We start from the raw sequence: 72089 nt of genomic DNA, 5'->3' as shown, positions 1-72089 counted from the left end.
TCTCTGGTCAAAGGATTGATGGACTGGGTGACCTTCTCTTCTCAGGAGGACTTCAGTTGAATTCATAATTGGAGATGTAAACCACAAAGCACAGAGAACATTTTTTTAAATCTTATTTTTTTTTTCATCAAATTGACAAAAGAGCTAAGGTACAAAGGTCAACCTTTATTATCCAGTAAAAATGCCCTATTTATTTTCAATCAGTTGGCTGGTAGCCTGCTGATGGTGATGAATGATTGCCTTTGTGCAGAAGAAGCCTGTTGGACTCCAGCTGTCCAGCCAGAGCTATTTAGATGGACATGCCTTAGAGGTGATGCCTATAGGCTGAGGTCATGACCGCTCACAGACCCTTTAAAAACGTTGAAATGATGGTTGGTTTCAATGGACAAAGGGAGGGAAACATGCCTTGCAATTTTTCAGCCCATAGTCTATTTCCAGGGTACCCTCTTAGAAAAAGAAATAAAAGACATAGAAAGAGGATGCAAGCATAAAATAATAGAAAAATGTTCAAAATTAATTTGAAGGGCTAACTACATGTAATTGGATGAGTTGTTAGACATGAATCAAAATAAGAACTTTTCTTTCCCTTTTTCTCTAAACCTCCTCAAAGATTCTCCTCCAGTTTTGACTCATCTTGGCCACTGCAGCCCATGCAGTTGAATGTAAGTTAATATTGCACTTCCTCGGGCAGCCTTTTGTGGGCTGAGCAGCAACGTAGACATAGAACTACAAAATCATAATGGAGGCACATTGGTAGGCTGTGCATTCACTCTTACTTAAACCATCTGAAAACTGATTATAGGTTGTTTTTAAATTCAGCAGAATCTTATCAGATGGTGACTTTAGTTTGCAGTAAAACAAGTGCCTTATTGTGTCACCTAGGAATATATCAATGTGTTTATATCATTAGCTTCATACCTGCTATTCATCTGCCCATGCACTTGTTACAAGTTCCCACAAGCGAAGGCCCTGTAAAGCATGGTTTATGGCTGCTAATTTCTTCTTCACAACACATAATGAAGCATTTTTTTAATGTAAGCACTTTCCTACGGAGTGATAATGTGGGAAATAATTACTCCAGCAATTTGTTTAGTTGTTGTCACAACAATGGTATGTAACAAAATATCCCAAATTCGGAGACTTAAAAAACAACAATCCTTTATTCTCGCTCTTCTCTCTGTAGTGCAGATGAAGGCTGGCTGGTTTAGCCAGGGCTTGGCTAGCTCAGCCTCTGAGCTGCAGGCTGGAATCAGGCCTGCTCCATGTGGCCCCCCATCTTCTTCAGACCAGCAGGCAAACCAGGCCAGGTTCTTCTCACAGTGATGAAAATTATACATCTTTTTGTGAGCATATGCTTTTCTTCATGTGAATAAATACATGAGTGGAATAATTGGTTAGTTTAAGTCTTCATTAAAAAAATTCACAAATTCTTTTAAACTCTTCTCTTCAAAAGTAAGAGCCAGACCTTGACTGCTGCAGCTCAGTTGGCTGGGTGTCATCCGGCAAAGCAAAATGTGGATTCTCCGTCAGGGCACATTCCTGGCTTGCTGTTTGAGGCCCTGGTTAGGGCGCATGTGATAGGCAACGGATCGACATTTTTCTCTGACATCAGTGTTTCTCTCCCTTTTTTTCTCCCTCTCTTAGCTTCCCTCTATAAATAAATAAATTTAAAAAATAAAATAATAGTAATTAAAGCACAAAAGTAAAAGCTTAATTTTATTCCCCTTTTGTGTGTGGGCAGGACTAATTCTTGCTTCTAATGAATAGAAAATGGAAGAAATAATGGTGCATGTCTTCAGAAACTAAGTCATATAAGTCATTTAGACATTCTCTTCACTATTTCTCTTGTATTACTCATTCTAGGTAAAACCAGCTGACATATTCTATAAAGAGAATCACGTGGTGAGGACCTAAGTTTTCTTCCCAACAGCTGCAAACAACTGAGCCATATCATATGTGCGAGCCATCGTGGATGTGGGCACCACAGCCCCAGCCAGATTGCCAGGTGACGGAAGCCTCTGTCTGCACCAGATCAAACCCCAGTCCAACTAGTGAGGTCACCTGGAATTTCTGACTCACAGAAACTTTGTGACGTAATACACAATTATTCACTGAGTTTTGAACCATTAAGTTTTGGATAGTTTTCTATGCCTTAATAAATAAATAATGCAGATTTTGTTATTTATGGATTCCAATTGTCTTTGTCCTCCACCTTACATTTATATTTCATTTGTATCTGCATTATAGACTTATGTTTGAAAACAAAAGCATTATAGAGATTGTTTAACCAACTCTCATAAATTTATATAGTCAAATTGTTCGAGTTATTTGATTCTTTTATTATATTCTGACTGATACATAATTTGTTAGTAAGAGTAGTTCTATATGGGCAGAATCTTAAGCATGAATTCTACAAATTTTTTCTGGGTTATTTGGAATTAATGCTCTGACCAGACCAAACTTAGACATTAATGACTCTATTTATACATCAATATAGGGGATGCTGCTAGTTCCTGGCATTTGATGGCAATGTAGTTATGAAAATTATTACTTGTGGACACTATAATCAAGTGCCTATTGAAGACAAGTTTTGGGTTGAACAGATGTTTTGTGCGTGCATAAAAATAAGGAGTATGATAGGGTAAGTGGTTGATTCTAAGTGTGCTGGAAGTTTAGAGGAAAAGAATGAGTTCAGTGCTTTTTAATTCCTAGCTCGAGGTCTCCATAAAAGACCTTAAAGCATCTGTGATTGCCCTGAAACAACCTTTTTTACTCTACAGTCATATTGCTGAGATTTCTGAAAATCAAACTCAAAATCTCTTCCTACAGATGGCTATATACCACAAAAATTAATCACCCCTGAGGACTTGTAATGTCCTCCACTATGGTAGTAGCCTCACAAGGTCTTCTGATTCTCCTGAGAATCTGCCTTTATTGTGCCCTCCTTCCCTGCTTACCTGTCAGTAGGCTGAAGTCCAACAAGACCCAGAGAGTGAGACAAAAGAAGGTCAGAGGTATTGTACATACCAAAAGAATGGCATGGTTTTGCCAATTTTTATCAACAAGTCCTGGGAGATAAGTGTGATGGATCTTAAGAAAATGAGAATAAGTTCTAAATGTTTTGTTGCTAAAATATTTTGATATAATTAATTTTCATATATCATCCTTTTACCTTGCAACCTTGGCAAACTCACTTCTTAGTTCTAATTGTTGGAGCCAGTTCACAGACAGAATTTCTTGAATAAATGGGAGGCCAGGTCCTATTGAGGAAGGACTTTACTGCACTGCCAAAAGTTTTACTGTTTATCTTACTCCTAACCTTCCACCAAGGGACCTGTGGTTACTTCCTAGGGTAAAAGGAAAACAATCCTTTTCAGTAATTACTAAAACTTACTCTTACCCTGTTACAGTAGTGACTTCATGGAGGTCAAGAAGTCACTGGAGTTTGGGCTAAGGTCTCACAGTGGGCTCAGTGCCTCCCCTAATCTACCCTGCAGTTATTTCTCCAGTTACAAACTGTATAATTGAAGTGGTCATACTCAGCAACTTTCAAAAGCACCACATCAGTTCCCTGATACATGGAATATGGGTTGTTTTTGTAGGAAAGACCTAGTGGAAGCAACCAGAGTGGCCTCTGCTTTGAAAAAACTAAACCCTAAATAAAACCACATTCCTGCAGGATTGTAGAGGCTGTGCCATCATCAACAAGTAGTACTAGTGATCCCTCTCATGTCCCCATCCAATTTATCTCTTTGGCCTGTAAAAAAGACAGATTGATCTTAGAGAGCAATAGTGGATTGTTGTAACTTACTCAGGTGGTGACTCCAATTACAGCTGCTCCTGCAGATGTGGTTTCATTGTTGGATCAAATCAACATATGCCCTTACATCTGGTATGCGGTCACCCATCTGGTGAATTGCTTTCTCTGTATACATGTTAGCAAAGATAAGAGGGAGGGGATTGCTTCCAGCTGACAGGGCCAGTTGCTATTCGATCACCAGGCTTTATCAACTTTCCAACCCTGTATTACAATCTTGTCCGTTGGCTCTAGTCATTTTTCTCTTTCACAGGACATCAAGCTGACCCATTATATCAGCCAGTCCCCAAACTTCTCACCAGGGACTGTTTTTTTTCCAATGGGGGGTGGTAGTTGGTAGGTAGTCAGCCAGGAGGTGGAGCTCAGGTGACCTTCACTTGCTCTCTGACTCTCACTTTCTGCTGTGGATGGGGTGGGGGTAGGGGAGAGACAGAGATGGGAGGCAGAGCTCAGGTGAGCTTCCCTCACAGCCTAAGGCAGGTTCTAACAGGTTACTGACTGGTATGTCCATGGCCTGTGGGTTGGGGACTCTTGCATTATATTATATAGCTGATGTCATGATGTCATGAACCCAGTAAGCAGCAAGTGGTAATTACTAAGGCCAGAGAGTAGGAAATAAATACCACACACACAAAAAAATCTAGAGTCTACAAATTTGGTGAAATTTCTAAAAGGTCCCATGACCTTGAGTACATCATGGTATTCCTCCCAAGCTGAAGAACAGATTGCTGCGTGCAGCTTCTCCCATCACTTAGAAGGGCTGTCATTCCTAGTAGGCCTCTTGGATTTTGAAGGGAATACGCACCTCCTTTGGGAATGTCACTCAGGCTTATTTCTACAAATAATTCCCAAAGCTGCCAAGTTTGAATGGGGCCCAGAACAAACAAGCAAATTAGAAAGGCTCCGCAACAGGTCTAGACTTCTGTGCAAGTTGCTATGTCATTAGCACAATGTGACCCAACATATCTGATGTCACATGTCCTGGCATGGGAGAGACTGATTTTGTACAGAGCTTTAAGGTGTCCTTATACATAAATCACAGTCAAGAACCTTTAGATTTTGGAGCAAAACCATGCATCCTTGGTGAATAATGATTCTCCTTTTGAGATACAGCTTCTGGCTTATTTCAGAGTTTTATCAGATACTGGACACTTATGGGCAGCTAAGGCAACCTTAGCTGTACATCATAAACTAGACACTATCTGATCCACCAAAACAGAAAGTTGGGCGTGCAGACAGCACTCCATCTATAAGTAGCAGTGGTGTGTGTGAAGTAAGGCTCAAGCAGGGGGCAGGACAGTGAAGGGGCAGGAAGAGGTCCAAGTACAGTGAATGGACAAGTGACCCAGATGCTAGTGATCTTATTCTTGCTTCATTTTCTTCTTTTGATGCATACCTATGTTCTCCTGTAGAGTGACCTATGAGTAACTGACTGTGAATAAAAGAGCTCCTGCTTCATTTTCAGGTAATTTTGCATGATATGTAATTTGTCCATTTGAAAGTGGACAAATACAGCGTATGTTCACACTATGGAACAGACTTGAAGGGCATCAGAAAAGATACACTCCCAATGGGAAGAACTTCAAGCAGTGCATCTGATTGTTAATTTTGTGTGAAAGGAGAAATGGCCAGGAGTATAGATTTACATTAATTCATAGGCTGTGGCTAATGATTTGGCAAGAAGGTCAGGGATTTGGAAGGAACATGATTGAAAAATTGGTGACAAGGATGTCTGGAAAAGGGGTAAGTGGTAAGGAGTAATTGACCTCCTCAAATGAGCACATAATGTGAAGGTATGGGTGTCTTATGTGGATGTTCACCAAATAGTTGAAACATTAGATGTGGATTTTAATAATCAGGTAGATAGGGTGACCCATCTATTCTTGTCATTTCCCAATGAACAAACCGGCCAAAGGACAGGGATAGAAATTACACATGAGTTCAGTGGTGTGAACTTATATTAACCAAGTTTTACTGCTGAATCATCAATTTGCAAAGAGCAGTGACTATCACTGAGCTTAAGTATGGCATTGTTTTCAAAGATTTTTCTGTCAGTTATCTGGTAGGAAGGTTGATTACATGCTACTGCATGCATCATGGAAGAGCCAATGTTTTGTTTTCATATTCCAGATATGGATTTTAGTTTCCTGGATTCTTCTAAAATATCATTTGTAAACTTAATGAAATTTCTTATACACCATTATTGTATTACAGCATTGCACCTCACCAAGGAACTCATTTTAAAGGGTTCCCAGATGAAGTAAGGAAAAGAGATCATACTTACGGAATTTACATCACTTAACCATGGTTCTCATCATCTTGAATCAGTTGGCTTAACAAATGGTGGATGGTCTTCTGCAGTTTCAGTAATAGAACCAGTTAGATAGCAAGACCTTTCTAGGCAGGGGTGACCCTTCTGGTTATCGTATATGCTCTAAATCAGAAAACAAGTGTTATTTCCTTCATAGCTAGGATTCATGGGTCCAGGAGTCCACAAAAGGAAATTGGAATGTCCTCTCACTATTTTCTCTGGGGTACCACCATAAATATTTTTGCTTCTCATGCCCATCACTTTGGACTCTGCTGCTCTGGAGGTCTTACTTAGTTTCAAAGGGAGGAATATTTCCACTAAGGCACATAATAATGATTCCATTAAAGTGGAAGCTGAGACTGCCACCCATCACAATCTTCTTATACCAGTGAATCATCAGACAAAAATGTGATTTACTATACAGGCTGGTGTAACTGTTCTTGACTTTCAAAGGGAAATTAAATTGTTACTACATAATGGGAGTGTATTAGTTTCCTGGAGTTGCTGGATGGCTTAAACCAATAAACATTTACTTTCATAATACCTGTGTCTGGAAATTTGAAACCAAGTTGTTAGCAGGGCTCAGCTCTCTCTGAAGGCTCTGAAAATGTCCAGTCCACTCATGAATGAAAGAGTTACTCTACCAGGGAAAGTACAACAACCAACTGAAGTGCTTTCTGAAAGTAAAAATATTATGTAATGATTATTAAAAAAAGATATTTATAAACACCACCTACATGAGTATATGCAGAAATGAGGACTATCATACAAATATTTCTTGATTATTTTGAAAGCTTGATTATATATGTTAACCATATATTTTTGTTTTCTTACCCTTCCTAATTTATTTATTTATTTTTTACTGTCCTGCATTTGATGTGTTAATAGTGTGCATGTTTTTATCTCAGTATTTTAGTTCCATGAACTCAAAATCAGAATGTGTTTCAACTAGAAGAAAAATGGACATCATACAAAGATAAAAAGGGACTTCACATTTTCTTTTGGGGAAAATATTAGCATGAGTTTTTATAGTATGCCACACAGTTTTATAACGCTGGGCACAAACACGACTGTATTTGGAAAATAAGTGAAGTTTAAAGACATGCGTGTGGGTGCCAATATGACAAGGGGGGCTGTAGTGGCTTTGTAATGTGACAGCTTTATACCCATTTTATCTCTCTTGTCCTCCTGGGAATCCAGTAACTCATGAAATCTTTGGTATTTTTGAGTGTTTAAAAGGCATTTTACAATGTATATAAATGTCTTTTCTTAGTTCTTCATATTCTATCATTTCAATTGTTACATTCTCTTAAATTCTCTTCCTGTTAAACCCATCCAGAGATTCTTTTATTTCAAATCTAAAATTTCTATAGTTTCTATTTCTTTGCTAAGATTTCCTATTTGTATATTCATTATGAGCATATTTTCCTTTACACTTTTAAAATAGTTAAAATAATTTAAAAATCTTTTTCTTTTCATTTTTCTATTTGTGTCATCTTAGGTTAAGTCAATATTGATCGCCACATGTCTTAAATATGGTTCACACTTTAAAGTTTGTTTCTTCAAAGGTCTAGTATATTGAGTTGTAACCTGGATTTTATGAATGATACATTGTAGAAACTAAATATTTTTATGTTCATAACGGTTGAACTCAAATGTAAAAAACTGTCTTTTCTGACATAAGCATAGTTAAAAATCTCCCCTTAACTCTTTTATCCTTAGTTTAGCTGCTTGGAGTCTCCCCTGCATACATAATTCAGGGGGCCAGAAATTTTGGCAGCTTATATGCAGAATCAAGGTTTTACCTCTGGGACCTTTCCTTTCTTGGGTTTACTCTTTTCCTTTTCAGCTACTATGTTTACCTGAACTTTGTCCTCTGTTTAAACCCATAAAACTACAGATTTTCTAACGGAAATTTAGCTACCCTGCAAGCTGTACTTGGGTCCTCTCTTGGAGGCGGGGTGGGAGAGACATAGAAAGGAAATGTTCACTCAATTCTTTTGCATTTTTTGAAGTATAGATTTATTTTAAGTTTTCTTTTTCTCCCCACCCCCCCTGTTTTTGGTTGATTTCCAGCAGCCCTGGAGTGCTTTTTAAAAATAATATTTTGTCCACTGTTTTATTTTTCTATGGAAAGGTTGATTCACTAGGAAATATTTTTCATGACAAATCTAGAATTCAAATGTGCCTTATTTTTAGTCTCTATTGGCATAATTAAAACTCTTTGGTCAATGCAACTTCACATGTCCAATCCCAAAAGTTAAAGAACAAGCAAGTATAGTTTACCGTCCAGGACACCATGACAAGGATCCAACTTTATAATACAATTAGGTGGAGTAAATAATTGCTATCAAAATTGAATTTACTACAGTGGTTAGGCAACAAATATTCCACAGACTTCATATATACTGTGATTTTTATGCCTTTCTTAATTGTATTAAATATTAATTTAAAAATTATGTATTCATCAACAATTAATTTTATGATATTAACATCTATCAAATTAAGTATATTAATTCAACAATTATCAACTATTTATCATAGGCCAGAATGTTTGTCAGATACTGGATGATGGGAAGAGGCTTATAGTCCATTAAATGAAACAAATATTAAAAATACTAAAATGTTTTGGAATGAAATTTGAGATAATAACAAATTATTAGCAAAGATATTACCAATACCTAGATAGAGCTAGATGTCTACAATAAATTCTCTCTGGGTGCATCCCCATTTTTGGAGTAAAGATAATCTGCATATGAATTAGTGACAATCCCAGAGCAAATGTGACCTTTTGCTCAGGGTGAAGGCTGAGAAGAAGGTAATCTTCAAAGAAAAGTTACTTTCATTTTTGTGGCAATATGGTAGAATAAAAACTACAGCATGGTATTTTTTATAGGACCGATATGTTGAGGCACACTCCTACACACACATACACACACTATAATAATGGTAGCAGTATTTACAATTTTCTATACTGAGAAACAGATGTTTCCAGGGAGCAGAATTCTCCAGATGGTTAGCCACAGAGACCAAGATAGAACTCAGAATAGTTTGCAAGAACATGCATAACTGTGGCAAATACAGAGGCACTACAGTTTCTAAAGAAAGAGCCAATGGAATAAATTACTTCACAAGAAGGGGAAACAGATATAACCTACCATCAATACCTGAATGTGAGATAAGCCCATTTGGAGTTAGATCATAGGCTCAGTAGAGAATGAATGGAGGGTGATAAGCCTGAGTATTAATTTAAAGAGACGGAGGAATAACTTTGGATACTACTAGACTAAGTGTTCTGTGATGAATACAAGTGGAGCTCAAGAGCTAAGTTTAGTTCAATTATTAAAACATTTAAAAAGCTCCAAATTTGATTTAGTTTTTTAAGTATTGTGAAAATATGCTCAGTGAGTATAAAACAGGATGTGTGAGAGAAGATTTCTCCATAGCAAAGAAGACACTAATAATGAGGACATGTTGAATGAGCCAAAAGGGTGTGTGGACACGGTCTAGGCAGAGAGGAAAGCATGTGCAAAGGCACTGCTTTTGGAAACAGTGTTCCTCATGGGCCATCCCAAAGGTCAGTGAGACCCGGGATTTGTTAGTGGAGGGCACGTTAAGGAAACCCGAGTTTGTTCTGCTTTTCCTGGAAAATAGATATTGACTGTCTTAGTCTACTTGAGCTGCTGTAAGAGAATACAACAGAGTGGATGTCTTATAAACAAACCAAATTTATCTCTCAAAGTTCTAGAGGATCACAAGTTCAAGTTCAAGGTGCCTGCTAATTTGGTGTCTGATGAGGGTTTACTTCCAGGTTCATCGATGACCGTCTTCTCATTGTGTTCTCCCATAGAAGAAGGGGTGAGAGAAGTCGCTAGGGTCTCTTTTATAAGGAAGCTAATCCCATTCATGAGGGGTCTACCCTTTATGGTCTAATCATTTCACAAAAGACCCACCTCCACAAACCTTTGTGACAAGTGTGGAATGAGGTTCAAATAGTGTGTAGGCTAGAAGTCCCCGGGGAATATATATATATATATATGTATAAATAGAAAATCCCAAAGCCTCCACAGCCATGGCTGGGGGAGGGGAGCATGGCCATTGAAAGTTACTTTGAATATCAATAATGGCTGGCCAGTGTTATAGTTATGTTAAATAATGGTCTTGAGAGGGAGATGGGTGTAACTGTGACTCCTGAGGGGCTGAAGGGACTTGCTGAGGCTGCTTCGAAGAGAGCTTGTGGAGGGTTTGCTCAGCGTCAGGAGCTATGCCTGCCAGGACTAACCACTGTAGCCAGAGAGAAGTAGAGGATACCAGGGGACTGGCAGATGCAGCCCTGTGTGGGAGGAGTCAGAAAAGGGGGTTAAAGAGAAAGTGCCAGGATGTAGATGTGGCAGCCATTCTCTCTCTTGGCCATGCAGGGAGTAGTAGTGAGGGAAGAGACATGCTATTTGTAGTAAGGTATTTTTGCCATGCATTTTGAAAAAGGGTAGGACAAGGGAAAAGTAAGCAAGCAGCTATGTAGTTTATAATGAGGAAGGAGGCCATGCAGCCTGGACTAACAAGAAAGGAGATGCTGCTACTGTGATTGTACCTGCTCTAGCTGACTCCGGAGCTGCAAAAGACTTCCTTGCAAGATCCTGTCCAGCTACACCTGGATTTATCTGGACTATTAAGACCTGTGTCTTTCCTGAGCTTCACCGTGACTCAGAGTAACACAGCACATGCTTTTCTTGGGTATTGCATGAAGTCTGATGGCAACATATCCCAGACCCTGCATAGATGAGGACATGGGAAACTTTTAGGGATGCTTTTGGCTCATAGCCAGATGGGGAGCATGGGAAATGCTGCGTCTCATGGGAAAGGAAGGCTCCTAGTTGAAGTGCTCTAAGCTTTCCCAAGGTTGGAATGTTGTAAATAAAGATGTGCTCCTTCCAGCATTAATTGTTGGGTCTTTCACCAAGGCATGGCATGGTTGGGCTGTGGTCTGTAATCCCATGATGGTGGGGGTTAGGCTTCAACTTATGAATTGGGGGGATGGCACAAAATTCAGTCTGTAGCATTCACTGTCTTCAAGTGGATCAGAGGTATACATGGATTTAAATTTTAAGGAACAAATGCTGGCTGTTTTTTGAAGAATGGACTGAAGGTTTGAGTATGGGAATAAGAAAGTCCTTTGCTTTAAGAAAATGGACTAAGTAGAGGGAATAACAATTATAGAGGGACCAACTAGCTGGTTATTTTGGTAGTCTAGAGTATACTATAGGTGATACTATTTACTTATTTCTGTGTTAAACATAAGAAAAGTCCAATGCCATAGTAATTTTTAGAAATGAAGGTTAAATCTCTTTGCTTCTGGTAGAGAGAACTTTAGCAGCTTTCAGGTATTTGATCAGCTAGGCTTAATAGAGTTCCCACTCTTTCATTCACTCTAGAACTCTTCAAAATTTTGTGAAGTCATTCATGCATCTTCAACTGATAAGAGCAATATGTTAGAACATGCAATTTTCTCATTTCAATTGCATGAGTTATATCTTTCTGTAATGATGTATATGAAGTTAATGCAGTAATGAAGAAAATTTTACATATATCTGCTATAAAGTATTATAGAAGTATTTAGCTGAAATGTTATAATGGAGGGATTTTTTTTTTAACCAGGAAAGACTTTTTTGGGGATAATTTGGCATTAGAATTTTGAACTGATTTTGAACTCAGTGGTGTATGAATTAGTTTCCCCTTGGTTATATGCAACTACATTTTTTTTCCAAGAAAAACAATTTGAAAGCCTTGGAAGAAAGCTCAAAAAGCCTCTTAATATATCAAATAACTCTTACAAAACAATTCTTTGATGTTAAGTGTGAAAGTATCAGAAACAGAAAGATTAAATTTCCTATGGGACTTTTCTACATGAATGGAAAATGTGTTTAGTAAAACACCTTTTGGGTTTTGCCTAATCCCGAAAGTATTTTAAAGGGAAAACATGAATTTAACAAATCCAAGAGCTGCTAAATTTTTATATCCTTTACACAAACATATTGTGATATTTAACTTCTTTTCCAGTTCCTTCAGTTTCTTTTAATATATATTTTTGATTTTCTAAATTGTGTCAAGCTGTTGGTTTTTGATGAATATTTTCAAGTGAAACCAAGAGAATTTCCAGGAGTGATTGTCAACAATGATGCTACTTTAAAGAATTTCTGAACTTAAGGTACAATATTCTTTCCCCTTTACAACCACACCTTCCTTACTAAACGTGACTTGCATTCATCGGAGTCAAAGCTCGCCATGAGAAAATGAGAAATATGCTATGAGAAAAATTTGTTTGCTGTGAGTAAAGTTGATCTTGCATAAAACACACCATGGATATACCATGCCTTTCTTAAAGGATCAATGTTGTTTTCCTGAATTGCACTATTATTTAATGATTTTTTCCCTAAAGTTTTTGTATTGGTTTCTATGACTCACTTCCTTTCAAAGAAAATAAGTGTTCATGAGGAAGGAAACTAACACTTTTTGAATATTCACTTTGGACAATGATTTGAGCTAAGCACTTCATATATATTACATTAATATTCTCTTTGAGCTGTGAAACAAGAATTATTTTTTCTTGTTTACACATGAACCAACAGGCAAAGGGTGAAAGTTCATACTCAGGAAATAGTGGAACTGAGCTTTAAGTTTTGATTCTTCTTTCTACTCTTAAAGTTATTGCTCTTTGTAAATTTCTGGCTTATTTTTTCCTCCTGTTATTTAAAGATGGATTTTCTTGATGATCTGTACTTAGCTTTCTTGTAGCTATGGTTTCCCTTCTGCAATGACATCCAATCCTAAGTTTTCACTTAATATTTCTACATACATGACTCTTATGCATCTGTGCCTTTTCCATTATCACTGATGTCAGGTTCTAATGGAATTTAAACTCAACTTCTCAAAAAATTACTTAAGTATATAGATAACTTTTGTCTGGCATACAATGAATAAATAGTAGCTATAAGTATTGTTACAGCAGATGTACTAATGTTTTGATTTCACATTTTATATGGGTGCATTTTTTAGAGCCCCATACAGAAAAATACCCTGAGATAAAGGTGTTCTGAGCGTATGCTTCCATTTTAACATTTGCTCCCCTTGTACAGCTGCATGCTTGTAAGAAAGCATACTTTGACCTCTTTCATTGAAACAGAATCCTGCAGGGCATCTTTTCCATGACATATGAGATTCTTTGGCAAGAGTACCACTGGATTTGTTGAGCTTATTGTATCTCCAATGAGACCAGCAGCAGAGAAAATGGGCCAGCGATTCTTGTTCCCAGTTCGCATGCCTCCCTTTCACTCTGTCAAATGTGTGGTCCCTTGTAAAGTGTTATACTGACTTTTATTATATTCAGTTCCTCTGCTGTATAAGATTTTCACACACACAAAAGGCTCAATTACAAAAAAATATGTTTCCATTACAGACGGTAATAAAATACTACATTATGGTTATGTGAGCACTCAAATCTCAACTAGTGATAATAGAAACCATTACCCACCATGTGGTAAGCATCACACATAACCATCCATGAAGCTAATCCTAAACCTTTCAGTAATTTGGCCAAACTTCTCTACTGCTGTCATTGTTAAATGTATTTTTAATGTAATAGTTTCTTAAATAGAATCTAATACAACAATAAATACATATTTTAAACCCATCATGAACACTTTTGAGCTTTTAATAGGAGTCATGGGTATATAGACAACTCAAAATTATTTCACTTTTAGTGGTCTAAATATTTAAATTATTTTTAAGTAGCAGTTTATTTAAGGCTGTTAGTTATCTTCTTAAAAGCTATAGTTTTAATTTTAAAATCATTTTAAATTTACATAAAAATTGCAATGATAGCTTGGAGGATTCTTGTATACTCTGCATTCAGTTTCCTCTATTATTGATATCCTACAAATGTGGCACATTTGTCAAACTTAATGAAACTATATTAATGTGTTCTTATGAAGTAAATTCTAAAATCCTACAGATTTTTGTTGTTTTTGCTCTTGTTTTTTACCACTTTCTTACTTTCTGGCACTGAAGCTGAGGCTGCCAGATTGAGGCTGATCTTGATTATTTCTCACCCTCGCTCTAGAGTGAGCCATTTACCAAGGGAGCTCAAGTTCTATTTAATGGGGAATGGACTTGGACACCAAGAATTGAGTGCTATTTGTTCTTGCTGGGGCCCCTTAACTGAAAGACAGGGAAATATCTTTGTGTGAGCAGAAACATCTACCTATAAATAATTCTATGTGTAATCATCTACATTAAGCTAAACATGAATGCATTCTAAAGTTTCCATTTCTAACTCATTGTCACATGCCTAATTTTAGGCTTTTTACTTAGCTTACCTGTAACTTCCCTCTCTACCAGGGAAAATCCTAGCTTGCATCAACTGCCATTATTTGCTAAATGATTTAATTCTAGTATATGTGTATTGGGTTTCAGAACTACTGACCTGCTGGGAAATGCTATCAGCTAGAGTAGTGCTTAGCTTATGAACAGTTCCTTTTGTATTTAGTCTTAAGAGATTCCACACATTTCCCAAAGTTATCTGAATTAGCACCATTTACCCCATCTCCTTCAATTAATTCATTTCACGTACTTGCAATACAGTTACAATGTCACATTCTGCATACCATCTTGGGATCTCTGACTTCCTAAATAATTATTTTTTAAAATTCATACACATTGAGATTTACTCCGTGTGTAATACATGTCTCTTGGTTTTGATAAATACATGATATCTTACATCCACATGGAACAGTACCATACAGATAGTTTAACTTCCCTATGGTGTTCGCTGGGCTTCATGTATTAACAACTGACTGTCACCAACTAGAATTGCTGGCAGTCGCTGATCTTTTTAGTATTATCTATGCTTTCATTTTTTCCAGAGTGATATAAATGAACTCATACAGTATGTAACTTTGTCAGACTGGCTTTTTTTCCCACATAAGAATGTGTATTTAAGACACATCTATGTGGCCACCTAGTTTCAGAGTTCAATCTTTTTGTATCACTGTTTCCTTACATGAATAGATCATATTGTGTTTATCCATTCACTTGCTGAAGGACATTTACTTATTTCCTGTTTTTGATAATTATGAAAAAGTGGCCATAAACTTTTACATCTATATTTCAATCAGTCTAGAAGCGTGGTTACTGGGTCATATTGTAAGATTGTGTAGCTTTATAAGAAATTGATGATCTATCTGCTAAAATGGCAGCATTTTGCATTTCTACCAGCAATAAGTGAGAGTTTTTGTTGCATTGCATCCTTTTCAGTGATCAATATTGCTGTTTTTTTGGATTTTGGCCATTCTAAAAGATGTGTAGTAGTATCTCATTTTTTAATTTGCATTTGCCTCATAACAAATAATGTTGAGCATCTATTAATATGCTTACTTGCCATTTGTATGTTTTCTTTGATATGGTCTCTGTTCAATCTTTTACCCATTTTAAATTGGTTGTTTTCTGTAATTGAATTTTAATATTTAAAAATTTAAACTAAACAAGATATGTGTCATTGCAGATTATATTTTGAGATAATTTTTCATATTTCTTTGTTCATCAAATATAGTTTAGATATTCTTCATTTATCTCAAGTGCACCTTGTAATAGAAACCTTAATTTCAACTGGTGGGAATAGAACAGGTACTTGTAAGCCTCTTTTAGAGCTGGGTGAAGTCATGTTACTGCCCAATGGAATGTAACTGGAAGTGCTGTGCAGCTCTTAGAAAGCACCCTCTAGTCTCTTCCCATTGGCCCAAAGGTATTTATGTTTGCTGTAACCCGTGTGGCCATTTTTGCTCTTGAGATAGGGCCAAGGATGGTGTAGTAGCAAGATAAGAGAGCCTGACTCCCAGTGCATTCATAGAGCATTGGTGAGTAACTGCCTACCTGCAGATATTTATATTGAGAAATATATTTCTATCTTGTTTACATCACCATTCTTTTAGGTCTCTGTTATATGCAGTAAACCTCATTCTAACTGAAACAAAGACTATAGGTTTGGTTGATTGTGCCTTTTACGTGTCATCTTAGCACACTCTACTTTTCCTATTATGGTATTTTCCATGTTTTATGGCAATTTCTCATTTCACTGTTTTGCTTCCTCACTAGGATATAAGTTCTATGAACACAGCAATTCTATTTGTCATTTTTATTCTCAGATCCCATAATGCTTAGCAAATGGTTAATATTTTGTAACTTTTATTGGATAAAAAAATGACTATCATATAATTAGAACTTTTATGTGAACATCTACAATTATTTTTATATGTCTTGTCTTCTCGGTTTTTTAAAGAATCTCAAGGAAAGACAACATTATTTATAGCACAAATATCAATATAGATTTTCAATAAATACTTGACAATAGTGCCACACGACCAAACTAAATAAATTTAAATATATAACAAGTAGTGTGCAATGTAGACCTAAGAGGGAAAAATATAAGTATAAATACACATTGTTTCTTTTCTTTTTTCTTTTTGCCAGTAATAATAGCCTTATTGGAAATAATGAACTATTCCTCTGGAAAAGATTTTATAAAAGGTGAAAAGAGGAACATTATACAAGGTGCTCCATATGAGTAACATTGGTCTTATCTCTAAACAATGGCTTAGAAATGGAACTATTAAGTCTGTACCTCTTACTTCTTAAAAAAGTATATGGAACTCTACACCCTTGTTCAGGGTCCATGGCGATCCCTAGCCTTCCAATGTTAGCCCGTGTGCTGCCAGAGTGAGCACCATATTTTATTTCTTTATTGCAGCTGTGGATACAAAGCAAATAAGGTCCTTGCCCTCAGAGAGATAGCATTTGGTAGAAGAATTCAGCAAAATCAGTGTGACCCTGACTGTGCATGCTGCAGGGAGACAGGAGGGGAACGCGAGACTGGCGCATCTGGAAAATGCCGCAGTCATATATGCACTTTCCAGCCCACCAAGGCCAGAGGCCTTTGGTGAAGTGGAGAAAGCTTAGAAAGGCAAGTCCAGGAGAAACTGGGTTGCTCGTGGTTGGTTAATTCGGTATCTCTACCACCATTGTTGTCCTGTTTAACATTTGTTTCAAATATCTTCTTTACAACTTGTTACAAAACTTTATTTACTACAAGAGCTCCTTGATTCATGATACTTCTATTGTTCTTTCTTCAAACTTGAAATGACTCATAGCATTTAAGACTGTATTTATACATTTTTTTGCTGTATTTTATAGCCTTTGAATATATTAAACATTTGTTCCTATTAAGCAAATCTCTTGCTTCTCTCATTTCATCCTAGTCTATTAACAAGATAATCAATAACTGAGCATCAATAACTTGTGAAAAAATAGTCTTAAGGATCTTAAGGTAATTGAACAGCAGCAAATTCAATCTTTTTTAACCCTACATCCCAGACATACTCTGCTTTGCCATGTTGCTGCGTTTCCAGTATGCTTTTTTCCACATGAGCAGTAGTAGTGCTGCTACTACGACCACTGTCTCTTCCAGGAACGCGGCTGAAATTGTTACTCTGGTCATATGAAGTTCTAAATGCTTTAGAATTGGCACATTGAATTACAACAATCCCAGGAGTTGGGTATTATTATTTCTATTTTAGACAGGGGAAAACTGAAGCATGGGGAAGATAAATTACTTGTTGGTTATATTCAACTGGTGATTGCTAGAACAAGAATTTTAATCAAGATAGTCTGCTTGTAAGACAGTCTGAATCTTAACGACTGCACTGTACTACCTTTCGGTTATTTTGGAAATGTATGATGCTATTTTATGTATCTATCTAGAGTTGCTAGTTGTTTTCTGAAATTATTCTTGGAGATAGATTCTGTTCATAGATTATTGGAAATTTTCTTGGGGAAAATTCATGCTTTGATCACCCTATCCTATATAGTTGTTTCCCAAATCCCTGAAGATGGAGTTTCAGCTCGAACTTGAGTTTGTATACAAAGGAGTATTAAGAACTGAAGAAATTTCACTATGAGATTTTCATTCCAAAGTTTGACTCAAGGAGCCTTAAGGGGCTGCTATTTATAATTATAATGGTGACAATTTCAGTGATAACAATGAATACAGTCACGAGAGCAACATCCAGTTGCAGTTTGGAATGTAGTGAGGGAGGTCAGAGGATGTCAGGGCTGAGATAATGTTTAAGAATGAATTGATCAATAGGAATTAGGGAAAGAATAGGAAGGTAAAAATAAGAACATATTTTATGGTAGGAAGGATGTTATTCAACAGGAACTAGAGACCTAAATAAAGTCAACAGGGAAGGAAATTCCAGGCAAATGGGTGAGCAGGACAGAATGTGTGTACGAGAGGGTCTAAGCGTATTGATTTGCTACTGGTTTGGTGATGTTATATGAAAAGTTTAAGGGAGAATGTGTCAAAAGTTTAGATTCACTATTTGCTTTTGGCAGGTAAGTGGTGAATTGCAAAGACATTTCTAAGACTTGTTAAAGCACAAACATATTTAATCATAGTGCAAAAAAAATCAAGATTCTTACAGAGGATCTTCTAGCAATGAAAAATAGAAGGGTATATAGTTAGAAGTTGCTGAGACTCCATTAAGGACAAGTTCTTCATCTAGTGTTTCAAATAATCTGGCAATCCACCCATCTCAATCTATAGAATTGTCTTGGATTCTTTAAAATTGAGGTATTTTGACATTCCAGTTCTAAAGACATCCACCTACCCAAGGATTGTTGAAGAGTTGAGCAAGTCATATGTTTATCTTATTCCACTGTAGAATTATGGAAAATAAAGTATCTTAGAAGTGCTGATAATGTTGTTGGATATCTCTAGTGGCATCTGTTTTCTATATAACAGCATGCATACTAGCTGTATGAAATCAGTAAGGATGTACAGCAATTCACTTCCTTCCTCTTTATTATACCCTTTATCTAATTTTAAACTGTATTCTGTGTCCAAGTTATGTTAGGCCTAAATTATCTCAATACATTTTTTTCATAATTTGTTTTAATTTTGCATAAACATTTATGTCATATTATTCCTTGAAATTAAACTCAGGATATTTTTTTCTTGACTTAAGTCCAAAATGTTGTCAGCAATGAAAATCTTCTCCCACATGATTTCATTTCTTTCCTTTTAATGTATACTATTTACTTTAATTAGATATCCTTCTCTACCTGAGCACTCCTGTTCACTTACCTGGAATCTTGTCATACCCTGCCTTCTCCAATCTGGTTGCTGAAGCCTTATCTGTTTTGTAAGGCTTAGTCCAAGGTCTGTCTCTTTCATACAGCCTTTCTTATCTATGCCAGATTGGAAAATAAAATTATGAGTAGTAACACTATTTATAAAATGTATGATTATATTCAAATAGTATTCTCAAATAGGTAGACCTGCTTCTAAAAATTCATGGGGAAAAATGCATGTGCGGTCTCTTGTTCACATACATACACACATAAAAGTGAAAAAAAACCCAGAAAGGTATTTTAAACCAGCCATTAGGTAAAAAAATAAATATCAGACTTTTATCTTGGCATACTTTTGACAGAATTACAGTTTGTTCACATTTAGAAGGAAGTCAATCAGTATTTTATTGTTATCAAAGTAGTATTGTAGAGATACTGAAAAAGGTAGACTCCACTATCAAACCTCCTTTTTGTAAAAAAGAAAAGCTGGGAATATGATGCAGTAAGTGTGCCCAAGATCAAAATCAATCCTGCATGGTAACCCGAGTGGAGCCAGGAAGGGAACAAAAGAATAATGAAGAGTCCTAAAGAGAAAAAAATTCTCTCTCTCTCTCTTTCTCTCCTGCATATTTAAGAACCTTTGGAGAACAGCAGCCCTGTAACTTCTCCCATTCCTATTGACAGGCCTATATAATCAATAAATCAAGTAGTTGCATATCTACATGGCCTAATTTATTCCCTAGACATTGCTGCAAGCAGGAAACAATACACAGAGAAAAGATGGAAACTCACAGTGCTTGCTCTCTGAGTTGTCCTGGAAATAGAGAAATCAAGGTAGCTGATGGCTTAGTTTGGTCTTCCTGCCCTCGTCAGGACTGCCCACGGTGGCCTGCAGAACAGGAATTCAACACGAGACCTCATTGATCTCACTTGCCTCTGATCCCCTATAGTAATTAATGTGCTCTCACTCAAATTAACAGCTAATTATATTCTCTCTTTAATTATTTTTTTTTGCTCTTTCAACTGTATTGGAGATCCTTGAGGGCAGAGACTATTCAACAGAACTATTTCTGTTATCTCAGTGTTTAGCATAGTGCTGAACACAAAGAAATTGTACCGTACTTTAACCAAGCCACACACTGGAGAAGTCCATTGTGTTTAAGAATGTGTTTTACTAAGACATAATATTAATAGTTCCATCATCAGTAATTCAGTTTTTATTTGAGTCAGTTAAGTTTTCACTAGATAAAAATAACATTAATTGTGCACTTATTATGTGTACAGTGTTTTCACATCTGTTATTAACTTAATTATCACAACCAGTGCCAGATTAAGCAGCAGACCATCTGTGCCATTGCCCAGAGCACCATTCTGATAGGAACTAAAAATCTACGAGCACTGAAATATCACTGGAAGACAAAGCATTTTTTATTTATTAGGAGTCTTCTAAGGTCTAATTCTCAAATGGTTTAAGAGCCAGCAACAAAAGCATCAGCTGGTAGTTTGTCAGAAATGCAGATCTCCTGAACCAGAATTTATTTGCATATTCACAAGATACCAAGGACTATAGTGAAGTTTGAAACAAATTTCAGGGTTAGTGTGTGGTTAGAGCTACCAGTTTTATGAACTACTTAAGGGCCATTATATCCCATGAGGCATGCTCATTGTTGCTCACTATACTGACTCTTTGGGCTGGCGAGTCTAGCAAATTTCTGGACTTTAACTTAGCCAAGCAAAATATGGGCATTTAAGGCTAGAACAAAATTGCTCATAGTATAGTAGAGGTTGAGTATTACTAGTAATACTAGCAACTTGACTTTCAAATCAGAATGAGCACAGACAATATTCACATAGAATCCAAAACAAACATTTAAAAATGTGGGTATTAAAGGGCACCTTTGCTCACTATGCATTAGGAATACAGGTCTTGTCAGAGTTCTTCAAACTCACCCAGTGGGCCTGGGGACCTTTGCACTTGCTCCCTCTTCATGGAACACACTGCTTTCAGGTCTGTTGTTGGCTGGCTCTGCCTTGTTATTTAAGTCACCTCTTTGGAGAGGCTTTTCTCAGGCACCCTCATTAAAATAGGCCTGTAATCTCAGTTTCTTTATCCTACTAATAGCATTTATCACTTTACAATTTTCTCCTTCCTTCCTCCCTTCCTTCCTTCTTTCCTTCCTTCTTTCCTTCCTTCCTTCCTTCCCTCCTTCCTTCCTTCTCTCTGTCTCCCCCACCTCTTTCTTTCCTTACTTACTTATTTGTCTTCACCCCCAGATTATTAGCTCCTTGAGAGAAGGGATTTTTGTTACTGCTGTTTGCCATCATATTCCCTGCTCTGGTTCATGGTAGTTGCTCAAAAGTAGTTGCTGAATGAATGAGTCAACAGATAGTAAAATGAAAATGATTACTAAGGTCAATATGCTATAATAATATATAATGATCTTTCCAATAATCACCCCTAACTTCAAGTTCAGCCCAGCTATGCATTAGGTTTTTTAAGGGTTCTCTTTGAGAGATGAGATTTTTTTATAAATACAGTGCATAGATGAAAAGAGTTAGAAACTTTTTCATATTTTCAGAAACTGTTGGTTGAGTGCTTTCAATACACTCAATGACAAGTACTGCTCTAAGCACCTGGTTCTGCCACATATTGTTGCATGACTTTGCTCAAGTTACTAAGCTATTTAGGACTTCAATTTCCTTATGTATAAAATGGCATGAAATAATAATACTTCCACAACTTCATGGGTTGTTGAGATTACAAATTGGGATAATGTCTTAAAAGCATTTACCATAGAGTCTGACATATACTACTAAGCACTCAATATATTAATATTAGTTTCAGAAAATTTACATAGTTGATGCTTGGGAAGATAAAAAATCCATCCACGGATTCTGATGAATTTATGTAATAGTATCACACAATATTTTTCACTTGCTTTTTATCAATGGCTAAAGGTAAGGATATATTCTTATACTTACTGAATGACACTATATTCTCTTAGAGGAAGTGCCTATTCAAATCCTCTGCCTTTTTGTTGATTTTGGGAATTTCACATACTTTGAATATAAATGTTAGTTGAGTAAATGTGTTGAAAATAACTTCTTCAATTCTGTGTCCTATATTTTACTTATAAGTAGCATATTGTGATGATCAGAAGTCTTCCTTTTAATGTGGTCTAATTCATAAATCCTTCATGTGAGAACAACCTAGATGAGATTAAAAACTATAAACCAAGAAGTTCAATATACCCAGGGCAGGAAAACATAGGAAAGCCACAACAGATTATACTGAAATAAATTTATTTAAAATAAATGATACATTAAAAATTGTAAAAGCAGAGAAAAAGAAAAACATATTACAAGAACAATTACAAACATAATAATTATCGATGATTTTTTCAGAAATAATTCAAGTTAGAGGAAAGTGAAACATCTTTAAAGTGCTGTGAACAAAACTATGTAAAATTCTGTGTCTAGCAAAGCTATTTTTAAATTAAGAGAATATAAAGACATTTTCAAGTGATAACAACAAATACAAGTGAGAATATTCATAAGTAGCAGAACTACATAATGTGAAATGCTGGAGAAACTTCTTCAGACTGCCAAGGCAAATTATAACACAAAGAAACTTAGAAATGACAAATGAAGAGCTCTGGAAATATAAAGTATATGTGAAAATATATTTATAATGTGTTTTCTATGTTTCCTAGCAATATTATTAATTTTTAATTAAAAATAAAAGCAAATTATTGTGGCATTGATCATATTTGCTGAAGCATGTTTTGTGATAAAATACCACAAAACAGAGATGAAAGGAAATAAAAGTATAATTTTGTAAGTTTCTTATGTTAGCCATGAAGTGGTGTAAAATTATTTGTCGGTAGGTGGATTTAATGATGCATATTGTAAACCCTAAAATGACATCTAAAAATGGAAACTAACTCTGAAGCCAAGGAAGGAGATAAAGGACAGGACTAAAGGTACTCAATTAACCCAACAAAGGCAGGAAAGAAAAAGAGAACTGATAGAACGAATGAAAAACCAATAGCAATATAATGTATTGGAAACTGATTATGTTGATACGTATATTAATTACATATGTTCTAAAGCATCTGATTAAAGTATAGAGAATTTCCAATTGGATAAAATTTCAAGGTCCAGCTTTGTATTGTCTGCAAGAACAGCATTGTATATATAAAGACTTGGATAAGTTAAATGTAAAATAATGAAGAGTAGCATCATGCAAACATGAATTATAAGAAAGCTGAAGGTTATATATTAATTTCAAACATAGTGAACTTCAGAAGAAAGTATATTACTAGATGAAAGGGAGGTCATTTCATAACTACTACAAATGAATTCATTAAAGTAGCATATCAGTATTACATGTGAATGTACCGTTAACAGAGCTTCTACATGCATGAAAAAATTGATGAAATGAAAGAAAAAATAGAGAAAACTACAATCATAGTTGGAAATGTCAGCATTCCTCTTTCAGTAATTGAGGGGCAAGTCAAGGAACAGGTATATAAAGGACCCATGGACAAAGACAAAGGGGGGATGGAATGTGGGAGGGGAGGGTGGGCAGAACTGGGGAGAGCAATGGGAGAGAAATGGGGACAACTGTAATTAAACAACAATAAAAAAATTGAAAAAAGAAACAAGAACAAAGAGAATGTTTAAAAGGCTGTATTAATTGGGAACATTATTTGTCACTTTGCTATAGTTAGTATCTATAGAACACTGCAGCAAACAGAAGCAAAATAACCCTTCAAATGCAGAAGAAATATTTTTTAAAAAGATTGAATTCATAAAAATTCATTATTATTTTATTATTTTATGGAAAGTTCACCCACATTTGAAAAATGACCAATCCTTTTAAAATCACCTATAGGTCAAAAAAGAAATTATAAGGTCAACTAAAAAATATGTTGAACTGAATAAAAATTAATAACAAGTTCACATTTGTAGGATGCATATAAAGCAGTATTTAGAGGTATACTTGTCAAATTCTTGTATCAAAAAATAAAAGAAAAGCTCTGTATTTCAATGATCTATGTTTCTTCATAGAGAAGAGAAAATTAAATCCAATGTTAATAAATACAGAAAATGCTAAGGAGTAAAGCTTAATGAAAGTTCAACAAAATTGATAAATTTTGAACTATACTAGTCAATTCAAAATAAATAGAAGACATAGCAATGAAAGTGACATCACTTTATTAAAGGATTTTTGAAGTTATTTTATGTGTATAGCATTACCTTCATTTAAAACTAAAGGAAAACTTTACATGAGTACTACAGGCCAATAGCACTCAGAAACACAGATATAAAAAAATCCCTAAGAAAACTTTGGCAGATCAAATACAGCAAAATATAAACATGACAATGCATCATGTGTTTATTCCAAGAATGCAAAGTTGGTATAACATTTATAAATCAATTGATGTTATTCATTATGATAAGAAAAAAAGAGGAAAAATCTTATTTTTTAATAAGATAGTAATCTTATTAAAGCATAAAAGGTATTTGACAAAATTCATACCTATTTATAGTAAAAATTTGTAAGAATTAGAATTGGGAGGGAACTTGCTTAATTTGATAAAATATATCTTTGAGAAAACTGCAACTAATATTTATTGGTGACAAATTAAAATTTTTCTACATAAGATTGAAAACAAAGCAAAGATGCCTGTATTCTTCAATTCCATTCAATATTATTCTGAAAGATATTATAATAATTAAAAAAATACTGAAAATAAAAACTAAATAAAACTCTGAATTCCCAGAGGCCATGATTGTGTGTGTACAAAATTTTATTGAATGTACAAGAAACTGTTAAACTTATACATACAGTTTCAAAGTCTCAGGGTAAAAGAAAATATCAAAAATAAATTATATATTTGCACATTAACAATGAAAAACTAGAAATTAAAATATTTGTATATATTTCTATTTATAATACCATCTAAAATACATTAAATATATAAGGATACATTTAAGAATCTGTTTAATAACTCCAGTAAAAATCTATAAGAAATGATGAGAGAAATTATAGACTTTAAATAAGTAAAGGTATATCATGATCACGGATTGTGTGATTCAATATTGTTATCAGTTCTCAAATTAATCTATAGGTTCTACACTATCCCAATAAAAATTTTTAAAGGTTTTTGATAATAAAAGTTGACATTCTGATTCTAAAATTTATGTGGAAATGTAAAGATCTAGACTAGTCAAGATAATTTTGTGAAAAATAAAAAGAAACAAGGTTGAAATACATAAACTATATGTTTTTATGACTTAAAGACTGTCATTTGATCAAGGCAGTGTAGAGTATTGCATATGGCTAGATATATGGATTAGTGAGACAGAATAGTGAGTCTAGAAATTGATCTACATATATGTGGTGAATTCAGCAATGATGAAGAAACAAGTAAATCTTCTCATGAAGACAATCTAAATGCTTAACTCACATCATACACAAAATTAAGTTGAAATGAATCATAATCCTTATCTAAAAGCTAAAATATAAAACATTTTCAAGAAAATATAGTAGAAAAATTTTGACTATGTTATAGGCAAAGTTTTCTTGGGCAGAAACCATAAGCACTAGCTCTAAAAATATTTATAATTTAAACTGTATTAAAATTATAAACTCCTGCTTTCTGGAAAACATTAAGAAAATGAAAAAATATAATCAATACATTGGGCAAGACATTCCCAATGCATATAACTGATAAGGAACTCTCACAACTCAGTAATAAGGAGTCAAACAATCCAATAAAAATAGGAAAGGAAGCTCTTCAGAACAGAAGTTCCACAAATGGCCAATAAGTCTGTAACAAAATGCTCAGTGTCATTAGTCATTGGGGAAATGCAAAGACCACAATGAGACATCAGTCCACTCACCGCAATTACTGAAACAAAATACAAAAAAGATTGAAATACTAAGTTTTGGCAAGAATGTGGAACAGCTGGATTTATCATCTGTTGTTATTTGGTTGAACAAACTATTCTGGAAAACATTTTACTGCTTTCTTCTATAGTTAAACATATTCTTACCACATGACAGTAATTCTATTTCCAGGTATTTACCCAAGAGAAATAAAAAAAATATATACCCATGAGTGACTTGTATTCAAATATCCATAGCAGCTTTACTTATAATATCTTTAAAATGGAGATAGCTGAAATGTCCAATAGCAACTGAATGGAAAAACAACTTTTGAGATACTCCGATAATGCATACTGTTCAGCAATAAAAAAGAAAACAATAACAAAGCACAGAAAACAGTGCGTACCATATTATTCTATGTATATGAAATTCTAGAACAGGTCAAACTAATCTGTAGTGGCAGAAAATATCTCAGTGGCTGCCTAGACATGAAAGTGGGTGGAATTTTCTGCAAGGCATCAGAAAAAATTTTATGAGGAAATAAGAATGTTCTATTTTATGATTTTCAAGATGTTTAAATAAAAATACGCATTTATAAAAAGTCATCAAATGGTATAATTTATACCATATTTTATATAAATTAAACTTCAATTATTAAATTCAATATAATCATTTAATTATCAGTGATTGGGTATTAAAATGAAAAGTGCTGATTGTGGTTGTGGATCATGTTGTCTCTCAAGAGGTACTATATTCTTTTCATCGTCTCTGCTGGTACTCTGGCTGTAGTGCAAGATCACCTTAATCCAGCCAGGGCTAAATTTTGGAAGCTGTCTCAGCTGTTTTTCCTAGTCTTAAGGCATAGCCCATAATTCTGTCTACTTTATTGTCCTTTTGGGATGTTTTAATTTGTATCTCTAAGTGCTTACCCTGCATCTTGTCTAGTTCACAATTCCAACCTCTATCTCTGCCAAGTTTACCATCCGGTCTGTATTCTCCCAGTGGTGCTTTCTGCTTGGTTGTCTATGATTCTTTCCTGTAGGCACAGTTTCAGAATCTCAAAACACCAAGATTGGAGATAGTAGGCAGAACGCTAGCCTCCTTTTTTTACAGTTCTTTCTTCTCCAGCATTAATTTTTTTCAAGTTTGGATTTTTTTGGTTGCTTTCAGTCACTTTTAAAAAAAGCAATGTTTGAGTACCTACTGTGTTTTCAGTGCCACGGCAACTCCTATAGGATTAAATAAAATTGTATCTGTTGCTTGGATCTTTGGGGTAAAGTTAGTAGACAAGTACAAGGGTGGTAAGACATAAAGGTAGTAAACAATTTAAGAATGATTTAAAGTAGTTCACAATAAAATGCTGAATGTAACACTATCAAAACTTGGGATGTGATAGAAGGAAACACCAATCAGGGCTGGCTGAGATTATAATGGGCAGACTTTTTAGAGATGGTGCTAGCTAAATTGGATCTGGAGTGAGGCTCTATGTCTTGGATTAAGGCTGGATAAAGATGGGTGTTAAAGGCATCTGAGAACATGGGCCTGCTTCCAGCAGAAAGCTTGTCTGTGGTGAGAATTAGCCAATTAGGGTAGTCATGGAAAGACAGGCAAAGTATTTTTATCCACTTTACCTACGAGACACAAAGTAAGCAGACATCTTGTCATAGGTCACATGGGTGGCAGATATAGTTTTCTAATTCTGTTAAGCAAAGTTTTCTGATTCTTCTCTAGTGTTTGTTCCTTATAGGTACACTTTTTTTTTTTTTTGCTGGTGCTAAAGAAGAGCCATAAAAGAATTATGAACAAGATATAGGAACAAACAGAATTGAAACAGACTTACAGATTAGAAATCAAACTGATGGAGGCCAGAAGGAAGGCTGTTGTGGGCAGGGTGAAATAAGATGATGGGATTAAGAAACTAATTGGTAGTTACAAAATAGGCGTGGGGACGCAAGGTACAACATAGGGAATATAGTTAACGATATTGTCATAACTATTTATGGTGACAGGTGAGCACTTAAATTATTGAAGGAAATATTTTGTAACCTATATGAATGTCTATACACTGTACTATATATTTTACTGTAATACAAAATAATGTTGAATGTAAACTATAATTAAAAAAAAGAGTTCTGACATATCTTACCTGAAAAATTGAAAAGAAATATTTCCTGGACTCCAAATCAATGGATTCATCTGGGAAATACAAAAAGATGAGCCAATGCATCATTTTTCTGGAGGGAGGAGTGGTGTGAAACATAAACAGATGATTATGACTTGTTCCCGAGAGTGCTGACAACTGAATAAGGATGACACACTCAGGGTGGAATCACACAAAACTGGAAGATACATCACCACTCAAATGCTATTAAAATGATTTGTTCATTTAACACATGTGTGTTCTGGTTGCACATAATTCCTGCCTCCTGAGCGGTGGAGTAGCAAAATTATCCAGAGTGTCTTGAGAGTATGCTGTGTACCTGTTTTATTTAGTGTTATCTTTCCAGGGTCTAAAATAATACTTGGCAAATAGTTGATTTTGATTAACCAAATTAAGTTTATTTTTGTCTATTGGGTTAGGAAAGGAAATCATACCCATGAACAAAATATTTGCTATTTTCATATATTTATGTTCATGATGTAAATTGGTTCAATACTTTTGTAAATAAATATATTTGGCAATAGATATAAAGGATATAAAATTGCATATGCTGTTTTGAGTTACTAAAATCCAACTCATAGTTATCTATCTGAAGAAAATAATAAAAAAGAAGAAAAGAGTATTCTTTATGAAACTTTTTATAAAAGCTGTTGAAAAATTTACAAGTCTGCAATAAATAGAAGTAGCTATAATTCCTAACAATAGAGAAATATGAAATGAAATGTGCTGGCTTCAATATTATGGAGACATTAAAGAGACAACTATGAATACTATATAAAACATGGAAAACGCATACTATATATTAAATAGAAAAACAATGCAATAGCTATATACTATGAAATTTCAACTATATGAAATACATAACTATATTAGAAGGCCAAACAAAAGGCAATAGTTGTGGAAGGCTCCACAACTATTGGTGGAAGGTTCATAAATTCAAATAGATGCTGCTTAGGTTACTATACAAAATCAGCTTCATGCAGAGTCACAGTGAGTTGTGTGGTTTGGAAGGTGAGAGATATTGGTCAGGGCTTGTAGACTTAAGCTCCAGCTTCGGAACTCAGAGTTCAGTAACCAGAGGTAAGTCTCAATGACTTTTTGGGTGAGATATGTAATATAACTTATTTAACTTATAATGTTCTTGTGGAAGCGTGAAAATGGAGGGAAGAAAATCTTGAAAATGTAAAGGTTGATGCAAATATTGAAAGTTATCATCATTCTCATTGGCAGGTATACTAATAATGATGACGTCATTGAATCTTGAAGATTCTTAATGTTAAGTCCCCTATCAATAAGTGAGAACTGTTAATAGGGAGTAGAGTTAAAATGCTCTTGGACTGGAAATTAATATATGCACATGGAAGTGGTAGAAACAAAAACCAGGCTGACTGTTCCCAGGTTGTGGAACAAGGAAGAGAGAGAAGGAACTGTGATTCTCTGTTGCTGGAGTCATCCTTCTCTATGCTCAGGGTTTGCCCTAAACATGTGCGTACAACCTTTAGACATAATGTAAATCTCTAGTTAGTTTTTTCTAATTATTTACTCTCTTTCCTGAAAAATTATGTTTCAAGTAAAGAGTCTACAAATAAATACATTTATACTATCTGCTACTACATAGCATTTTCATTTTTCGTTCCCTGCATTATTTGTGCTTCAGCTGGTGCATCCCTTGAAACAAGGGGTGTTCCTTATTTTGGCACAGTGTGTTCTACTTGCATGCACTGCTTGTAGAAGTCTAGAAAACTAAATGCTAAAAATAGCAATGCAGAATAGAATAACCCAAAATCTCCTGGGGGAAGATGAACTTGGTAATGTATATTGAAGGATATAAAATTAGATTGTAGCTAAGGAGGGCTAAACTACATTTCTTGCTTAATCCTTGACCTTCTGTACAACCTTGGAAAAAAATGACTTGTATTCTATGCAGCAGTTCCACACTGGTTCAGATCCTTGGTTATTCAACCCAGGATTCTGGTGCTGCTCATGGCAGTCATTTTATGATTCCATCATTAGTAATTTGTTCTCACCCTTTTTATTTTATTTTTAAATATATTTTATTGATTATGCTATTACACTTGTCCCATTTTCCTCCTTTACTCCCCTCCACCCTGCTCACCCTCTCTCACCCACATTCCCCTCTTTAGTTCATGTCCATGTGTCATAAGTTCTTGGGCTTCTATATTTCCCATACTATTCTTACTCTCCCCCTGTCTATTTTCTACCTACCATCTATGCTACTTATTCTCTGTACCTTTTCCCCCTCTCTCCTCCTCCCACTCCCCTGTTGCTAACCCTCTATGTGATCTCCATTTCTGTGGTTCTGTTCCTGTTCCAGTTGATTGCTTAGTTTGTTTTTATTTTTGTTTTAGGTGTGGTTGTTCATAATTGTGAGTTTGCTGTCCTTTTTTAATGCGTGATGTGACCTGCCTCTTCCACTTCTTGCTATAATATGTTCCAAGGTTTATTTTTATATAATTTTTTAATCATCCTAAATATTTCATTCAGGTTCTAAGAGCATTTTCTCATTCATTTGGGAAAATAACTATTTAATAGAAGCTCATGTACAAAGTGTTCAATAAATGATTGCTTGCATAATCTTTGAAGCACTCATATTCACTCACATTCTCATCTCATTAGTATAATGTAGGGGAAACTGCCTATCAAAGAGTCTGTAATATCAGCTCACTAAATGCTAGTTTGTACCCTTTACTTCTTTATCTGATTTTTAGGACTCACTTGAGCTATAGGTAGGCCATTAGTTATCTTTAATTTACAAATTTAAGAAAATAAAAGTTCGAAGAGCCAGATATTTAATTTGTTCAAGATCTAATAGCTCCTAATAAGGGATGACTGCACTCAAGCATGTTTATTTATTGGTTCAGAAACTCAGTAAATAATATTTAAGAATCAACTATATCAGCTACATTTTAGGTTGTGGTAGCTTATGTTCCAGTGATTATAAAACTTTACATTGCACCATTTTCCTCAAGATGGATCGTGATCTTCCCCCTGAGGATCTTCCAAACTCCAATGACTAAATGAATGAATAACATTTGTTTTTCATATTATTCAATTTTTCATTCATCAAAAAGAAACAGTTTCCTATGTATACAATACTGCATCAAAGCAAGAAATATATTTCATCTGATTTTTTTCCTTCATGAATTTGCAACAGTTTGCAAATTTAACAAGGTCATTGTTAATAGAGGTTATATGATATAGGAAGAACAAAGGGCATGATGAGCATTAAAAAAATAACATGGACTTTGGTATTGGAGTTGAAATTGAATATTGGCTCTTCTATCTATTGATTGTGTGCATCAAGACAAATCATTTTAATTTTCTAAGTCTCAGTTGTCCCATTTGATACATTGGAGATAATCCCACCTTCATAAAATTGTTAGAATCAGAGAAATGTATAGAAAGCCTGGGGCATGGTGTGGAGTACAGAAGTATTCCACTGACATTAGCTGTTTCTCTTCCATGATGGCAGCTGCCATACCTGGATGCTGCCATACCACTAAGCCAAGAGTTTGAGACTGCAGCACCTCAGCACAATACTCACCATGAAGTTTTGGGTCTGTGTTCATCATAATCACCACCAGAAGTGCCAGGTTTCCAGATCATTGGCTGTCCCCTGCACTGGCTCCCTCCTACAGCTGTGCATGACAAAACGTGGTGCAATTCCTGGCCGGTCACCTGCACTGCTTCACCGTTCTCCCCATACCCCTTGCTGGATCATCAGTGGCCAGCAGAGTCCCCTTTATGATCATTTGCTTTTTGAAACAATACCATTGTCTTTGCTGTCTCCTGAGTCCTCTTAAAGAGTGATTGTTTTCCACATCCCATATCCATCAGGACCAGGAAGTGGGTTTGGATTCTGTTTCAAAATCTATCGCTACTAGGAAATCATTTCCATGCTTATATAGGAGTTGCTGAATAAGAGAGAAAAAAACCCAATAACACTTAAGTGGATAGGTTTTTTCTTTTTTCCCTCTAATGTATAGCATACTTGATTGTAACAAATCATTTAAACAAAACTTTTATCTGAAGAAAATATTCAACAAATATGATTTGTAGGCTGTTCTTAAAAATGCAAACACCTACCCCCCAAAAGCTACTGTAGAACTCAATTTAATTGTAATTATTTGCCTATGTCTCAACTCCTCTTTATAGCAAACTCACCAAAATGGCTGTGCATTCACCTCTTCACTGAATTACCACACTCCTGTTTTTTGATAGATGGGAAGATCACAGCAATATTGTGGTTCCTTTATTTCTCAGTCTTATTCATGCCCTGACCAGCCACTGAGTAGGGTGGTGGGATTAAAATGGTTTAATAAATTCTGCTACAATCACTTCAGTTTTTCCTCAGTCCCTTAGCATAATTGCTAAAACTTTGAATTCCTCCCTTCATCTTGCTCCTAGGATTGCATATGGTTGTTTGAAAGATGTAACTAGTCTACATGACTTGTAACAGAAATACTGTACGATCTCACTTATGTGCAGATTCTAAAACAATTAACTCTCAGAAACTGAAAGTAGATGTTGGTTGCTAGGGGCAGAGTTGGGTGGAGAGAATATAAGGAAAACATATGGTCATGGTCAAGGGCACAAACTTTGCATTACAAAACAGGTCAGTTTTGGAGATGTACTGTATAGCACAGTGTTTTGTAACAGTACTGTACTGCATATTTGAAAGTTACTAAGAGAGTAGATCTTAAAAGTTGTCAACAGACACAAACACAAAATTGTAGTTCTGTGATGTGATGAGTGTGGTAACTCACCTAATTGTAGTAATCATTTTAATATACATGTGATTACATTGTATGTCTTAAACTCAGGCAATGTTTTGTGTTAATTATATCTCAATAAAGCTGGAAAGAATAAATAAAAATTATTTTTAATGCAGTGGAATCGTTGTAAAAAAACTGGAAAATGTAGAAATAAATCTTGTCCCTTAGAACAAACAAACAAACAAACAAACAAGCCCGTGTGGTGCTGGGGAAACAGCCCTACCTCTGTGCCTCTGCTGATGAATTCAAGGCACAGTCAGCTCTGCTCTAATGCTATTCTGAAAAACAGACTTGATACATTAGGGAACAATTTGAGCATAAATCTGGATTCTACTTGCTTAGGCTCAGTTCTTGGGCAAGAGCACTAAGGGAATGCTAGAAATTGCAGCAGCAGAATGAGCCCTGGTAGGAGCACACACACCCACATGTGTACACTCATTGAGCATCTCCCAGCTGCCTCCGGTTAGACCAGGCGTTATGAGCCATTCCCGCGTCACCTGGTAATTGCAACTTTCTGCCCTTCTATGGCCTCCTGATGACTCCTCAGCTGCAGCCCTTCCAATGCCCACTTCCACCTGCAAATTTCAGGTCTTTTTTGAGGTACACTGCCATATTTATTGTAGTATTTATGTTGTTCTTTAAGCAATGTAATTAAACTATGGTTCTATTTTTATTAAGTTCCAGTATTTTGTTAATGTGACACTCAAAAGTTTTCAAGTATCATTTCCAAACCTCATTTTTCCAGTGAGCCCTGAGGTTTTTACCGCACTGTTTTGCCCAGCAACGGTGATGGATAGGAACCCACGTGTCTCTTACAGCAGAGCTGACTCTATAAACCATTTAGACTAGACCAGCAGATTTTCCCTTCCAACTTACTTCCTTTCACCACCATTCATTGAGATTACAGATCACCTATAGCCTCTGCCTCATCTTTTATCTGAATCCTGTTCTAGATATGTGACCCTATGGGGGCCGTTCACTCTTTTCTTTTCCCTTTCAACCTCACCTGCCCTGCAGCAGGTCTGCAGGCCCTAAACTCAGTCTGTACAACACAATGGGGCAGAAAAATTCCCAGGAGGCAAACTAGACCCTCCCTGTGTCACAACCCCATTACCATACCCATGTAGATGGTGCAGCATCACCTGTCACAGTAACCTTCTCCAAAGACCCAGACAGGGCCAAATGAAAGTCTCTCCACCCTGAGTCTTCCTTTATGGGCATTCTCTCTCTTGGACTTTCAAGACACAGGATGAGGACATAAAGGCACGTGCCTTCAGCATGTCCTTTCTTTAATGTCTCACTTTCTTCCCTTCCCCATTCCCTATTAAACATGTGTTGATTTATTTTTTTTTTGCTCTAACATTAACCCAAATTTCTCTTGCCAGTGTCTCCAAGATCTTCCCTTTGTCACAGATGGTGAACATTTCTTGGTTGCTAATTGATAGGCTCTGTTAAAAGATGCATAAAGGACCCTGCAAAGCCAAAGGGCAGTAGGATTGAGGGTGGGAGGTAGGGGTTAGTGGGGTGGGGAAAGTGGTGGCAGGAAAATGGAGACAACTGTACTTGAACAACAATAAAACTAAATAAATAAATGGGAAAAAAAAGAATTTAAAGTGGTTATTTCTCCTAACTTCAAAGTGGCCTGATTCACCTTCCTACTGGTTCTTCCAAAGTTTGCTGGACAGACTCCAGACTGATAAATTTGGAGTTCCTCAAGGTTCAGGCCTGAGATTGCCCCTTCCTTCTTTCTGTCTGTTCTCTTTCAGTTAATGACACCCTCTCTTGTTGTAGCTTTAGACATCACTTTTATGATGGCTTTCTCACACCTAGCCCACAGGTTCCTCTGACCTGTACACATCTGCCCAACTGTCTACTGATGATCTCTACTTGGATATGAGGAAAGCACCTTAAAACTAACATGTCCACAGCCAGATTCTGGTTTCACTAGATTTTATTCCCATTACCCACTGTCAAAATTATACAGAACTCTTCCCATTCCTGCCAGAATGAATTCTTTACACCAGCTAGTCTTCATGTCGCTACTTTCTCAGTGCAAGTCTGGCTTTGGTGGCATTGGTGTGCAGAGGTTGTTACATGAAGGTTTTCCACATATGAAGATGTAGATAACCATAAAGAAAACAATTAATAGTGATGGTTGATGGGAATGTGGAAAGAAGTTTATTATCATATGCTGCTAACAACAATACAAGTTTTAATAGCTTTTTAAAAAAGCAATTTGGAGCTATTTACTCATCAGTTCCATTCTTGAGAATCTCTAACATGTAATTAAAGACACCAATCTAAAATAAAGATATTTAAAACAGCATTGTGTATCATGGCAAAAAAGTGACAATAAAGTTGAAACCCATTCATGGGGAAGCAATGAATCAATTGCAACACAATCATATACAGCTGTCAGATATCCAGTTAAAAATGAGTGAAGCTTATGTAACTTGGAGGCATTCTCTCAAAGAACAGAGCAGGTGGAAAAAGGTGTCTGATATTATCTTGCGTGTCTTTGTGTGTACTCATGAATGTTTGAATATGGAGAAAGGTATGTGATTCAGGCTGCTAGAATTTGGGTACATTTATACTTACTCTCCCATCTTAAGTGCACCCAAATGAATTCATCACATAAATTCAAAACCAAGAGAAACCTCTCGCCTCTTCTCGCTGCTCTCCTATCCGTCCCCCTACTTTCTTCCATCTCCGTCACTCCCACTCACCCATGCCAGCACTATTTCTGTGGGTGCCACTGCAATGGCCTGCTGTCTTTTCCAATCCATTGTGAACCCAGTAGCTGGAATAAATGGAACAACATAGGAATCACTCCAACAGTGAGAATCACTCCTTCTCACTGTCCTAATTAGTCTGCCCCTGCACGCAGAACAAAACCCAGCACCTGACCAACGCCCTGGATGGTGGCCTGCGTGGGCCTCCTCTCAGGCTGCTCTTCTGTTTGCTCACCATTCCAGCCACAGTGACTACTGGGGGCTCTGAAAATGCCAAGCTCTTTTCTGTCTTTCCTGGAATACTCTTTTTTGTTAGTCCATTTCAGTACAGTTCTCTATCTAAACATTGTGTTCTTTATATACCATATATAAAGATGTGTGGGAACGATATGTGGGAAAACTGTATTAAGAAGTAAGCAACTTGAAATGAGGGAACTTAGCTGAACTAGCCTCCTTCCCACCACATGCACTCTACTACTGTTTTCCCCGCGTAGGACATGGGCACCGTTTGTTTACACATTGCCTATTCCAACCCTAGACTACAGACCCTAGAATTCAGGGACAGTATTTCCTTTACTCATTACCGAGTACCTAGTAAAATTCTTGCCACATAGTAGGTGAAATTCAAATCAATATTGATTGGAAAAATAAATTAGTGAGTGAAAAAATAAGTATTTTCTTATTAACAGAGAATAGGAATATTTTGAAAGAACTGAGATTCCTGAAACTATGAGTTTATAAGACACACACACATATTTTATGTTGTGTTTTATATGTATGGAGTTAATTCTAATAAACTTAACTTAGAAATGTATTACATTCAGACTTATTTTTCACAAAATTTGGATTATGTTTGAAAGATGAATGATATATGATGAGGTTTATCTATGAGGTGAGACGGTAGGTTAAAGAAATTTCAGATCAAATTTTAATACATGTCATTGCTGCTCTCAAAGGTCAAAGGAAAGATGCATTCTTTAAAAATTTGCCTATTTCTTTTTTTCCATAGTATTACATTTCCTAAATAGCAATAATTAAAAAGAAATAGGAGTTAAGATTAAAGTATGTGAAATGCCAGATATTGGCCAAAACCTGGAGGAAACTGATGAAATATTTCTGTTTGAAGGCTGGAACCAAACACAATCTCATCCATATCTGCAGAAGCACTGACAAAACAACAAGGTTCTTCCTGGCTTCCAGGAGAGGGGAACAGCGTTTAATCAATAAATGCTGAGCTGACGAAAGGTTTTTGCTAAGAATATCTATAGGAAGTAATGTAAAATGTGACACCTTCTAGAACCCTATCAAGAATGTCAACATTTTAAAGATATGTTTGCATTAATACATCCTTCTCAAAGTAAAAACAATATAAAAATACAGATAAATATATCCTCTGTTAATATTTTATTATTTCAGTAACTAGAGTGAATACAATAAATCCTAGAATTAGAATCAAGACATTAAATAAAGTATTCCTTTAGGAAGATAACTCAATTTGAGATAAAGTGTACATCTTGAAAGAACCAGGGTTTAGATATCAGTCAGATCTGTTTTTGAATTACTAGGCTACTCTCTAGCTATCTAAATTTAAAGAAGTTATATGACTTATCTGAGCCAGTTTATCTGTAAACCTGGGAACGTAACATTTGCTTATTTTTATTGTGTGACAACTAAAATATAAAATATAAAATATAGACAAAATACCCTGTACAACATCTGCATATAATAGGCACATGGCAGAATATTGTAGGCAATATTTAGCTTTTTTAGAGTTTATCTGGTTAAGTGTAATTTAGTATAATTTCAGGATTACTAAGGATATGGACCTAGCTAGAATCATTTTGGTTTTGTTTGTTTGTTTTACAAGCCCAAAGAATCTGGTTATGTTAGACAGAAGAGGTTCACTTGGAAGGACTGAAAGCAGCCTGGAGAACAGATAAGAGTGCCGGAGAAACAGGGTGCAGGGGAAAGAAGTCAGACACAATAGGAGCCAGTTTGGCTCAAGATTTCTGGCCTCAAGAACTTGAGACTTATTTGGTTGCAACTTCGAGATGAATTTGCTTCATGCCATATTTTTCTATCCCATGCGACTCAGTTCGGAATTTGGAGATTCAAGAGAACGAGCCGGGTTGGTTTAGTTTGAGTCACTGACCATCTTTGCTCTGGGGGAGGCAGCACCTCAGCTTCTGGCCCTGTCAGTATTACTTGCAAGAGAAAAAAGTAATTCCTCTTTCCGAAGGTCAAGCTGTTGAGAAAGGCAAAAATTGAATTAGTTAATTAAAATGACAATTAAATGTTAATATAAAATTTAATGATTTAAAATTAAAATGTCACTATGAATTTCCAAGTGACCGCCTTGACTCTTGAACAAATTGGGAAATCATTGAATGAAATTATTTGGGGGTCAAATAAAGTTTTAGTATCAAAATAGAGAATGAGAGGTGGTGTTAACCTCACAAATATGGCCCAAGGGAGTCATTCACCAGTGACTGGCAGAGCCCTGAGATTCCTCTGATGTACCCCAACAGTGGATGGGGTGGGGGGCGGGGCTAAGCTTCTGGACTTCCCTTCCTATTTCAACTGGTTCACTCTGTTTTTCTATATAATGATATTCCACATAAATTGCACTTAATAAAAACAGTTCTGATGCTAAAACAAATGCATAAGACCACTAAACAAAGAACTTGCTCACACTGCAGAACAAAGGAATAATATCCTGGCCCAGGAGTCTGCATATTCTACAGCATCCCTGGTACTGTGGAGGAAATGAGGTGCTAGCTTTCTGCTTCACTATAGAACCGTGTTTGCTAAATAGGTGACAAATGGTCCATTTATGCTGGTCTAGTATTTTCCACTTTTGCTAAGACCTGTAATGAGCATCAACTCATTTGATCTTTTGGAGGGCAAGGAACCTAATGTCAGCTGCATGCATACACCACTGCTGACAAATTGAAGTGTGGAAAGATGAAATCCCCATGGCAATACTGGAACTCAGTTGTTCTGACTCTTAATGGAGTACTTATTAACCTATAACAATATATTCAATTTAAAAATCAGCTGAAATCCTTTTCCATAGATAAAAATTAAGTGGGCTCTTATTTAATAACGGAAAGAGTAGAGCTGCTGTTGTTGGATTGGGGTGAAGGACCTGGGTTCCTCTCAGCCTTCCCCATTTCCCTTCCTGTGGAATGCCAGCAGGACCCCAGCGGTCCCTTAGAAAAGTGGTGCTCTGCATTTCACAGCACAAACACCAGTGCAGCTTTATTTTCCCAGGATTTGCTCCACATCGTGTAATTTTGTTCTGTGCAGCTCGGATCCCAGAGGTCAGCTCTAGTTAAGGAAGTGGAGCAGGTGGCACTGTTAAGAAAATAGGCTAGGGACAGGAAGGCAAGAGGCTTCTTTGGTTTTCTTTTCCTAAAGTTGACATTGATTTATGGTGCTGCCTAAAGCAAGGCATGGGACTCGCATGCCGCCATTTCTGTATTATGAAAAGACACCAGGGGACCTTTTGTAGAGTGTTTCTGTGTTAACCTGAGAAAGCCCCCCAGGATCGAGTGTTCTCTTTCCAGTCATAATTACAACATTTGAAAGGGTGTCCATGGTCCAAACCAAAGTTATTCTCACTTTGCACCAGTCCTTCAAGATTTTGTTCTTCTGTATGAATAGCTCCTAATGGAATTAGTTAAATGTTTTCATACTTGCTTTATCTGAACAAGCCTTGTTATAATCCTCCTTCCTCTCCCACTCATGGTATGAAATTCAAGTCCACTCTGCATGTACCACATCACATATACAGATACGCATTCATATACATATTGCTATGTACACACTACTCAACTGAACCAAACACAGGCCTACAAGTGTTTTCAGTTTTATAAAACTAGTGTCATATTTGGTGGAGGACTCAGGGCCTAGGATCAAATGTTGCTGGACTGCCAGCACTATACAGAGAAGGGACACTCAGAGGAGTGGGCAAGATCAAGTGGACTGGATGACTTGTCAGGTATGAAGAGTGAGGAGGCAAAGGTGATTCAGATTATGAAGGAGGAAGGAGGAGGAAGAGTCCTTATTATAGGGAGAACTGGCTGAAGTTTCACTGTCAGGAAGTATCAGGAGCTTAAAGGGAGGTGCAGCTGTGGGTAACAGAGACAGGTTGGAGAGAAAAATGAAAAGAAATTGAAAAAACTTTGTGTAGAGATTTGACTAGGCATCACTTTGTCTCTCATATATAAGATTAATAATATGATTATAATTAAATCGGTCAGGTATTCAGGCATTTTCTTGCACAGATGTGTGTATGTGTGTGTGTGTGTGTGTGTTCATGATGACTTTTGTTACCTGTTGTTTACCATTCTGTATCATAGGCAGATCTTGTTGACCATGTGTTAAAGAAAGAAAATGGAGGTTTTGAGAAGAACAATGCATTGGGAGTGTTATGTAAGTTGGGTTTTGCTAGAGGAACAGAACAAATAGAATGCATCTATGCATAGAAAGAGATTTTTTATAAGAAATCATATTGTGCAATTATGGACGCTGGTAAATACAAAATCTGCAATGTGGGATGTTTGGCTCAGATCCAGCAGCTCCAATGGAGCAGTTCCTGTTGGAAGACCAGACACTTGGAGACCCAGGAGAGCCAATGGTGCAGGTAAAATCTGAAGTCATTCTCCAGGAGAATTTCCTGTTGCTCAAGGATGCTGGTTTTCTTGTTCTATTCAAGCCCTCAACTGATTAGATACCCCCAGCTCCCATTATGGAGGGCAATCTGCTCTACTCAAAGTTTGCCAATTCAATGTAAATTTCATCCAAAAACACCTTCCAAGTAAGTTGACACATTAAATTAGCCATCACAGGCAGGAAGGATAAAGGTATAGAAATTGAGATTATTTTATGTTCCAGGAAGAATGATGAATATTTTGGGAACCGAAACATGTCCTATGGATACATTATACTTTACTTTGAATTCCAGTGTTTTTACTTTCATTTTTCCAATACTAATCATAATATCTTGTTTATCCTTCTTTCCACAGGGCCTAGAAGATTAGTGGCACAGGGTAGGTGCTCAATAAATATGTGGATAAATTTTGAGTATATTATAATTTACAATGTTGGACAGTTTGCTGACAATTCTTTCTTAAAAGGGAGACTTATTCACTTGATCATAAATTTTATAAAGTATGTGTAGGAAGAAGAGAACTAATTTGTACAAAGTGATGCCTTTGACTCAGGTTTTCTGATTGCACCTTCCCATCCACAAAAACTTTCTATAGTAAGGGATATCCAGAGATATAAGGGAGAAAAGAAGAGATTTAAATTATTCCTACTTTATTGCATCTCCCCGTATTTCATTCCCCTCAACCCAAATGCCCTTTAGAATTCTCTGATCATTTGTAATTTAAGTGATGAGAAAATTCAATATTCGATATATAAATTTATATTAGTATGTTTGGAGATATGTATATGTGTGTATATATATGATGTATTTATCAATCATAATCCCCTAATGGCAAATATAGGGTATCTTATCCTGTTTAAATTAGTACTGGTCATTAGTCGAACCACATGCTCCTGGAAACTACTTAATGAATTTATGAATTTTGTTTATATTAATGTGCTTCTCCTAGGTTTGTCCAAGTCAGAAAACTTTGCCCCTAATGCTTGATGCATCCTGTGATTCTGCATTCTTTCATCTTCTTACTCTCCTCCCCACCTGCCGTGACGCTGCCCCCATCCTCCCTTCGGGCCCATGGCAGCCACACCCCTGCTTCCACCTCGCTCCTCGCCACTGGACACACTTCCCTGCTTCCAGCTCAGGAAATTTTCCAACCTTGAAACTGCCTTTATTTCCTGCTCCAGATTCTGTTGTGACTGTTCATCATCTACCGGGGAAAATCCAAATCCTGGCTCCTCTCTTTGCTGTGAGCCTCATCTTTTCAGCATCAAGTTTTACCTTGCTGCAGCCACAGATCTGCTCATCTGTTCATTTACATGTCCCCCACTAGCTACAGTACTTTCCCTTTGCTCTATCTGGCAAACTCTCATTCTGTTTCAAATCTCAGTTCAAATGCTCAATATATTTAACTTTTAAATTTGAAGTCACTCACGACTGTAGCTAGACATACATTCTCTTCTACTTTGCTGTGGCCCCGATGAAAGTGTACATAAGGCCATGACACTATAAAAATATTACATGGTGTTGAAGTCACTTGTATGCATGTGTATGTATCATTCAGAACTATAAGCTCTTTGGGAGACTGCATATTCTTTATCTTCAAATTGCTTGCATTTAGCAGAATCCTCAGGGCATGCCAGGAGCTGAATAAATATTTGCTAAATAAACAAATGAATAGACTCTGCTGTACCTCTTGTTACAATGACAACTCTCAATTGAAACTGTCATACATTTATGGGCTGTGCTTCATCTTCAGCTCAGGGAATCATTGTTTCTGAAAAACAATAGTTAACTGTGGTTAACAATAGAAAGTGGAAATTGCACCCTCTTCTTCCCATTCCTGTCCAGTTATTCCCTTCCAGCTTGGGAGTGAATGCCAATTTGGGACATGAAAAGATTTGTAAAAGACAGCCTGAGTAACAACAAATCCTGTGCTTTCTTTTCTTTTAGATATCACTTTGCTCACATTTTTTATTTTTCTCAGTTTTGTTTCATGTATGTTAAATTTGAAGCAGAACGAAGTCATTGGAGCATGAATGCAAGAGTACCTTAACTTCCTCCTTACTATGTTAAAAATACATTCACATGTATTCACACACACCAAAATAATTGTTCTAGATGGGAAGTAATTAAAGAATCAAGCTTACGTAAAGGTGATCAAGTTTTAAATTTCCTCTTTTGGGGGGAGTGAGTAGGAAAGGTTTGAAAGTATAGCTGAACAAATCACATTACCTTTGTCTGAGTCACACATTTGCTCGTAGGGGTTTGCTTGGGAGCAAGATGGATGTACACTCCCTCGGCTGATCAAATTCCTTGGAATATGTAGAACAGAGACTTAGTTAGTTATCTTATAATTAACACAGAAACCTGGCTCCTGGCTCACTGCCTTCTAAGTGAGCTAATCTGTGCTCGAATGCTGCATATCCTACTATAAATGATAGTTCTCTAGCCTGTCTATATATTAGCTCAGCCTGGTCTCCATTTCTGAGTTAATATTTCTTGGTGCCTTCTGTGTTAAATTAAGCCTGTTTGTCTACTACTCCCAAGGTAATTTAACTTTATGGGTCATGAGTTTCTTCCCAGGAACCCTGCCAGAGGTGTCAGGTATAAGGGATGAAGACTGGGAATGAAGATGGGTGTGTGGATGGGAAGGAGTGAATCTCAAAGTTTCTGGCTGGTGCAAGTCCAGGATTTTTAAGGACATGAGTAATTCTTTGTCTTTTAAAGGGCAACCTATAAACATACAGGTTTCTGGTGACAGATACAACTAACATTCAAGGATGCAACTCACAAACAGCAAACCATGATTTGTTGCTTTTATAGAATAAGGTCAGTATGACTTCATTATAGCTCTGAGCTAATGTATTTCATAAAAATCATCTAGTATGTTTTAAGATTTGAAGGAAGATAATTATTAGAGGTCATGGCCAGAATTTTAGGGAATTAATGTGTTAGGATTTGGACAGCCAAATATATATACTTTCTTAATTGTCAGAGCCATTTTTTAGTGTTGCTATTATTGTTCTCATTTTACGTGTGAGAATATTAAAGTTCACATAGGAAGAGAGACTTGTCCATAGTAAATAAGTGATAGGACCAGAATTCAACTTCCATTTAGTTTGACCTCAAAGCCAGACTCTTTATACCACACTGTTAATCATCATTTGGCTAAAAGAGATTTGTCCCTCAGGCCACTTACTCTGGTTTCAATAGTAATCTCTATGCCTGAGGGAAATGTGCCATTGACCACAAAGTCTACAAATGATCAATCACACCAGTTTCCAATGTACTCGCTTTACCACTCTGCTCTCCTCTGATGGGGTAGGCTCCAAGTCATGCTATGGGTGAGCTTGAAGAGGTTGGCTTTTAGGTGATTTGAAACAGAGAAAGGCAATTCTTGGTTACCTGTTTATCCCCAAACTACGAGTTCATGGCCTCAAATCAGTGTTTCAACTCTGGCTTAACATTAAAATAACCTGTAAAAGGAAACAAAAAATACCCAGTGTTCCCATTCCCTACCCCCTCCAAGCATGCACCAAAACAAATTCTAACCCATTTATTCTGATATTTACTTTTTCTTTTTTTTTTAGTTTTCTATGTGATTCTAAAAATACATTCTGTGGTTGAAAACAGAGTTTTCCATCACAGCAGTTGGTGCCTTGTATTATTCCAAAGCAACTATACTGACAAATAAAAATGGGGTAAAAGAATGCAAAAAGATTGTATTTGATTTTTAATTCAAGAGAAATTTTGGTAATTCATGATATCTCATTTAGGTGCTTCTCCCCACACATAAATAAAGCAAGATTGGAAATTTGTTTCAGTTCAGTAAAAATTTGTAGGTGCCACAGAAGATACAAAAAACAATGTAACTCCTTTTATTTAAGGAACTTAAAACCCAACAGAGCAGATAAAATGTGCCTGTAAAAAGCTGTACATCTGTCTAAACTTTGTGAAGCCAGTTGATAATCATCCCATGTTTATAAGTTGGACAATTACATTGTTTCAAGCAGGAGGAATGGAATGTGGAAAGCATTAGTTGCTTTAGAAAGCACCTTGTACTTGGAAAGGTCAGGTTGTTCGGTGTGGCTCGAGTGCAGAGAACAAAGCAGAGACCAGTGGGCAATGAGACTGGAGAGGGGCAACACCTAGCAAACCAAGTATTGTCTTACCTTCTGGCTCATATTTATTTACAAAACACACATTTCCTTTTCTTTCTTTCATTTGGCCTCATATTTTCCTCTCTTCCATCTGCTCTCTGTCTTTCATTTGATTGATTATAATCGGTTATTCATAATGAAAATAATAATACTATTAGTATTAATAGCTTTCATTTCTTTCTAAATGTCACTCATTATTGTCCCATTACATTTATTTTTACAACAATCCTACAAATTATGTAATATTATTCTTCTCATTTCATATGTGAGAAACCAGAAGCCCAAGGGCACTGAGCTAATGAGTAGAATTGAACTAGCAGAAAGTGGTCCAAGTGTTAGGGGACTTCAGCAACTAGTTGTGGAGCCTCAGAAAACTGCATGGTGGCCTCGGCAAATGGGAACTTTGGGAGGGTGGGGGAATGGCAGTAGAACAGTCTTGCCATTGAGGTGTGAAAGTGTTCTCCTTTCTTCTATGCTGCCCCTTCCACTTCACTCACAGTGGATATCGAAACATGGGGCTGGGAAGAACTCTGGCTTTCATAAATCATGAGTCAGTTTTGTAACTGATATTTGATTTCAGAGTATATTGCTTTGTATTGTGTCTTTGTATTGTATTAAAAGGAAGAACAAGTTTTACCTTTTACGAATAGCAATTAACAGAAAAGAATAATTTGAATGTATGTTGAGATAAGTTACATGTGACTGAATGGTTGAGAAATTATTTTGTTTTATATTTGAAGAGGAGAGAATTTACATGGAGGCTACCAGCTGCCTTTCCCCTACAGTGAGGGAGGGTACAGCCTGCCAAACCAAAGCACAACCCCTCAGGCTACATTCCAGTTTCAACAGTTACTAGCTATTCAACTGTGGACCAACAACTTAAACTCACTAAACTTTGTTTTCACCTGTAAAATGGGGATGAAATGGACTAAATTGATCATGTTACAGTTATTGTCTTATAAAACCACCACTGATGTCTACTTCTTATCAAGGAATTGGGACACCTATTATTTCAGATCAGGAGATCAAAGAGACTGCACCACTGAGTTCTGCAGAACTCCAACCACAGGAGTCCACACCACAAAGACAGGCAGGCAAAGAAAAGCATCCTGAGATACAGAAACCAACAAAAAGTGTCACCTAAAATGAGGTGACAAAGGAACAACCCCCAATTGAAAGGAAATGAGGAATCCCCAGGAAAAGAGATAAATGAAATTGAGGCAAGCAATCTACCACACATAGAGTTCAAAATAAGGGTTATATGGATGCTCAAGGAACTCAGTGAGAAATACAGGGAGCTTTATGGGAGCTACAAGGAAATTTGTGGGAACTACAGCAGCATGGAAAAGATATAGAAACTATGAATAAGAACCAGGAAGAAATGAAGGACACAATATCTGAAATGAAGAATATATTGGAAGGAGTTAAAAGCAAGATGGTAAAACAGAGAACTGAATCAGTAACATGGAAGACAAGGTAGAAAAAAACAGCCAGTAAGAGCAACAAAATGAAAAAAGACTAAAAAAAAACAAGGATATTTTAAGAAAGTTTCAGGACAACATGAAATGTAACATTGGTATTATAAGAACACCAGAAGGAGAAGAAAAGGAGCAAGGGACAGAAAACCTGTTTGAAAAAATAATGGCAGAAAACTTCCTTAACTTGGTGAGGGAAAAAGTCATGCAAGTGCAGGAAGCACAGAGGGTCCCCATCAAGATAAACTCAAAGAGGCCCAATGTCAGATACATCATAATTAAAATGGCAAAATTTGGAGACCAAAAGGAAATTTTAAAGGAAGCAAGGGAGAAACAGCTAGTAGCATACAAGAGAGCTATGATAAGGCTATCAGTTGATTTCTCAAAAGAAACACTGCAAGCCAGAAGGTACTGGAATGAAACAATCCAAGTAATGACAGGCAAAGGCCTGCAACCAAGACTACTATATCCAGCAAGGCTCTCATTTAAAATGGAAGGCAAAATAAAGAGCTTCCCAGACAAAAGAAGGCTAACAGATACATCTCCACCAAACCAGCACTACAAGAAATGTTAAAGGGACTGCTTTAAGAAAAAGAAGAAATAGAGAGACAAAGAAAGAGAAACACAGGTACAAAGGGAAAAATGGCAATGAACAAGTACCTATCACTAATAACCTTAGATGTAAATGGATTAAATGCTCCATTCAAAAGGCATAGGTAGCTGAGTGAAGAAAACACAATCCACATATACACTGTTTATAAGAGACCCACCTTAGAATAGAAGATCTACACAGGCTGAAAGTGAAGGAAGGGGAAAAATTATTCCAAGTAAATGGAATGAAAAAAAAAAAAACTAGAGTAGCTATATGTATATCAAACAAAATAGAGTTCAAAACAAAGGTCATAACAAAAGACAAAGAAGGTTGCTACATAATATATAAGACAGGGGTTTAACAAGAGGATGTAACCCTTTTAAACATATATGCACCCAACACAGGAGCACCTAAACACCCAAGGAAAATCAAGGAGGACTTTAAAAAGAGATCAACAGCAATATAGACATCATAGGGGATTTTAACACCCCACTGTCAACAATGGATAGATCTTCCAAACAAAGAATCAACAAGGGTATTTTGGCATTGAACAACACTCTAAATCAAATGTACTTAATTGATATTTATGAAACATTTCACCCCAAGGAAGCAAAGTATACTTTTCAAATTCATATGGATAATTTTCAAGGGTAGATTAAGTGGTAGGACACAAAACAAGCCTTTGAAATTCCAAGAAAATTGAAATCATATCAAGGATCTTCTCAGATCAAAATGGCTTGAAACTAGGAATCAACTTTAAGGAAAAATGCTAAAAAAATATTCCAATACATAGAGACTGAATAACATGTTATTTAGTAATGAATGGGTTAACAATGAGATCAAGAAAGAAATAAAAAATATATCTGGAAACAAACGGCAATAAACACACAACAAACCAAAACTTATGGGACACAGCAGGAAGTTCATAGCAATACAGGCCTGACTAAAGAAGATAGAAAAATCACAAATAAATAACCTAACCCTACATCTACAAGAGCTAGAAGAACAACAACAAACAAAGCCCAGAGTGAGTAGAAGGAAGGAAATAATCATGATCAGAGCATAATTAAATGACAGAGAGACAAAAAAATCCAAAGAATCAATGAGTCCAGGAGCTGTTTCTTTGAAAGGATAAATAAAATTGACAAACCTTTAACAAGACTCATCAAGAGAAAAAGAGAGAGGACTCAAATAAATAAAATCAGAAATGAAAGAAGAGAAGTAACAACCAATACTACAGAGATACATAGTATTGAAAGAAATTACTATAGACAACTGAATACCAAGAAACTGGACAACCAAGGGGAAATGGACAAATTTCTGGAAATATACATCTCTCAAAACTGAATCAATAAAGCAGAAAGCCTGAACAGTCTGATAACAACTAGTGAAATTGAAGCAGTAATCAAAGAACTTCCAGCACACAAAAGTCCTGGACTGGATGGCTTCACAGGTGAATTTTACTTAACACTCAAAGAACTAAGACCTATTCCAAAAAATTCAAGAAGAGGGAAGTCTCTCAAACTCTTTTTATAAGGCCAGTGTTATCCTAATTCCAAAGCCAGGTAAAGACACAAACTAGAAAGAAAATTACAAGCCAACATCTCTGATGAACATAGACGCTAAAATCCTCAACAAAATATTGGCAATGTAGATTCAGCAATACCTTAAATAGATCATACACCACGATCAAGTGGGATTTATCCCAGGGATGCAAGGATGGTATAACATTTGCAAATCAATAAATGTAGTACATCACATAAACAAAATGAAAGAAAAAAATTACATAATCATGTCAATAGATACTGAAAAGACATTTAACATAATCCAGCACCCACTTATGAGAAAAACACTCAGCACAGTGGGAATAGAGGAAGCACACCTCAACACATGAGAAACCTGCTGCCAACATAATATTCAATGGGCAAAAACTAAAAGCATTTGCCTTAAGACTAGGAGTAAGACAAGGGTATCTTTTTTCACCACTACTATTCAACCTAGTACTGGAAGTTCTAGTCATAGCAATTAGACAAGAAAAATAAATAAAATATATCCACTTGAAAGGAGGAACTAAAACTGTCATTATTTGCAGACAACATGATAGTGTACATGGAATACCCTATAGTCTCCACCAAAAAACTACTTAGCCTGATAAGTGAATCTGGCAAAGTAGCAGGATACAAAGTCAATATTCAGAAATCAATGGCATCTTGTATACTAACAATCAATTATCAGAAAGAGAAACTAAGAGAAAAAATCCCATTTACTATAACAAGAAAAGTAAAGTGCCCAGGAATAAATCTAACCAAGGAGATGAAAGACCTGTACTCAGAAAACAACAGAACACAGAAGAAAGAAACTGAGAAAGGTAAAATAAATGGGAGCATATACTGTGTTCATGGATTGGATCCATGAACATGGATTGGATCATTAAAATGTGCACACTACACAAAGCAATGTATAGACTCAAAACAATTCCTATTAAAACTCCAATGGCATACTTCACAGATCTAGAACATACATCCCCAAAAATTACATGTAACCCCAAAATACCCTAAATAGCCTCAGCAATCATGAGAAAGAAGAACAAAGTTGAAGGGATCACAATACCTGATATTAAACTTTACTAGGCTGCTGTAATCAAGACCATATGGTACTGGCATAAGAACAGACACATAGAACAATGGAACAGAATAGAGAACCCAGAAATAAACCCATGCCCTTATGGTCAATTAATATTTGACAAAGGGGACATGAGCATAAAATGGAGTAAAAACAGTCCTTTCAATAAATGGTGTTGAGAGAACTGGACTGGTACATGCAAAAAAAAAAAAAAGGAAACTAGACCACCAACTTACACTATACACTAGAATAAACTCAAAATGGATAAAAGAGTTAAATACGTTGTGATACCTTAAAATCCTAATGGAAAACATAGGCAGTCAAATTTCAGACCTCGCAAATAACAATATTTTTGCCAATATATCTCCTAGGCCAAAAAAAATGAAGGAAAATTAAACAAATGGGACTATACCAAATTAAAAAGTTGCTGCATGTCTAAAGAAATATCATCAAAATGAAAAGAGAACCAATTGTATGGAGAACATATTTTCCAATGATACATTATATAAGGGGTTGATCTCCTAAATATATAAACAACTCATATGTCTCAACAGGAAGACAAACAACCAAATTAAAAGATGGACAAAGCACCTGAATAGACACTTCTCCAAGGAGAACATACGGAGGGCCCATACACATATGGAAAGATGCTCAACATCACTACCCATCAGAGAGATGCAAATTAAAAGCACAATGAGATATCACCTTACACCTGTCAGAATGGCCATCACTAATGAATCAACAAACAACAAGTGCTGGCAAGGATGTGGACAAAAGGGAACCCTAGTGCACTCTTGGTGGGAACGCAGGCTGGTGCAGCCACTGTGGAAAACAGTATGGGATTTCCTCAAAAAATTAAAAACTGAACTTCATTATTACCCATTGATTACACTGATGGTAATATACCCTAAGAATCCTGAAAAATCAATTTGAAAAAACTTACACACCCCTGTGTTTGTAGCAGCTCTATTTATAATAGCTAAGTGTTGGAAACAGCCCAAGTGATCATCAGTAGATGATTGTATTTAAAAAATGTGGTACATTTACACAATAGAATACTATGCAGCAGTAAGAAAGAAGTCCACCTTTTGCAACAGCATGGATGGAGCTGGGAATTATTATGCCAAGTGAAATAAGTCAGTCAGTGAAAGACAAATACCGTATGGCCTCACTTATAATGGGAATCTAACAAACAAAATAAACTATTGAGCAAAATAGAACCAGAGACATGGAAACATGGAACAGACTGATAGCTGTGGGAGGGAAGGAGGGAGAGAGGAAATGGTGGAGGGAAGGGGAAAGGGGCAGTCAAAGAACACGTATGAATGACCCATGGACACGGACAACGCAGGGGGGTTGACTGTGGGCTAGAGGGGTGGGTTGGGTGAAGGGGAGCAAAAAGAAAAATAAATAGGACAACTGTAATATAATAAACAATGAAAAGAGAAAATTAGGCAATGATGTATTTCATGTAAATAAATGACAATTAACAGATGTGAAATAAAAGGCAGATTGAACACACCCATTTGAGTGAATTAGATTCGAAGTTTGATGATAACCAGCTTGACCACTAGTTTCTTTAAACCATATTCAAGTTTTACAACTTTCCTACATTACTGCCTCTCACTTAAAGAATAGGATTGAATACGTTTACCTTCCAATTTGTAAATATAATACAATTCAATATATAGGTAACCATAACAAAATAAAATCAAGTCTTCATGAAAATAACCATGTTGTCACTGGGAAATTTTGTCTTTAATATTCAAATCCACAAATATTCAACTCATAAAAAGAATAGCATGTTTTTTTCTAATTTAACTTTTGGAAAATAGGTTTTCTTTCATTTCCCTAAGTTCCAGGAACCCAAACAAAAAAGAATAATGGCACTTCGAACACATTCTCGAACACATTATTAAATTGCTTCATTTGGCAGATACACTGGTTCCCTTTTTAACCTTTTCCTAAAAGCTAAGTTGTCTTTAAAATAATCATTCTTTCATCAGAAGATTAATGTTCACTGAAATTTGCAACTTTGTAGGCTCAGAGAGCATGTGAAATACATTTCCATCAGGAAAATGTTAGTACAATAAAACGTACTCTTGTGTTAAAATATATCTTATTAACATATAAAATTGCTTGTTTTATCTTTTGTTATCTAGATTTTTTAAATTTACAAATATTTCTTTAAATGAAATAACTTCAAAAATTATCATGAGACTGAAATTATGAATTCCAAGAAAGACCATGAATTTGTGATATATTTCTTGAGTTGTGCCTCATGCTGAAGTTTGAAATTTTACATTTTTATTCTTTATTTGGGTAAATATTCTTTATTTGGGTAAATAAAAGACATTAATAACAACAACAGAATGCTCAAAACTTCTTGCTACTGATAGTCAACAATTGTTAATTAATTAGGTAGGAGATCACACCATAAAGAAACCTGCTTTATAAATCCAGAAATTTTACTTTTAACTAAAGAACATTAATGTGAATTGCTGAGAGATGGAAATAGAAAGAACAACGTATAGTGAATAATTTTGTGATAATTTTACTACTGTTGGAATCATTTAAGAAAAGTGTTCCATAAAAATCCCACCACAGAATCAAGATGCTAATGTTATACCTCATTTATTGCCAGTATATTCAGTGACATTTTATAATGTACATCTGTCATCCAGAGATATAAATGAATGAGGTGAAGCATAGAATTTACCCTCAGGAATTTCCATTAGAGCCCCCAAAGTATAATATTTATGAGGTCAGAATCAATTAATCAGATAGCTGTATTTGCTTTTCAGCTCAGCAGGCTGCCTGCTCCACCAAAATGTTGCATTTGAAAATTTCTTTCACATTTGGCAAAAGAGTGCATTTGTAAGTGCTACATAAGAGCTATTTTGTAAATCAATTATTTTAGTAACACAGAGTGTATTCGGCAGTAATTCATGGTCTAACGGGAGAGAACATGAAACATGTTCCTATCAGAAATGTTCATCTCAGTAGGAGTCCTAAATATTCTCTATGGGCGGTGGTGGTCTCACCCAGCCCACAGCTTTCTGAATAAAAGGCAGTTAGGGAAGAAATCCAGGCTTGTCCTTGTTCTGCATGGTCATTCAAACTTGGGTGCGGTCCAGTTACAAGAGATTGTTGCAGAGCAGAGCCCATTGCTGTCAAAAACAATCTGGGCAGAAAGGATAAGGACGATAAGAATCTTATAGTGGGGGGGGGAGAATCTTATAGTAGAAATGACTGTCCTGATAAAGAAGGTCCGCACAAAGTGACCCTCAGAACACGTAATAAATGGTAGCTGCTGTGCTGTTTATAGTGGGCTGCCAGCACCTCTGCCCAGAAAGCAGGTCTCAGAGCAGTTTTAGAAGTGGATGAATTAGAGGAATTCTGACAGTAAAAATAGAATATCTTTTTTTGTTCTTTTGCATTAGAGGAGCAATACCATGAGGACGGTCCTCAATTAATAAAAATTCTGGTAATGATTTTTTCTATGATTTGGCTACTTGGATAGACATTAGATACTATAGATAAAGGGTGTAGGTAATATAAAAATTTAATCAAGAGACAATATACTAATTTTATCAAGTCTAGAATTTACATTAGACATTACATTACATTTACATTAAACTTCTATTACTTGCCTGATAGGTCCTAGGTATGGTGTGCATGTATGCAGAGGTGTGTATATGTGAAGAGTTGGTGGCTGAGTACAGAGAAGTCAGTGAGCACTCATGGACATAGATACCTGCGATGTGCAGTGAGTAAGGTCTGCTAGTATAACCCAGATAAACGAGCTGCCTTATAGTGCACTCGGCATGGCATTGCACTAAAACAGAACAAGAAACCCACATACCACACAAGAGACTTACTACAGGCAGCAAAGTAATATTTCTTTCTCATTTCCTTTCTGAAGCAAGCTTAAAGAAATCATGGAAAAAAACCCAACTCTTCTTCTATAAAGCTATAAATCCATGAACTATAGTTGCCATCACAGAATTTACACTTCTTAAGGAAAGAGATTTTCACTGGTTTGATTGGGAAGTGCTTCTCTTAAACCTAAAAAGTGACCAGTGAATATCTGTCAAATAAATGGACTAGAGTTTGAGTAGCATTGGATGTAGGTTTAATCTAACTGCATTCAGCCAAGTAGGAGGAAAACCTTTTTTCTTATTTCTTTGCTTTTCTCTTCTTCCAACTACATCTCTTGGGCTCCACTTTCCATAGGAAAGGAAGGACTAATCCAAAATGCAGAGAGAAACACTGTCAATCATGCTCTTTTAAGAGTTCAAGGGTTGTGTCCTGAAGATTTAAAAATGCTATTATGAATTCTTGACGGTTCCTTCGGATTATACCCAATTTTTGCCTGATATACTGACTTTTATCCCTAAGCCCATTTAAGCAGATGCTGTTCTGAAATACAATGAGGCTGGACAGACACATGCCTAGACATGCAGCAAACAAGTATCACCAAAATTAGGTGGCACAAGTTTACTTGAAGTGCTTGACTTTGAGGAAAGTTTAGAGGTTAGAGTAGCTCGCACAGTCTATAGAACCTTCCTACATAGATAGCATGTTAGGAGTGGTGAAGCTGAATGAGGAAAGGGCAGGTCATCTCCATAAATAGAAGGCTGCCAATATCACAGAGAAGGGAGATCATAGGAGCCCATCAACTTTGCACAGTTGATAAGCAGAAGCTGAAAAGAAAGAGTTAAGTGCTAAATCACCACACACACTCAGTATGTATGACTCTGGAATATGCCCTGGTCATCACAACTGTCATAACATGGAATGCACGCTGCACTGAATTGACGCTGGGTCCCAGAGGCAATCTGCCCCTCTGATGCTGAGCAATCTGCACCTCTGAGAAAAGTGCCTGACATGAAGCACCCTTCTTTCAGCCCCAACTGATAACGTTGGTCCATTTCCACAGCAAGGGCAGGCTTGGGCCCCAGTATCTCTGTTTTGAAATATGCATGCCAAATTGTTGTATTCTGACCTTGAGGTGTTATGATTTTTCCAAATATATACTACTTGGTGTAAAATTAATTAGCTTTCAGAGATGTCAGTGTTTGCAGAAGAGGGAACATCACACTTTATCTGATGCTACAATTCAGAATGTGTGGATGTCTTTCCTGACAAATTAGGGTATATTTCAATAGTTTCAACTTTTCTGAGATGACTATATGTTTTGTTTCTTCAACAAATACTTAATAACCCAAGATTTGTCATATTTTAATCCATTAAAAGTTTTATTGGTTTATACCAAAAATTTTTATTTCCCTAACGTTCTGAATTCTTTTTGCTTGTACACATGTAGAAAGAAAACTTCTGGAATGCTTTAAAAATAACTGAAATTACTTGTAACAGAAAGGGCAGATATCTAAATAAAAGGAAAATTTAGAGTTGTACTTGGGCTGACCTTGGTAATAAAAATGCCAGTGACAAAGTAATACAAAAAGAAAAAAAATAAAAGAAGGGCAAGTCATTGAAGTCATAAAAACCTTGAGAGCGGGTATTGCACTATGTTTGATATCTTAATACTATATTTCATTAAGTGAGTAGAGCAATTCCATGCAAAGTATTAGACACCTTTTTTTTTGAAATTATCTAGTCTCCCCTTAGGTGCCATTTTCATTTCATTTTTAAATCTGGAGAAATGTTTTCAGATGCTACTGACAGTGAGAATCATCTTCACATGTATACTTTGGACTCAATTTCAGGATGTGTTGGCTGGGAGTCAATTTCAACATGGGAAATGGTATACTTTTTTACTGAGAAGGGACTTGGCGTGACACAGTGCATAGAATGGCACATTAGGAATAGTGGGCAAATGAGGGAAAAGTTGAAGTCAAAAGGGTGGAATAGGATGATCAGTCTTTTTCATTTTAGAGCAAGTGAAGTAAGATAGAAAACTGAAGACAGACTTTATTTGAAAATGCCAATGTTGGCTGATAACCTAAAGGAAATATTTCTCCTATCATTTTTTGAAGTTACTCTCTCTGCTATAAGTACTCAATGGAAATTATTTTATGTCACTCTTCACCCCCTGTTTTTGAGCACTAATATCATGTAGTAAGGCAACCAAACTTCCAAGAGAATAGCTAAACCATATTTCGAGGCAGAACAAATAAATATGCGCATGAAATACATTATTTTAGGAAAACAAAGATTTTTCCAATATATCTGGGATTGCATTGAAATGGACAAAGTAACCAGCAAGAAGAGAAGACTGTTAGGCCCCAAGGTGTGAAAATTTGAGCATCAGAAAGAAAAATGATAACCAATGGGAACAGATGAACACATTAAAGAAGCTATATTTCTATGATTACACCAAAATAAACAAACTAACAGAAAATGATAAAAAGTATTTGTAATATACTTGAGTTTCTAATGTCATAGAAGAGGCTATTTATTGTGTACTCAAATGGCATGTATCCTACACTGTAGTTTTAGCCAATCGAAAGATTACAAAACATAGAGATACATTTTTATTATTTTTTATTTTATTTTAAGTGCCTTTTCCATTTTTTATTTTTCATTTTTCCATCACCATTTATTCCCCCATATCCTCTTCCACCTCCACCCATCCCCCTCCCATCTGCAATCACCACACTGTTGCATATGGGCAAAATAGAAAATGGAGATGCAGAAAAATATGTAAACTACGGAGAAATTTTGCATGCAGTGTTTAGCACTCCCTATCTTTTCTGTAACAAAATCATGGCTCCATTTGTGGACTAGTATGGTAACTTATACTTTGGTTACCCAGGCTGTAAAACTGTGGTAGTCCTCTTATGAGACAGTGTTTAATAGTATTGTGAAATGCCATATGGTTGTCTGGGAAAGAAAGTTTATAGAGAGAACTGGGACCGAGATTGTGGTGTGGAAAGGTATAATAATCAGGGAAGGTGGTTGTAATTTCTGCCCCTTCTAAAGGGGAAGAGTAACTGCCTTTAATACTGTGGGGAGTTGGAGTCTAGCCCCTAAATAACAATCTCTGCTCACTGCAACCCCAAGACTTCTTTTCAGGGCTTGCTGGGTTTATGTATGCCTTGTAGCTGAGATTCTTTGGCAGCAGTTCATATGGAAGATTATAGGACTTTTTTTTTTTTTTCTTTTGAGGGGGAGGAGTGTGGTAGGACAGGGAGGGAATGTTCATTCCTCACTCCTGATATTTTCTTCCTTGTGGAAGGAGGAACTCTTGCTGGAACATTCCTGGCCTCACTTTGTACTTCAATCTTTCTTTCTCTGGGGGCAGTGGGGCAGGGACAACCTAGATAGCTGAGATCTGAAGGAGAATTGGGCTTGTATAGCCCAGTCCTCTTCTCTTTCATTCGAGTCTTAAGAGAAGATTGTTACTAAGGTGTGGGTGAGTTTTCTACTTCTTAATGCAGAAGTCTTACCTGGGCTGTACCAACCCTCCTTCCCCAAGGGAGAGGACTGCTCCAGGCCAGAGCTGTCAGTGACTTCGTGGGAGTCTGATTCTGTGATTTTATTATTGGTAAGGACACCTTCCCAAAGATAGAAGTCACATTCTGCAGCCTAGTCTTTATCAGGAATACAGGTGCTTGCATCTTTCAACACCTGTGATGTACTCCTCCTGTTCATCATTTCTGAAACTGCAAAATGCCTTATAATCCATGAGGTATTAGATTTTTTTGAAATATGGTATTTTGTTTTTTAATCTACCATTTCTTTGTCTTAGTTCACAATTTGTTCAGATCTTAGATAAGCAAAAAAGGCTGCTATTTATTTGGTCCTAAAGATTCTAATATGTATATAAAAACCAAGTAAAATGCTAATTAGAGAAGCCAAAGTGTTTAACCTGCAGGATATTTTTATTCCTACTCATAGAATATTCCAAAAATAGTAATTACATTAAAGCCACCAAATAGCAAGAAAGCTTGAATTTATTCCAATGCAGCAATGAAAAATACATTGGGAAACAGGGAAAGAAGCATGGCATTTAGAAACAAGACACAGAGCAGTAGGTCAAATCTATGGGGTTTAAAAAGTATTGCCTCCCAGTGAAATACGTGGGGCTTGTTAAAAGTCTACTGTACTTTGGAAGGATGAATCAGGGAGTTCATATTTTATATAGTTTAAAAAAGGGATTAGGCTAATGTGTATATTTTTTCTATACAATAGGAAAACATTGGACTAATATAACAAAATGGCATTGTAAAGAAGTATGAAGCAAAGACATGGAAATAAAAACCACAATACACTTTCTTTGTATGAAGAGACAATGAGGAAACAAAAGACAGTTTCTGAGATTGAGGCATGTTGAACTAGGAGAATTGATCAGAAGTGAAATTCAGAAGATGAATATATTTTGTAGGGGGAATGAAAGACATAAAGATTAGCTTGTGGAAATATAAAGGTTAAATGGTCAATACTAAATTCAAGGGAACTATCTAGTTAAGCCCCATCTTAAGGAAAAAGAGAGAGAGTAGCAAGGAACAAAATAATAACAATAATAAAAACACACAACATTAACAACAACAACATCAACAAAAACACAAAGAAAGAAAGTAGGTACCAAGGGTGGAATATTTCTGTACTTTTGATTGCAGCCCTTTATGAATCTAAAAACACAGATAAGTGACAGTGATAAGTTTAATAACATGAAGTTTTCTGTAGTGACTACACCAGGCAGAATCCACAGGACTGTCTCTTGAGCAGCAGGAGTGGTCCTTGCGGTGATGTGGAAGTGAGGAAAAACCATATGCAAATGTTATTTAGAGGTGAATTACCAAATGGTTTCCTGAAATCCACCTGAGCAGAGGTGCAAGTTGGTTTTGGGGAAACATCTGTACCACAAGCAATGAGTGTTGTCATGAAGGAAAGAGTCCTAGAGTGTGCGTAATCTGAGTATGTGCTCAGAATGAACCAAGCATGTAACTTGTGTCTACCTAGACACTTGTTGTCCTTCACAGAACACGTCAAAATCACCATCTATCCTGTGAAGTCACATTGTTTTACCTCTTCTATTAACCATAAAATCTGGACTGAGAAAACAAGATTTATGCTCACTGACTTGATTCGGGACCAGAGAGATATAATAACAGTCTATTTTTTTGTTCACAGATACTGAGCCTGCAAGAGATTTTCTTGAGCATAGATTAGAGATTACACAGAAACTACATCTTGCTTAACTTCAAAGCTCCCAGAATGGAGAAGTCATGCACACAATAGGGAGTTAATGGATATATCTTCATTTGAATTAGCTGACAGTAATTAGGGCAGTGCTCTGAAGGAATCAGAAACAGGGTTCATGCAGGTAACGGAAGACAAATGGAAGGAGGCTGGGACAACACTGTGGTTGGAGATGCAGTGCCTCCGCAACTTTGGAGGTAGGAAAGATGGCACTGAGTGAGGCGTCTGCGGCATGTGCATTTAGCTCTGCCTACCTCACTCTTCAATCAGGACCTACCTACTCTGCTGGGTCAGCTTATGTTTAAACGGTCATTTCATTAGTTTTAGAGAAGAGTAGTATCAGTTGTCAATCAACTTTATCTGTAAGCAAGATTGTAGGCATTCTTGGTGGGACAAAATAGGCAAGGCCATAGTGTAGAGGATGGACTTTGTAGGCAAATCACTCTAGCATTGTAGTTAATCCTAGTGCTTCCGGGAAACACAAATTTTAGGTCAAGAGATCAAGTTTGTATATGGGAAAAAAAGACTTACTAGAATAAATGATGTTTCATTCTTATGTTTCTAATCTTCCAGGAAATAAAAGTACAATACTGTAGGAAAGATGTGGGCTTTTTTTTTAAATGTTTTTCTGTTTTGCAATGGTCTCTGATAGGTCTTGGAAATTTCATCTCCCACACTTTGATGCCTCTCTGCCACCATGAAGGTTGATCAGTGGGGTTTAGAAAGTGTATACTCTTCTCTCGAACAGGGATTAATGCCTACACAAAGTGACTTGGGAAAATACTCAACTCTGAATTTGTTGGCATGCTGGAAAAACTGAAGCAACACTGTTAGAAAGGGTGGAAAGGGGGAGTCAAATCACATGGAATAATGAGACGGAACTTGTACCTGCTAGCAAGTGGAATGGTGATGGCAAGGTATCAGCTGGCGGTAGCCTGGAGAAACTTGTACTTCCCGCAAGTTTATAGAGAACCACCGATGCCATAACTTTGCTGCACGGGCCACGTGTTGACATTCATGCCACTCAGTTCATGTTCAAACAAACAAACAAAACCAAAACAGATACCTTTTTGGTTACTTTATCATAAAAATTTTATTAAGGAACATTTGATTCACAGAATCTCCAACAAAGCCAGAGGCCAACAGGAACAATGCCCAGATTATTTGCCAGGATCGCCTTGGTTGGAGACACCATGGCAGCCATTACCCTTGTAAGATAATTCCTCAAGGCTTTTGCCTACTTTTTTATTGTATTCTCTTTCTTTAAAAAAATTATTTGTAGTTTTTAAAATAATATGGATATTAATATTTCTTAATTTTATGTGTAGCAAATATTTTCCCCCATTTATAGCTCTGGCTCTGTTTTATTTAAAAATTACTATCTAATTATCAGTTATGTTGAATCAAGTTGGGTGATTGTGTTTTTCAAATCTATATCCTTCCTGAGTTTTTTCCCTGCTGTTTTACCAAGTGGGTTAAATTCTGCCATTTACTATAATTGTGGATTTCTATTTCTCCTTGGACTTCTGTCAATTTTTTCCCTGTGTACTTTTAAGCTATATTACTGAGTATAACTTATTTATAATTATTCTATCTTTCTGGTGAATTGAACATTTTATTATTCAGTAAATATCTTTACTTATAGTAATGCTAATTGTTTTTTGATATACTTTTACTTGTAACAATGTACCACTAATATTCTTTTGGTCAAAATTTTTCTGGTGTATGGTGCGGACACTGGCCTGCAGTGTCCATGGCATTATGGATGAGACATGAGACATTCACATGGACTACTGAGTCCTGTGGAGGAAAAGGGATGGCATGGCTACCCTCTCAAGGGGAGGGTGCCTCGGAGTGGCCTGGCTACTCTCTCAAGAGGAGAGCATGCCAATCCTTCCCTTCATAGGTTTTTATTGGAATCAATTTGCATAGGAATACAGGTAAAGTTCATTAATCATTGCCAGGCAGTGAGGATCAAAACAATAGATAGCATACAAAGAACTATGAGGGTTTATTCTGAGTCAGGGTCTGTTAGCTAAGGGGATACAAACTTTGAGAAACAAACTCATTTCCTGCTCGGGCCTTTATCATTTAGTCAAGAGCATTCTTAGCAAAGCAGGTTTCACACGAGTTTACATAGTCTTTCTCGGGCCTGATCACCCAGGGAGTCTGCCCTTTCCAGCACAAGGTTGTATCGCCCTCTGTCATTGTTTCAGGATTAAGTCAGGCAAAAGGAACCAGGGCAAACCAAGAGATTAGGAGACCTCTAGAGACGGAATGAGGACTCAGGCTATGTCAAAGCCAAGGGGCGAGAGTCCATCACTCCCTTTTGCTGTAGCTCCCCAAGTCCTTCCTTGGGGTTCTTCCACGTGATCGTGCCTGTCTTATTTCCCCCCCTTGGGGAATCTTACACATCACTGGCTAGCTGATCAAGCATTGGGGGCCAATTTTGGATGAAGTAAAAGGAGCAGAAGTGGTGCTCCTACCAGGGAGATAAGCTTTGTCTTAGTGGCTTCTGGTCTGAAGGTCACTCCCTCAGCCTTAGCCTTGCGGGGGTTACAGCTTCTGAAACCAGGTAGGGCAGTTCCCAACAGGTGTATGTCTTTTCTGTCTTTTTATTTTCAAGTTTCTGTTTTGTTAAGTTTTAATTATGTCTTTCATAACAGCATTTGGTTGGATTTTTAAATTTTAAACAATTTTTGTCTTTTAATTAAATAATTTAATCAATTTTTAATGAATTGACATAATTATTGATTTATTAAGAGTCCCAGATAAGGTTTTACTCTATATTCCATCACATATGTTTTTCTCTTTGTCCAAAGTATGCTCTGGTTCTTTTTTTCTATCTTTTCTTTTACTATCTTTAGGTAGATTATTCTCATTCCATTTCTCTCTACTATTTTGGAGATTTCACACATTTTCTCTGTATTTAGTGGTTATCTTAAAATTACACCAATTTAACATATCAGAGTCTAAAGTTAATAACAAGGGCTTTATGACACATTGAATTCATTTACATATTTCCATATTATATGCTTTTGCTTTCATGTGTTTCAAATATTTCTTTGCTTTCAAATTCACACTAGATTATTTTTCATTAAATGATACTTTAGTTTTCTTCTTTGATTTTGTATCTTGCCATCTGCTTTATATATGCTTTTGAGAATTTGTTTAGTGAGAGTCTATTGGTGGTAAATTTTTTGTTTTTTTTTCTTGAAAATAATATTTGCTTATTTCTTGAAGTCATTATTTCTGAGTAGAAAATTTTGGTTGGCAGTTACTTTACCTTACATTTAAGATTAATGTATTGTCACTAAACTATAGTATGACTACTGGAAAGATAGTTGTATATCTGTTACTATTTTTTTTAATGATAATATGATTGTTCACTTGGGAACTTTTCAGATTTTCTCAATGGCTTTGGGTGTTCTCATTTTCATGATAATAAGTCTTGATGTGGATTTGTTTTAAAATATCCTACTTGAGATTGATTGGGTTCTCTCAATCTATGGATAACATCTTTCATAAATTAGGATCCAATATTTGTTCAGATATTTACTCTGCTATTTATTTCCATCTAAACTTCAAGTAAATATGTGCTATGCCTTTATTCTTCACCGTTGTGTCTTAACCTCCATTCTCTCTTTTATCTTTTTCTTTTCCTAATGTTGCTTATTGGATAAATTTTTAATAAACCCACATTCCAATTTGTTAATTCTCTCATCAGCTGTATCTACTCAACTATAAATTTATCCATTTAGTTTTAAATTTTATTATACTTATTTCTAGAGGAACTATTTGGTTATATTTTAATTTTTAAAATTCTCTACACATTAATTTAGGTTTACTTGTTACTCCTTTAAGGATTGTCAGGTAAAATAACTTTGTATTTTATCCTTGATTATTCCATTATTCAAATATTCTCGGGACCTCCTTTTGCCTTTGTTTTTGTTGGTTGTCAGTCAAAGCAACTTTTTCTTTTTTGTTTTCTGATTTTTAAGAGGCACTCATTTTTCTTGGAAAAATATCTTTGAGTCTTTATGACACCTAAGAAGACATTTTTTTGCAGATAATATTGCACTTGTTTCTGACCGGTACTTTGGGGTGCAAATATTATAGAATTTTTTAACTTAACTACTTGCGATAATCTTGAATGGCACAGGTAAGATGATTCGGAACTGTAAATCTTTCTGAGGTCCAGCCTGTAGTCATAACTTTTCAGGTTGCAAACTGTCTCCCAGTCCATGCCCCATGTTCTTGTACCAAGATCGTTTTCTTTGTTGCTTCCAGGAAATGGAAAGCCATCTGGTTTACTTCTGCTTTGCATTTACACTGAGGACACAATTCTTTGGGACCTCAGCTTACATTAGAGGCTCTCCTGTGGGAACCACCATTTGGAGAGCACAAAACTGTGTCTCCTCTCCGAAGTACTGTGAAGAACTACGAAGACAAGAACTAAAATTATCTAGATTAGAAAAGCTTTTAGACTACACCTGACTTCAGAAATCTGCTTACTTCCCTGAATTTCCAGCTTTGTTTATACTGTATTGTACCAACAATTTCTTATTTTGATAGTACTTTTAAGCTTTGAAACAAATTGTGTGTTTTGTCTAATCTGGGATTTTTATTGTCTTTACCAGTCAATGTTAATATTAGATAAGACTGAGAAAGAGGGTGGTGAAGGATAAAAATTGTCATTCCACAAATTTACAATTCTACATTTCTAGGATCAGTGGGGATTTTCAGCCAGGCCTGCTGCCTACTTAATCCTGCATTATTTTAGGCAAATGAGTATTGAAATATTTTCATTTGCACAGAAGCAGCCCTAAACAAAATATGTCCTTCATCAATATTGGCCAATAATATGGGACATTTTTCCTAAATTTCTTAATCAAGACCTATTTCTTTCTCTTAAGTGCACATATAGCCCAAGTTTACTTGCATTTTTTCTCATGTTTACCTTTGACTTTGTCAAATGAGATCACAAACCTTTTGGGAAGAGGCAAGAATTTCAGTCAATATAGTACATTATCACAAATTAAGAATTCTATTGCCATAATGTTTATTGCTTTTATGATTTTTAATATTTTGTGCATGTGTTTTGTTTTTGGTAAGTACCTCAGTGTAAAAGAGCTCTGCTATTTGTTTGTTTATTTGCTTTTGCGAAGATTTTGCCTAGAATCTATAAGATCTCATATAGCTTTTCCTGGGTTTTAATGATTTTCTACAGAATTATTTATTTCAATTGTGGTGTATATGTTCTGTAACAGGTATGTCTGTGACATATATTTAAAGGTCTCGACATTGCAGATATTTAAAAAAAATTAACTGCTTACATCTTTGTGTCAACAGCCATTGCTTTTCTATTTTCAATTTCTTCCCCCAAAGGTATCTGCTATAACGAGCTTTATTCACTTCACTGTTGTGTTCATTATCACTCTAACATTCCCAGAAAATGAATTTTGGTGTCTTACTTTTATTAGTCTAAAAACTTTTGACCTTTTTCACTTGTCTTCTCCCTGGTCCTAACATATTATAAGCTTCTTTAATTAAATGTTCTGTGTAAGTTTTCTATTGCTGCAGTAACAAACTTCCACAAACTTGGTTGCACACATTTATTTTCTTGCAGTTCTGGAAGAAAGATATCTGAAGTCAGTTTCCTTGAGCTGAAATCAGGAAGCTCCCTTGGAGGTTTTAGGAAAGATTCTCTTTCTGGACTTTGCTACCTTCTTGAGTTGCATTCTTTGCATTCCTCTGTCCTGCCTCTTTTGTCCTCCTTCAACGCCAGAAGTGTCACTGCTTTACCTTCCTTTGTGTCCAATCTCCCTCCATCCTCCTCTTAAAAACACATGTGGTATTATGCTCAGGGACCACTTGGATAATCCAGGATAATCTCCCATCTCAAGATCTGTAGTTTATTCACATATACAAAGTCCTTTTTGACACATAAAGTAACATTTACAGTCTTCAGGGCTTAGGAGCAGGATATTTGAAGGTGGGGTAGTCATCATTTAATCTACCTCATCAACAGTTCTTCCTGCACCACCTCATTTGGTAGTAGTCCTTTCAGTTTGCTTTTCTCTAATAAGACATGAAAGCCACTGTAAGAAAACTCACACTTGTAGTAAAAATTGGCAATACCTTCATTTCCCCTTTTCATTATGTGTAGATGCCTATTTTATTCTGTTTTCAGGTATAATGTCTTATAAGTTTAAAATGGACTGGGATAAGCTTCACAAAGTTAAAATAATGAATACAACTACTTCAATGTTTTTGTCTCTAACCTCAATATTATGTAGTTGTCTATTATCTAAAACTAAAAATTAGGTCCTGCGAATTCAGTCTTTGTGCTATTTTCCTCCTCAATAGAGATTCCTAGTCATTTGGTATATTCTTTCAAACTAGGAGTGTGAAGGCGGGGCTGTGTTTGTGTATGTGGGGTGGCTGTGTGCACAGCACGGGCAGGAAGTGCTTAATGGCAGAACATCAGGCATTGGCCTGATAGGAGTCACATGACAATACACCATACAGGACTGAATATTGATATGCAAATTAACAATATCAACTAAAAGATCCAGGTCCTTACTCCTCTGGGTTACATAGCAAAATACAAAAACCAGCAGGTAGTTAGTTGTTCTGACATCTAGGTCTTTCAGTTACAAAACCAGGTAAGTCACTAGGCAAACAGAGACAATATTCACCCTTCTCATAACCCACTTTTCTATAATTTCCCAGTAACTTCCAGTTTTTAAAGCTCCCTGATTTTATAAACAAACAAACAAACAAACAAACAAAAACTCAAAGACTATTCAGTCATAAATTTTGGTTTGGGAACATCAATTTGAGAGAAACACTCAGACCTAAAGTTCTTACGCAAGATCCCTGTCAGGGTAGGTTCTGGTCCTTGTGGTTTGCTGTCTGTGCTGGGAATTCTGCAGAGGACTGTTAGGGTCGTCTTTTCTCATTGTTGAGGAGCCTTGGCTTTCCCAAAATTATGTAACTGAAGTAATTTTTTTTATTAGAGCTTCTATTTCTTATCTGGAGAAAACCGTCCATTCTTTCTTAATTTCTTTCAAGCAATGGTTGTTTTACAAACACAGAACATTGAGTAAATTGTAATTGGACAGAAACATGAAGTGACATGTTAACATAAAGCCAGTCAAGGCCAGATTGAAGGGCAGACCAGAGTTTCTGGTTCTCTAAGCCAGAACTTTCTAATATGTTCTTCTTAACATCCTAATATATCAAATGATAAAGAACATGGGTAAATTCACTTCTTGCATTTGATAACCTGCAACTAGCACAAGGTATTAGCATATGTGGAAAAAAACATTTAACATAAGAAGTAGCATAGTATATGGATCCCTGAATAAATAATTTTGAGGTAGATTATGAATTAACCCTGGATTTTCTTTTTCCTTAATTTATGTAGTTTAACATTGCTGGTGTTTAATTTATATTTGAAACGTTTTATTTATCTTGATATATTTTAGAATAATGCATATCTGAAAAAAAGAACCACTTAAAATTTATTTTTAATATATATTTTTTCTCTAAGAAAAGCACAGTTGAAATTAGCCTGCTGTGGTAACACATGATGTACAGTCTAATATTTTCTGTGTTTTTAACTCTAGTTCATCTGACAGGTCTGTTTTAAAGTTATTAGAAGTCATTTTTAGAAAACTGAAACAAGTGCCATGATTGAAAAAGGATAAAATGAAGAATGGTTAAGAATGTCATAATGGCAAATCTATCATTCTTAAGTAATTATGAAGACTTTCTGTTTATTGATGTATTTCTTTTCCTGCAAGTAGCCACCTATTGAATAAATAGGTTGCAGGAAGAGAAAGGATATTGTAGGCATGGGTGGATACCTCTGCTTCTCTAGTCAGGAAAGTGTACATTAAAGTGGTCATAAGAGTAAAATGATCAGGTGGGTGGTGTTTTTTAAAGAATTGGCCTCAGTTTAAAGCAAAGAACAAATGTGTTTACATTTAGCATTACACTGACTGAGAGAAGATGCTTAGATTATAAATAAAAATTTTCAGTCTAAGGTGCAATACTAGGAAATGTGTGCATTTTAGTAAGTTAGTTAGGGGAGCTGACACAGACACAGGGAATTGAATAATAAATACACTTTGACCTTGATATGTTTGTTTTGTTCTTATTATATAATCAAAAACAAAAAGAAAAGAAAAGAACTACAACACCCAACCTCGTCAAACAAACATATATTAACAAGATGGGATATTAAGTGTCTGAGTAAACTATGTTAATATATGAAAATATATTTTACATTATTATAAAGGTAATGTGGATAAATGTCATCAATTGATGTGAAAGTAGATTCATTTTACTATCATTTGTATGACATTTATTTGCACAAAATAATTTAAAACAGTACTCTAATTTGAGATTTAAATACTTTAGTTTTTAAAATATTAAATTATATAAGAATGTAAATATATTTGGCTGTTTATTTATGAACCTTATAAAAATAATACCTTACCTTTATGTAGCTCTTTTTCTTTTAATTACAAGCATTTATCCAGTGTACTTTCTTATTTGCCCCTTAATCCAATGTTCCCTCCCCTGGACAATGTTTTTTGCAAAACTACAGATTTTAGGTGGAGAGAATGAAAGTTCAAATCTTCTCAAGGGATTTTAAGGAAGGCTTTTTCTTTATTAAAATATAAAGTCTTTTTAACTATGGAGACTTAAACATCTTTTCTACCTTAGTTTCAGCTTTCTAAAAACATGCTTGAGAGAAATATTAGTAGACGTTTTCCTGAGATGTTCATTATGTTTCTGTCTTCAAAATTTGACAAAATTTGACTGTGAGAAAATTATATAGAGCATAGTTTCCATTCTAAGTGTGTCTCTATTTAAAGATCAGAATAATTGCATAATTTAAAACGGCCTCACAAATCATTTAATTTTACTGAGGCCTATTAATATGATATTACATGCTTAAGCATATAAGCTAGTTAGTGTTAGAACTGGAAACAAATCTCAGTCTTACACTTTAATGCAATGCTTTTCCCACTATGCGTGATTTGTACCTAAATTTATATGTGCATTAATGTATTTAACATTTTGATATGAATGAAATTATTTAATTGAAAACTGGCCCTTATTCACATAAAAGATGCAGAAGAAAGCAGAGTCTTGAAGAAATAAGAATTAAGCTGATTAGAATCCTTGGGCAATAGATTTGGCTCAAAATTTATTGACAGTTAAAGCAGAAAAGAAAATTAAAGTGAATTATAGAGTTTTTGTTTTCTGTCAACAGGGAATGTACACACTCATCCATAGAGACAATTTATTTTCTTGAAAATGAATGCAAAGTGGAATATATGAGAAAAATGTAGACAACCAGTATTGTCAGGGCACCTATAATCTTCCAGGGGTTGTATTAACTACTTTACCTGTATCATCTCATTTAATTTTTATAAACACCACACAAGGTCTGTATGTTCACAGTTTTATCCATGAAGAAACTGAACATCAGAGAGGTTAAATTAACTGCCCGTTACTTCCTCTCAACGCCACTGATCCGTATCACTAGTAAATGACAAAACAAGATTTGGATTCCACTTGTCTCAGGTGAGTGATGGGAAAGAGTGGAGTTTGATGCTGTGAAAATTTTTTTAAAATAAGTCCTCTATCTTTAAAGTAATCAATTTGTGCAAAAATACTGTCTCTTTATGAATAAAATAAATCTGTATGTACCATTTTTAGTGTTTGGATTTTTATAAAGTTGTTTTTTAGGGAAAAGAACAATGAAGATCAGAATTTTGGATAAAAGCATTCCTAACAAAAAAGGAGCAGGATAAGAGAGAAAGGAAAGAAGATATTTTAAGTTTAGGGGGCTACTTAAGCAGAGAAGTAGCTGTAAGGCTGGGCATGATATACAAAGAAATATATAGAAAAGAACACACCCACTGTGGAATATCTGCCATGTGGAAATGGTAAAGATTAGAGAACTGAGGCCTGAAGCCCTGAATACCACCCTCTTGGAGCAAAGGCAGAGAAGGCCATTCCAGGGTGGCCAGCCACGGGCTGAGCCCTGACATGGTAATTGGACTTCTGCTGTCTGACTCCAAAGCACTTGGCTGTTTGCAGACTTATCTCACAGTCAGCAGGATTTGATTCTGGGTTAGCTAACTGCCAGCTGCTGACTGGGTATTTGTGAAATACAGTAAGTACCTCAGGCCATTTCCCTTTTCTTTTTAACAGAACTGCGCTTGCTGCTAATTATGAAGGCTGCAGTTAACATTTTTGGGGGTGTCATCCATAGTTCTAACATTGCTTCAGGTCAAAAACATTCTGTTTGTGTTTGGTTTTTTGATTTTTCTTTTTGACAACATCCAAATAGCACAAAGAAGGGAAATTTCAAGGAGGGTTTTCCCAAAAGACATATGGTTTAGCAGTAGTACTGATTTATCATCCAAGAGACCAGTTCATAAAATAAAGATGTAATAAAACATAATGGGACTGGTTTTTCCTCATCCTTCCTTACAGCTCTTATTAACATTAATGGAAATTGTGAGTTCAGAAAGGGCACACAATGCCTAGTATTTCCAAAGGCTTTATATTTAGAACGATTCAATGAGAGGGTCTCATGTGCTTTATTCAAGCACAATGTAGAATAAAGGGAGGGACACAGGGCTTCTCTTTGGAGAATACTATGCTTTTGTTGGAGTAATTTGATTTATTTTACTGTTCAGAAGTGTGGAGGCAGAGCAGGGAAATCATGAGACAGAAGGAGAGAGGGTGTTGCTTTATTACTAAAGCCTAATGCACTGTGAATAAGTTCACTTATAATAATTTCAAAACACAGCCTTTTAGAATTGATCTGTTTCTTCTTGATTTAGTGTCCTACATGGTCTATTTTACTCTACCCCTTACTCTGGAAATGTATAAAAAACATCTCAGAGGAAGAAAAAAAAGTAATGATTTTTTTCCCTAATTGAATCAGACCTTCAAGTCCCTCTGGAATTGTAGCGATTGCCCTGAGCAAATGTTTTTCCTCACTTGGTGTGTGTTGTCCACGAGGCTGTAAGTGCTGCTGAGCAGGCAACACTGATATGTTTATTTTTTCTACTTAAAAAAATATATGTGTACATTTATATACATACATATCACATTTTTATGGTGAAAAATTTGAAAACCTGTAAAATATAAAGAAAATAAAAATTGGCCATAATAATCTCACCATCCAGAAATAACACTCTTAGCTACAGTGTAATATGTGTATGTGGATGCTTACCTATGAATGTTTTTATATGTTTTATGAAACTGATGATACTGTATATAGACTTTTATACCTTGCCTTATAAAATTATTTTATGAGGACTGTTTCCCCATGTCTTTATATAGTCTTTGAAAACATAGTTTTAATGAATAAATAATTGCCCATTGATTTAATCATATTGTGGAATATTTACATTGTTTGCTAATAACAAAAATCCTGTTGTAGAAATTATTATGCATGTAATTGACACAATGTAGTATACGTTTAATAACATTTGCTAATTTGGGAGATAAAAATATTATGTTGCTTTTCTAATTTTTGGTTGCTCGATAGAGGGAAGCGCAGAGCAGTTATTCCAATCCTGATGTGGCCCTGCCGTCGGTGCTTGGTGACTGGACAGCATGCTGTGTGAGGCACCGTGCAAGTCCTCACGTCTGAGTCTGGGGTTCATTTACAGCTACACTGAAACGTTACATGCGGGTAAACACTTCAGTGCTGGACGTTAACCGGTTTTATTATACAACTTTCAGGAATAGCTTGTTTAAAAGAAAGGCATAATTATTCATAGATGAAGAAGAAAATTTTAGTGTTTGTGTCCCAAAATGTCTGTAGGCTACTGTGACACCTGTAGGCTACTGACCAAAACCCTTGTTTTCTCAGGAATTTTAAAATAATTTTTTTGTCTTGATCATTTGGATGTGTTCATATGAACTGTGAAAGTTGCTATGGTCCTTCTCTGAGTCTGAGTGAAATTCCAATGTGGAAAACAATGCCATTGGAATTCAGGTGATGGGGATTATCATTGCCTCTAGACAAATGGAATGGAGTGAAAGGTTTCTTTTAGAAGCTCTAAATTCTCTTCTTTATCTTCTTTTTTATTCTCACTCTCCTTCTGTGGTGAATTCTAAACTTGCAGTAATTTCCAAACCTGATAGCATTAGAATATTCTGATAAACTTTACATGCATACATGTTCTGCATCTGTAACTCAGAACTACTGACTCAGAATCTGTTGGAGATGGGAGTAAAATGATTATATAGTATTTTCATTACTTTTTTGGCTTAGTTCCAACAAAATATATGTATTGACTTAACTAATAGACCTACTCAACACATTCATACTAAGTTGTAAATGACAGCTATTGGCTTACAAATTTTAATCCTTTCAGCATCATTGATATTTTGACTTGACACTAAGTCTAACAGCATGCTACTTGCTATCTCTCAAAGTGTTTTTAGCAGGATATTTATTTGTTATGTAGGAATACCAGACAAAGTACAGGCTGTATAGGATACTGACACCTTCAGTAACAGGTACACTCCCAATATGACAGCTCCCCAGAATGTATGCTCACATTTTCAATAGCCCTTGGGAAGAAGCATGGGAGAAATATAAAAATACAAGGCAAGACACTTCCTTTAAGGAGCTTATAATCACTCAGTAAGACAAAGTGCACAGTTTTATTACAAAATATAATAGCAAAAGGGTGGTACAGGCAAAGGTCCAGCAGGGTATAATAGGGTGGAAAGAAGTGATGAGTTGATATTCTACTTGCCTTTCAAAAAGAAGGTTTTGTTTTTTACTTAGATATCATAGGCAGCTAGTTTAATACACTCTCAAAAGCATGGAATAAAAGCAACAGCATCAATATTTGGCTCCACAAAGACAATCAATCACTTCAGTTTTATTAGCTATTTATTTTCCTGCATTTATTTCCTATCTCTAAAAATGTATGTGCACAGCTACTCCTTGACTTATTTTTAAAATGTTAAGCCACCTATTATGACATATTAGGATTTATTACTTTTACCTTCTTACATATTAGCATCACTTAATATATTCCCTTATTGCATTTAATATGTATATATATTTTTTCCTGTAGAGAACAACCTTTCCTTTTTTAATGCTTTCCTTATCTTCTTCCACTGAACTCTCTGACAAAGCTGTATCTTCTTTTTTATTGAAGATTAAATTTCTCCAATGGTGCTATTTTCTGTCCTGTTCTTTCTCGTTTTGGGGTTTGACTTTGTTCCTTTTACTGTCATTGTAGTGTGGTTTTGCAGTAGTGTTAAGAAAGGGGGTGAATATTTATATTTAGTCTTCTATATTTAATGGTTAAATTGAATATCTCTAAAGTTGAGTTTGACAGGAAGTGTTGGAAAAGACCTCATAAAGCGATGACTCTCCAGTGGGCCTTGGTAATGACATACTTGTCCAGAGAGGCGGAATGCAAAGGAACCCCAGTC

This window comes from Phyllostomus hastatus, unplaced genomic scaffold, assembly GCF_019186645.2.
Source record: "Phyllostomus hastatus isolate PE091 unplaced genomic scaffold, TTU_PhHast_1.1 phas_contig_524, whole genome shotgun sequence".
NCBI lineage: Eukaryota > Metazoa > Chordata > Mammalia > Chiroptera > Phyllostomidae > Phyllostomus > Phyllostomus hastatus.
Note: the sequence above shows the minus strand (reverse complement) of the source record.